The sequence below is a fragment of the Tasmannia lanceolata genome, unplaced genomic scaffold, assembly GCF_043159265.1.
Source record: "Tasmannia lanceolata isolate RefF3 unplaced genomic scaffold, GAP_Taslan_0.1 ptg000003l, whole genome shotgun sequence".
In the NCBI taxonomy this organism is placed as follows: Eukaryota; Viridiplantae; Streptophyta; class Magnoliopsida; order Canellales; family Winteraceae; genus Tasmannia; species Tasmannia lanceolata.
In genome coordinates this window covers 36,410,701-36,482,789 of record NW_027518680.1, presented here as the reverse complement: position 1 = coordinate 36,482,789, position 72,089 = coordinate 36,410,701, and the positions used below count along the sequence as shown (strand labels likewise).

General features: G+C 40.1%; 1 protein-coding gene and 1 long non-coding RNA gene across 2 annotated transcripts; both read left to right on the top strand.

The window, feature by feature from the left end:
* Positions 1-26,662: 26,662 nt before the first annotated feature.
* On the top strand, positions 26,663-27,279 carry LOC143862200 (uncharacterized). Its single transcript, XR_013240209.1, has 3 exons — positions 26,663-26,853; positions 26,957-27,052; positions 27,134-27,279. It is a non-coding gene; the product is annotated as an uncharacterized LOC143862200 (long non-coding RNA).
* An 18,047-nt stretch (positions 27,280-45,326) lies between these two features.
* Positions 45,327-54,857, top strand: LOC143862193 (inactive protein kinase SELMODRAFT_444075-like). The gene is made up of 10 exons (XM_077373203.1): positions 45,327-45,577; positions 45,669-45,817; positions 46,164-46,258; positions 46,425-46,906; positions 47,028-47,636; positions 48,279-48,442; positions 48,712-48,788; positions 53,842-53,989; positions 54,092-54,241; positions 54,334-54,857. Exons 1-10 carry the CDS (start codon positions 45,373-45,375, stop codon positions 54,715-54,717), a joined length of 2,463 nt encoding a protein of 820 aa, XP_077229318.1. The 5' UTR covers positions 45,327-45,372; the 3' UTR covers positions 54,718-54,857.
* The last annotated feature ends 17,232 nt before the right edge of the window (positions 54,858-72,089 follow it).

Here is a 72,089-nt window from a genome sequence, read left to right as displayed (position 1 = left end):
TCTTTTTTTTTATTCTTTTTATTTTTCTTTTAATAAATATGATGTCACCATTGTGACGACATCATCAAGGTTAGACGCTCAATTCATGTGGGTCAGCCATGTGGGGCGCCCACCATGGTGGTCGACCCTTATGGGTGAACCCACATGAGCTCCATCTTTACGGGCTTTAGCCCAATGGGCCATTTCACACGGGTTTCGGGTTTTTCCATAAAAATTCAATAAAATCTTTCTAAATTCAACATTCTATATATGGACCCAACCCATTTGACATTTATGGTGCATCCCTCACACATGATCGAACCATCTTTTTTGGGAAAATAATTTTTCGGACCAAAATGCCCCTATTTGACAATTACATATCCAAATGTGACCAAAATAACCTTAAATTGGTTCACCCCTAAAGGGAAATGTTAAAAATGGAAAGTCTTTGTGATCAAACTTCAAAAATAGAAACTTTTAAAGTTGGGTCCTTTTGATGAGCAATATCAAACAAGATCATTTGGTACCCCCTGAAAATACCCAAAATGCCCTCAACACTTAGAATTTCCAAATTAAGCGAAACTCCTGAGAAATTCTAAATTTAGCAGGTTTTCTAAAATTCAGGAAATCATTCATAATCTCTCAGACATATTTCGGGGATCAAAAGAATTACACAGGAAAAGACCAAATTACCCCGAGGTGCTAGAATTTTGCGAGACTAGGGAAAACCATGAGAAATTCTAAAAATAGCAGATTTTCGAAAATTTATGAACGGACTCACAACTTAGGGACTAAATATGATATGTTTGGAAATGTCTAAAATACCCCCGAAGTGCAAGACTAAGAGAAAATCTTGAGAGATCTAAATTTAGTAGGTTTCCCAAATCTTACGAAATTACTCTTAATCCATCAGCCGTACCCTCGAGATGGTTTTGGACATATGAGAAATGATTGAAATATCCATAAAATGATGAAAATGTAGCAGCCCCATGAGTTTCTAGAAATAACAGCTTTTTCAAAATTTGTAAAATCACTTAAGATTTCTCAAATATAACTCGAGGGTCAAATGAGACACATCGGCAATGACCAACATACCCCTGCAGTTCAAAATAGGCAAAAATGAGGGAAACCCTGAAAATTCTAAAAATAGCAGGTTTTTTTCATTTGCTTGCAAACTTAAAATTTCATCTTCCAGAGGCCAAAGGAACCCCCTAGAGACCTTCAGGATCACGAATCAACTTCAAAACTCCCATAATGAGGTGAAATCTACCCTAAAATGCATAGATGCCTAATCTAATGCTGAATACGGACTCAAGACTCGATGATACTACCGAATCTTTCACTTTTTAAAGCGTAGCAAAATGGGGGTGTCTACAGATGCCCCTCTTTGGTAGAGATGACGTAGTCATCGAATACCAAAGCAAAAATGACAGAGCCATTTTGCGCACCTTTAATCAACAAATGACTCTCTAGACAAAAAGCAACCTAAATGCGAATACATGCAACCTAACATAATGCCACACCCTAGATGAAATCCTACAATTTGAACATTTATCAAAAATCATTTACTCTCAACACCATGAGATGGTAGTTTAGAATAATGGAGAATCGGATTTATTCTGGGTGCAAAAATCTTGCAATCCAGAACAAAAGATGATTTTGATGCGGCGCCGTTTTCGAACGGGCAGAGAAGGAGCGGGATACCATTTTCAAACGGATTTTCGGAGGGAAAGGAATACCGTTTTTGAACGGTTTCAGAGGAAATGAGACGCCATTTTCAAATGGTCTTAGAGAGAATAATTGATGACTTTCGAAAGATTTTTAAAGCAAACGAAGCATCATTTTTGAATGGGCTCAGATATATTTATATGGATTAAAAAAGAATGAGGCCTTGTATTTGTACGGGGTCGAAGGACTAAGAGACCGTATCTGCACGGATTCAATAAGAATGAGACACCGTAGATGTACAGGCCCACAAGGAATAAGATATCAGAATGAGACACCGTCTTTGTACGGTTTCCCAAAGAATGAGCAACCATATTTATATGGATCTCAAAGAGGAATAAGAGATCATTTTTTAATAGACTGAAAAAGGATGAGATACCGTATTTATACGACTCTCAAGAGAGTAAGAGACCATTTTCGAATGGGCCTGGAGAGGATGAATCAACGTATTTATACGAATTCCAAGAAACGAGACATCACATTTATATGATGTTGAAAGAGAAGAGACTATTTTCAAAATGGACTCAGAGATAATGAAATACCGTATTTATACGGATTTCAAGGAAATGGGACACCACATTCGTATGATGCTCCAAGAGAAACAGAGACAATTTTCGAATGAACTCAGAGAGAATGAAATACTGTATCTATACAGACTCCAAGGAAATGAGACATCACATTTGTATGATGCTCAAAGAGAATTCAGAGATAATGGAATATCGTATTTATATGAATTCCAAGGAAAGGAGACACCATAGTTGTATGGACTCGAAGAGAATGGAATACCATATCTATACGGATTCCAAGAAAATGAGACATCACATTTGTATGATGCTCAAAGAGAATAAGAGAACATTTTTGAACGGACACAGAAAGAATGAAATACCGTATTTTTACGGTTTCTAAGGAAACGAGACATCATATTTATATGATGTTCAAAGAGAATAAAAGACCATAGTTGTATGGACTCGAAGAGAATGAAATACCATATTTATACGGAGTTCATGGAAATGAGACATTACATTTGCATGATGCTCAAAGAGAATAAGAGACCATTTTCGAATGCTTCGGAGAATGAGACACCGTTCACAAACGGGCTCAAAGAGGATAAGAGACCATTCACAAATGGACTCGAGAAATGAAACACTGTTCACAAACGGGTTCAAAGAGGATATGAGACCATTCACAAATGGACTCAGAAAATGAGACACCGTTCACAACCGGGTTCAAAGAGGATACGAGACCATTCATAAATGGACTCAGAAAATGAGACACCGTTCACAAACGGGCTCGAAGATAAAAGACTGGAAATGACAATTTAAAAACTGGAGGACTCGATTACCGGAGAATTAGAGGCTTAAGGACTTGAGAGCCGGAGAACTGAGAAACCGAATAATCAAACAGTGGATGGACTGGAGAATTGGAAGACTGGATAACTTGAAACTGGAGGATTCAAGATTTGATGAACTGAAGAATTGAAAAACTAGAGAAGTAGAAAATTTAGGGACCGGATATTTGCAGAGCTGAAAATTGGAGAACTGGATGATCAAAGGACTCAATAGTCGGATAACTGAAGAATTAAAGAACTGAGAAGTTAAAGAGCTAGTTCACTGAGAATTGTAGAACTTGATTACTAGAAAACTGGAGAGTCAAAAATTGATAATTGGTGAACTGGGGATTAGATTGGATTGAATTTTTGATTGATTCAATTGGGATTGAAATTTGATCACTGGATGTTAGGACTGGAAACTGGAAACTGGAATCTTGATCTAAACATCGGAAACCGGGAATCTAGAACGAAGACATACCGGATACTAGAATTAGAGTACTGAAACACTGGATTTTCGGACACTGGAACTGGGTGTTGGAATTGGAGTGTCGAAATATTGGGAACAGGAATACGAGTACTGGAAAATGGGACACTGGAATACTGGTGACAGGGACACTGGACACTAGAACTGTGATACTGGAATATTGGATACTGGAACTGGAAACTAGAACTGGCATAGTGAAATACTGGAATACTGGAATTGAAACTGGATACTGGATGCTGGAACTGGAATACTGGAATTGAAACTGAATACTGGACGGTGGAACTGGAATACTAGAGTACTGGATATTGGAACTGAAATACTAGAATACTGGATACTGGAACTGGAATTTTGGAATACTGGATACTGGAACTGGAACTGGAATACTAGAATACTGGATACGGTGAACTGGTACTGGCGAATTAGGAATTGGTAATTGATGAACTAGTAAACTGGTTTTTTACACAAGTTTATTAGCATTTTGAATTGTTTACTGGGGATGAACAAGAAAGTCTCACAGGGCTTTAAATTTCTTAGATCAAGATCTTCTTTACTGGGGATATGAATTGGGACCTCGGAATATTTGGACACTGGTACAGAGGATTCTTCTTTTGACAAGCATTCAGACAAATATTCAACTGACTGGAAGGAGATTCCGATTTTTAATGGTTCATCTTTATGAGAAACTGGCTCAACCACCATTGCATCTAAGGCTCTTCCAAGCCCAAGGTGCTTTTCTAGGGTATGATCTTCTTATGGGAACTGGTTTTTCAGATTTTTCTGCTTCTGGATTCTTCTGGAACTGACTTTGCTTAGACTGGATTTTTTTCTTAACTCCTGAAATCCTTGCCTGCGGATTAACTTAGCTCTGGAGCAATTGCAGGGGGTTAGCTACACCAGGCATCTTTTACCGAGACAGCTGCAACATTTGACTAACTGGACAATGATCGACTCTACTAAAAAGGGGAATATGGTAAAAGACACTATTGGATGAACGGGAAGTTTCTGAAAGAATGAGCTAAAATGAACAGGAATGGACTGACTGGACTAATACACAGTGATGCTCCTGACTTGGTTACCGTTTTGTTTGGTAAGTCTAGCCTTTCAAAGAGTAGTTTCTCAATTAATAAGCACTGAAATTTTTTTTATTTTTTTTAAACAGTAATGCTCTTAGAATTTGATTACCACTCCTAGGATTGCTTGGTTTCAATGCCCCCAAGTTTCTTGGATGACATTTAAGCTTGCTCGAACTTCTTTTCTCTTCTTCAATCTTGAAACCGGCTGTAACCTTCTTATAATGACTCTCTTACCGTGACCAAGTCACATCTTCAGCGTTTTTAACTTGGCGGACCGTGTTAGCCTTAACTTTTGCCTGAATCGTCCTTTCGGATTCTCAACTCAGCAGGCTATCCCCTTAGCTTTTGCCTAAGCCACCCTTTCGGGTTTTCAACTTAGCAGGGGAATGATCTTAAATTTTGCCTAAACCACCCTTTCAGGTTTTCAACCTAGCAGATCATCAAACTCCATTCTTTTTTTTCTTTTTCTTTTTTTCACTTTTTGTGTTTCGGGACCTAGATCATTAATTCTGAACACCGGAAGGACTTTATAGGTAGGATAGGGCTTTTCAAAGAATGGCTTAAGGTTTAATAAAGATTTCGACCGAACCTGTGAACAGGTTGCCTACGTATCCCAGGGTAGGAATCAGGTCGTGCGTAGTTCAGGGCGAATGCCCCTGTTTGAAGATAAATTGTTTGAATGTTAATTGATTTTTCTTTTTTCTTTTCTTTTTGGAATGATTGACTTCTCTTCTTTTGGAACTTGTCCCTCTTTCTTCTGAAATGATTAAATTTCTTTTTTTTTAATCGACCGAACTCGGTTTAACCGAGGTGCCTACGTACCCCAGTGTAGGGATCAGGTCTCGCGTAGTTCGGGGCGAATGCCCCTAGTTTGATGGGTTTTCAAGGAAATTTCATTCAGGCTCAAAGGGTTTGCAAACCGATATTCTTTGACACGGGGTTATGATTTTGGGATTTATTCGGCCAAAGGAGGCCTTCCGATGTTCAGATTGGGAATCGATTTAGGTTACTAGAGTCCCTCTGGTACTGATTATTTATTTAGTTTTTTCTCTTTTTTTTCACGGAGTTTGACGGCATTTCCCGGTAAGAGATAATGATTCTTCTTCCTTCTGGATATTGATGTACTTTGACTTTGAGAGTTCATAATGGTTTTTTGGACATCCTTTAATCCTTGAATCGGTGGCCCTTGATATTTTGATGATCACTCTGAGATGATTGCTCTTGCACTTTTTATATTGAATTTGATGGTTTTACATTGTCACTGGTGAAACCCATGACCAGGGCCATTGACTGGAGATATGGAAGTTGTTTCGAATCCATGCCCCTTGTATAGCATGTGATATTCACTTCATTCTTTCTTGAACCTTCTATCTGGGTCTTTCTCCTGGCATTAATGGTAGCGCTTACTGGACCATCTCTTTATCCTCGAAATGGGTTTACCAATTCTTCACACTCTTCAGAGGGCAATGTATTTCCAACAGGCATTTACGGAATCAAAGTTTCAGTGCCAATGTTTATCATTTCAATTTCATCTTTGAAAGGCTGGGATTGGCGCTCCTCCTCTTGTTCAAGTAATTGTTGTGACTTAAGTGGAGTTTCGTCAATTTTGTCCTCATTTGAGGAGGGAGTATTATTCTCATTGTTTATTAAAGTCAGAAGCGCAAACTGGAATGTATAGAGAAAGCAAGTTTCATTGAATTGAAAAAGACAACATCTGATAAGACTTATTCTGAACAGACTCAGAATTCACACTCTTGACTCAAAAATAAAAGTAAGAAACGACTCAACTGGACTAGAAATTTATTCAAACTTTTAGAAGACTGCACTTAATAACTGGACTTGACATCATGACTGGACTTAATTAAAATAACAAAAGGACTAAGACTGCTGCAACTGTCTGGCTTTAGAGGCTCGGCAAGGGCTGGCTCATAACTAGACCTGTTTCTTTTGTTAACCATAGGTTGTCTAAGCATCGAGATCATCTGGCGACAGGGGATCAAGGAATCCTTCTGGCAACACTACGTTTAGATCTCCTCCGGCATCTGAGTCACTGTCGTCGTCACTGCTACTACTGAGCTCCATTATCGGATTTGGTTTGGACGGTCCTTCGTGTTCATGCTCATGAGTCAGAGACTTGATTTGTTCCTTAGAGCTTTGACTGGCCGAGTTCCATATAACAAAACTTCCTTCTCTATCATCTTGGAGCTCAGAGTCCTGCGGTTGGAAACAATTGGTCTTCATTTGTTGCTTCATTTGATGAATCTCCTGCGCGAGGGCGGTCACTTGTCTAGAGAGATTCAGAATCAATCCTTCAGAACCCGTGGCCATGGAACTTTGAGTGCGCCCATATGCCATGGAGGAGCTAGGGCTTTTGCCTTTAGAGGTAACATCAGCTGAACCAAAGATCTCATTCAATTGAGCCCTGATGCAACGATTCTCTTCTTTAAGCTCTTGCAATTGTTGGAGGATAAGAGCCAAGGTATGAGCAGTGGTATTGGACCGGGTATTTCTTGAACCAAAGGAGCTGACGGAGGAAGTGGTGCAGAATCTGGATCAACAACGGAAGGTTGTGGAGAGCCAGGCCTCATTTGTAATAATGAATTGATCCGGACCCAAAAAATATTAGACATGGCTATGACAGTTTCTGGAATGGAAACAAGGAATATAAAGTGTAAGCTTGACATTCAAGGTGCGCTCTATACTTGACGATTGAAAGGTGGTTATGGGTTAAACAAGCAATAGAAATGACAGAATGAATCTCATAATGACTGAGACACGATGATGGCGACACGAATGCATTAGGGGATGCCCCTAGTTTAAGGGTCATGGGAATAGACTCTGAGAAGCTTATCGAAATAATCTTGTAACAGGTTACCCCTAGAGTAAGAATAGACCAATGATATAAACAAGATTAGATCATCTGGACCAGGTATGATCAGATCATGAGATTGCATAATCGAAAGATTATGAGATTCTGCTCCTGCCAGTTAGGGGATGGCATGAAGATACGATCGAATCGTATGACAGAAGAATGAAAGACACACGATCAAAAGATTAGATGAGATTACATAGGATTGCTTTCAACGGGTAGATCAGGAATGACTAATCCTATGAGATCTTTGGAAATTATGGGATTTATATCCTAACCCCAAAGGGAAAGTTTTTTAATCTTTTTACATTTTGACAAGGGTTACCTGATGGCATCAAACCCTAATCCTAATCTAGCGGAGTGGAGAGAGGATCTCGACTCATGACTTTGTTTGTGTACCTAAGGACCGATCGTAGCCACTGGAAGATGGACCACGGCCTAATCTAGACACAAATGGGTAGGATATCCTAAGCTAGGCTCACACACGTGATGCACATGTGTTCGCATACTACATGCATGTGTGGGTTAATCTACGGGTAAGGCCAAGAGTTCCCTTAGCGCGAATCCGTGCTCAATATACTGTACCAGTGTCCGGTGTATCAGTACGTGAACAAGAAATCCGTTTACGTACCATAAAGGTACTAGGCTAAGAGTGGAATGCTTCTCTAGCACAGAGGCACCAGGTGATGAAATCCAAGTCAACCATGCTAGATAACACTCCGGGTTCCTAAAATAGGATGTGTGTGCATGTGAGATGCAAGAGTTTAGATGCAAGTGATGTAAGTGTGTGCAATATGTTTGCGCAATCTATGATGCCTTCAGGTTTTGTTAGATTAAATTTGAGTAAAATGTGATGAGAAAATAAAACATACAAACTAATCTAACAAGTATATAAGAGATAGAGTTTTCATGAGCCAGTTAAATTAAATACAAATGAGTTATCCTTTGAAGTTTTAATGAAGTTAGGTGGTCCCTAGCAGAGTCGCCAAACTGTGTGACCCGATCCCGCGAGAGGGGTGGGGCGCGAGCCGCCATGCTCTCTCTTAGTCTCTCGTACCCACGCGATTGGCGTGTGCTCTTTTATTATTGATTTTAATTCATCTTTTATATGAACTTGGGATCACTAAGGCAATCTAAATTCCACACAAAAGAGAGTGACAGAGTCGCCACCTAGATGTGGGATCTAGGACCCATAATTAACCAGAAATCTAGACTCGTTACCTGGTTACAAGAATGGAAGGTATGGGGAGTTATCCACCACATGCACCATTCCTGCCCGATAATCGGTCTTCAATTCCAAAAGTTAACTCTTTTGAATTTCTTTTAAATGGCTCATTTAACTCTATGTTAGTGTGCTAACTACGTGACATGCATCCTATGTTCTAATTTCAATGTAGATCATAAATGTGTATCTTGATTTCTTAATTTGTTTGAATTCAATCTAAGTGAAAGTTCTCCTAAAATTCTAATTTCATGGAAGGTCCTAAATGATTTAATTAAGAATTTACAAGAAAATTAATATACAAAACCCCACAATTTGTTGTGGAGCCGACTCGTGATTGGTATGCCATCAGACATCCAAGCTGCCTACGTACCCAAGCCTCACTGGGATCAGAGTCGACGTAGTTTGGTGCACCTGAACTAAGCTACTTATGCCTAACTCATCTAGGACACCGATCTAGACTGGATTGACTGTTTCAACAGTTTTAAGAGAAATTATTTAATTCAAGTTGAAGATTTTATTATCCTAGGACTTCATCTAAGATGCTATATGGTCCTATCTAAGTGCAAGACATCCCTTTGACTAATGCAGGTGAACCTACATCCTAAGTAACTAGGCTTGTCCTATGAGAAAAGTGAGGTGAGTAGTGTAACTAGATCTATGGCACGGTTGCTATCTATAGCAAACGCCCGTGATGAGGCTGGACTCCTAACTCTAAGACTCCCTAAAACCTAGGACACGACATGACGCAAATGTTCCTAAATAGGGCTCTAATGGTTCTTACGATGGAAACCGCAATCCAACGGTTCCGAAAGACATGATGTAAATTGATTTAATTTCCTTAAGTTAATGATTTTCAGATTTCAAGGATTTTCGGTTCCTAAACATCTAAGGAATACCAAAGGCTCCATGGTTTGCAAGTTTCGACCTCGAATCACAACCATGGAAGGGAATCGTGCTCTCAACCCTTGTATAATTTAGCACATAAATTATAGTATCTTATTGCCTGGCATATTTCTCAGGATTTACGTGGACAGTGAACCTCGGAGCCAATATCATACTATAATTTACGCACTCCAATTATGCTGGATCGATCGCAATTAGTATACGATTATGGTTATGATCTCGGCAGTTAAATTGTCACAGCATAGCCAATTTACAAAGGCAATCTATCAACCCTAAGGTTTCAGTTTCAAAAAGTTAGGGATTGAATTTATGATGAAAATTTAAGGTTTTTTGGAGATTTTTACTGACTTTTGTATTAATTTGCTATTAAATTGTGATTTAATATCATTAAGACCAGATTGTTAGGAATACACAGTAACCCTAAGCAATCGAACTCCAACTCCGTTAAAACTTTTCCAGTAACAAGATATGGATAATTATAGCTTACTGGAAAACTTTCATGAATTATCATTAAGATTTCATATCAATTTCTGATTTTCCAAAATTTAAATCAGATTATAGATTAACACATCAACTTGTAGCATATCAATTTCAAATTAATCCAAACTTTCACAGAATAATGATCATCATGAGATTAGACTACTGTATGACTTTCATGAATTTTTATAACGATTTGATGCCAATTGAAACTGACACAAAAATCGGATGAAACCAAAGAATTACTTAAAAAGCAAACCTAATAGTATCCTAAAATCAAATAAAAAATTTCAGTAGATATATAAAAGATTATAAAATTTTCTATCAAAATTTCAAAACTTAAAAATTAAATATCCTCCATAAAATTAATTTTTAAATAGAAAAGGGTAATTTGTTTCCTAGAAATTGAAACCCATTTATTAAAATAAATTACAAAACCATATTAAAACTTTGCAAAATCAATTTAAAATTTTTATCTAACATTCTAGTAACCTAAGTTACTGGTTTGTAAAGAAAAATTTTAAAAAATTACTAATTTAATACGAAAAAGAATTATGGCACGTAAAACGAAAAAATGATTAGAAAACAGATAAAAAAACTTTTTTTCAAAAAACAAATCTGATGAAAAATTCAATTTATTAGTGAAAATTAATTCTGAAGAGTTTCATTAATTTTTAAAATATTTTGATATTTATTAAAAATTGCCGAAATTTAAAATAATTTAAAATAATTTAAAACCGGATTAAAAAAATTCAAAAAAATCCGAAATTTTTTGAGTATTCTGTAAATCAAAACATTAGTTTGTAAATAAGATTTTATAAATTTTGGACATGGTTTGATATACTTTTGGATTCGTTCATCAAGAAATAACCCCTTTCGGGGTTATTGTTTGAAAATTAGAATGAAAATTATAACGGCCAAACCGTGATTGAAAATTAAGTTTCCAGCACTATTTTATCTTATAGAAATTGTAAAAAATATTATTTTTTAAAGAAACCCACGTTTTCTAATACTTGCTTTGATAATTCGATTTAAATCCATATTGAATAAAAAACGAAAGAAAATCATTATTAAATGGAGGAAATTTAATTTTTGGATCAAATTTTGGATTTTGAAAACTCATAATCTATATTATAACATACTGGAATTTCAAGAAAAAATTCATTGATTTGATCTATCAAAAGTAAAACCCTAGCATGCTTTTTTACTTTTGATATTACAAAGATAAAGATCCTACCGTGATCGCGCTCCTTGTCTCTAGAGTGCGTAGATCCGAGGTATACGCTTTGTCGCACCCTTTTATATGATGAAGAAGACCCAAAGAACACTTCAATAATTCTTGATTGTGTGATGTCTTGGAGAAGAAGAAGGAATTCAAGAATTCCTTTTTGTCCAGAACACTTGAGAGAGAGATCACACTTCAAGAGAAAAGAGATTTTTTTTTTCTTCTTGGGAGGAGAGAGAAAAAAACGAATTATGATCTTTGTCCCATCTTTTTTAGGATTGTTTGCTTTGATTTTTATACAAAAAAACTAGGGTTAAGAGAGAAATAGTAGTTCCCAATGTGAGAGCTCTTTTTTTTTGCTTGTTTCTAATTTTCCTCTCTTCCTTGCTTTCTTTCTTGTTTTCAAATTGGATTTGATTCCAATCTTAATTTATTGTCAATCAAGACATGCTATTCTTTATTCCACATTGCTTCTTTGGAAGAAAACCTTTTTTAAGCAATCATTCCTCTTTTCCTTCTTTCCTTCTTTTCTTTTTTTTATTCTTTTTATTTTTCTTTTAACAAATATGATGTCACCATTGTGACATCATCAAGGTTAGATGCTCAATTCATGTGGGTCAGCCATGTGGGGCGCCCACCAGGGTGGTCGACCCTTATGGGTGAACCCACATGAGCTCCATCTTTACAAGCTTTAGCCCAATGGGCCATTTCACACAGGTTTCGGGTTTTTCCGTAAAAATTCAATAAAATCTTTCTAAATTCAACATTCTATATATGGACCCAACCCATTTGACATTTATGGTGCATCCCTCACACATGATCGAACCATCTTTTTTGGAAAAATAAATTTTCGGACCAAAATGCCCCCATTTGACAATTACACATCCAAATGTGACCAAAATAACCTTAAATTGGTTCACCCCTAAAGGGAAATGTTAAAAATGGAAAGTCTTTGTGATCAATTTTCAAAAATAGAAACTTTTAAAGTTGGGTCCTTTTGATGAGCAATATCGAACAGGATCATTTGGTGCCCCCTGAAAATACCCAAAATGCCCTCAACACTTAGAATTTCCAAATTAAGCGAAACTCCTGAGAAATTCTAAATTTAGCAGGTTTTCTAAAATTCATGAAATCATTCATAATCTCTCAGACATATTTCGGGGATCAAAAGAATTACACAGGAAAAGACCAAATTACCCCGAGGTGCTAGAATTTGGCGAGACTAGGGAAAACCTTGAGAAATTCTAAAAATAGCAGATTTTCAAAAATTTATGAACGGACTCACAACTTAGGGACTAAATATGATATGTTTGGAAATGTCTAAAATACCCCCGAAGTGCAAGACTAAGAGAAAATCTTGAGAGATCTAAATTTAGGAGGTTTCCCAAATCTTACGAAATTACTCTTAATCCATCAGCCGTACCCTCGAGATGGTTTTGGACATATGAGAAATGATTGAAATATCCATAAAATGATGAAAATGTAGAAGCCCCATGAGTTTCTAAAAATAGCAGCTTTTTCAAAATTTGTAAAATCACTCAAGATTTCTCAAATATAACTCGGGGGTCAAATGAGACACATCGGGAATGACCAACATACCCCTGCAGTTCAAAATAGGCAAAAATGAGGGAAACCCTGAAAATTCTAAAAATAGCAGGTTTTTTTCATTTGCTTGCAAACTTAAACTTTCATCTTCCAGAGGCCAAAGGAATCCCCTAGAGACCTTCAGGATCATGAATCAACTTCAAAACTCCCATAATGAGGTGAAATCTACCCTAAAATGCATAGATGCCTAATCTAATGCTGAATACGGACTCAAGACTCGATGATACTATCGAATCTTTCACTTTTTAAAGCGTAAATGGGGGTGTCTACAGTATGAAGAGTGGCTGCATAAGAAAGGTAATAATTCAGTTTTTGTTTGTCATGAATCTTTCCTTGTAGATGCTCCTAGAAATACCTGGTAGATAGATACAGGTTCTACTATTCACATTTCGAATTCCTTGTAGGGATTTCAAGAGAGACGGAGACTCAAGGAAGGAGGGCGAACCATTAAGATGGGAAATGGAGTAGAAGCAGACGTCAAGGCTATTGGCACTTTTCGTCTTGTATTAGATAGTGGCTTCATTATGTATTTGGAAGACACATTTTATGTACCTGCCATGAGCAGAAACCTATATCTGTATCCAAACTTGTTTCCTTTGGATTTGAATTTAAGTTTGGGAATAAAGGTTTTACATTACTCCATGATTCCAATGTTGTTGGTTCTGGTCCTCTTGTGGGCAATCTATATATGATTTATTTAGATAGCTCGTTTGCACATTCTCTGTTATCCATGCATGTGAATGAGGAAATCAGTTACCGTAGCAATAAACGGGGTCGAGTTGATGAAAACTCTTCCAGTTTGTGGCATAAGCGTTTAGGCCACATTTCCATTAGTCGTATGGAAAGACTAGGGAAGGATGGAGTTCTTCCTCCTCTTGACTTTTCTGATTTCGGGATTTGTAGGCAGTGTCTTAAGGGTAAACAAACCAAAACTAGAAAGAAGGGCGCCACTAGGAGTACCGGCCTGTTAGAAGTTATTCACACTGATATCTGTGGGCCATTTCCTACTCCTGCCATAAGTGGCGAGAGATATTTCATTACCTTTATCGATGACTTTTCACGTTTTAGCTACGTCTATCTCATCAAAGAAAAGTCGGAAGCACTGGATACCTTTAAGATCTATAAGGCTAAGATTGAGTTACAACTTGACCGGAAGATTAAGGTTGTGAGGTCCGATAGAGGTGGGGAGTACTATGGCAGATATTCCGATACGGGCCGCAGTCCAGGTGCGTTCGCACTTTACCTACAGGAGAACGGTATTGTAGCTCAGTACACGATGCCGGGTACACCTGAGCAAAATGGTATTGCTGAGAGACGACACCGTACTCTTATGGATATGGTGAGGAGAATGATTTGCAATTCACCATTGCCTCAGTCCTTGTGGGGAGAAGCATTAAAAACAGCAGTTCATATCCTAAACCGTGTACCGAGTAAAGCTGTGGCTAAGACCCCTTATGAGTTATGGGCCGGTAAAAAGTCTAAGCTAGGATATTTGCATGTTTGGAGTTGTATGGCTGAAGCCTAAATATATAACCCACAGTTGAGAAAGTTAGACGCTAGGACCATCTCTTGTTACTTCATAGGTTACCCTGAACGGTCTAAGGGTTATAGGTTCTATAGTTCTACTCATAGGACTCGGATTGTAGAGACTAGATACGTTGTATTCTTAGAGGATGGTGATCTCAGTGGGAGTTCTGTGCCTAGGTCACTTACTTTTGAGGAGAACCGGATATTTGTTCCAATACCGGTAATCTAAGAAAGAATAGTGTCGATTCCTCCACCTGAGGATATTGATGCACCAGATGGCACATTGGAGGTTTCGCCCCACATTCCTGATGCTCCAGCAACGATTGTCGCTGAGCAATCTGTGCGTAGGTCACAGAGAGAGAGGAGGTCAGCCATCTCTGATGACTATGTTGTCTATCTAAACGAGTGTGACTATGACGGTGAAATGGATAATGATCCACTTTCATTTGGTCAGGCCATAAATAGCGACCGATCAGCTCAGTGGCTTGAAGCCATGAATAATGAGTTGCTCTCGATGGAAAAGAACTGTGTCTGGGAACTCACCGAGTTACCTAAAGGGGTCAAGCCTGTAGGCTGTAAATGGGTCTTCAAGACCAAAAGAGACTCTAAGGGCGGTATTGAAAGATATAAGGCCAGACTAGTTGCTGAGGGGTTCACTCAGAAAGAGGGAATAGACTTCAAAGAGACTTTCTCTCCAGTATCAAGGAAAGACTCTTTGAGGATAGTCATGGCTTTGGTAACTCATTATAACTTAGAGTTACACCAGATGGATGTGAAGACTGCTTTTTTAAATGGTGATCTTCATGAAGATGTCTATATGATTCAGCCTGAAGGTTTTAAGGCTGAGAGCGAAGAGCACCTAAGCTGTAGGCTTAAAAAGTCCATTTACGGACTTAAGCAGGCTTCTAGGCAGTGGTATCTGAAATTTCATGAGGTAGTGTCTAGTTTTGGGTTCAAGGAAAATGTTGTAGATCAATGCATATATCTTAAGGTTAGTGGGAGTCGATTCATCATCCTAGTGTTATATGTTGATGATATACTACTTGCCAGTAGTAACCTAGTCATGCTGAAAGAAACAAAACAATTCCTCTCAAGGAATTTTCATATGAAAGATCTTGGTGAAGCTTCCTATCTTATAGGAATAGAGATTCATCGAGATAGGACTCGAGGATTGCTGGGATTGTCTCAGAAGACCTATATAGAAAAAGTCCTTAAGAAATTCAGCATGGAGAGGTGCTCCCCTAGTCTTGCCCCTATAGTTAAGGGCGATGTATGCAGTCAGTTACAATGTCCCAGGAACGCACTGGAACGGGATGAGATGAGACATATTCCTTATGCTTCCGCTGTTGGTAGTCTCATGTATGCTCAGGTCTGTACCAGTCCAGATATTTCATTTGCAATTGGCATGCTTGGTAGATACCAAAGTGACCCAGGTCTGGATCACTGGAAGGCAGCCAAAAAGGTTATGCGTTACCTGCGAGGGACTTCAGATTACATGCTCACATTTAGGAGATCGGATAGCCTTGAGGTGATTGGCTATTCTGATTCCGACTTCGCTGGTTGTCGGGACACCCATCGGTCCACTTCTGGTTATATTTTAATGCTTTCAGGAGGACCTATTTCTTGGAGAAGCGTCAAGCAGAGAATGACGGCTTCATCCACTATGGAGGCAGAGTTTATTTCATGTTCGGAGGCTTCGGCTCACGCCTTATGGCTGCAAAATTTTCTTTCAGGGCTTAATTTGATTGATTCTATTGAGAGGCCGCTGAAACTTCTCTGTGATAATTCCGCTGCGGTTTTCTTTTCCAAGAACAACAAGTCTGGAGACGGCTCGAAGCATATCAATCTAAAGTATCTTGTTCTAAGGGAAAGAGTTCAGAATCAGCATGTATCTGTGGAATACATAAGCACCGCACTTATGTTAGCGGATCCCTTGACTAAAGGCTTGTCACCAAAGCTCTTCAGAGAGCATGTAGCGCGCATGGGATTGGTTGACACTTTTGATAGCCTATGATAGTGGGAGTCTGCATTTGGTATTGAGATACACTGTTGTGATCACATTATATTTTATGATTCTGATATATATTATGATTATTTTCTACCGCTCCATTTCGTGCACATTTTGTAAATGGATTGTTAATAAGAGGTAGAATGTGTCTGTATGACTATTTTGGACCATGTTTACATATTATACATGTATGCTTTTACATTCATGTTAGTAAGAATTACTAATAATATAATCATGGGGTAGGCTATTGGGTAGAGTTGGTGACCCAATGGTTACATGGTTTATTGTTGGTAGTTTTTGCTAAACGGAATGTTGTGTTTATTATCTAACTAATTTAAAGTTATGATCCTTATGTTTGACTCAAAGATCTTGCTAGCCAAGTGGGAGAATGTTAGGAAATATTCTAACGGTGGATATGGCGGTTGCAAGATCGACGGTCAAGATCATTTGGTGTGAAAAGATATAAACGTTTGAAAAAAAGAGACGTTTGAGGAGAGGGATCGGCGCGATGAGGAGTCGCATCTCTTCCCACAAACACTTATAAAAAGGAACTCTTGGGTCCTATTTGCAGACAACAAATTCGTTTCAATCTTTGAGAATCCACGCTTGGAGAAAAAGAAACCGGTCCCCATCACCGACGGTTGTGTAGCAAAGAGAAACTCAGAGAGAAAGGAAAACCCAATTCATGGCTTCCGGTATGTTTTTGGTTATTTCAATTCAATCCCTGTTGTTCTGTAATTTTCTCAATGTTGAATCGCCAAGATCTGTTGCCTCTTACAAGGAGATGATGCTTTTAGAGATGAATCAAGATGTAAATGGCCATACTATCACAGGTAAATTACATTATGAACGGGAGAATGCAGAGTGCCTTCGGGAAGCGATCATGGTAATATGAGTATAGAAAGCAAAACAAATTAGGTTTAAGGCAGCGGTGAGAAGATTGAACAAAAGGAGGATTGTGCCCATCATATAGAATAAACCTCTAATACCGTGAAAGTTGATGACGAGAAACAAGAACAGAAAAGGAGAAGGAACATTGCAGTTTGTTGACTACTGCTTACTGCTCTCGGTTGCAGGTTGCTCTCACTATATATTCAAATCTTTCTAAGAATACATTAGGATATCTATTTTACAAAGAGAAAAATAAATGAGATAACAACTAATAATAGTAAGGGCAAATGATGAGAAAAATGCAATGTTTATTCGAAATTATGAAAAAAGGGTAGTAATTTGTAAATTATTAAAAAAGGGTGTGAGGTGAGAGAAAAAATGTATAAAGACAAAAATACCCTTAGTTTAGGTTTTTACCTTTTACACTGTTTATACTTTTGTTTTTTACTTTTCACACGGTTTTTTTTTACCTTTCTCTTCTCCGACGAGAACTCTCACCGCCGGTGGAGAAACGACCATTGTCACCGTCGTACGTCCGCGTGAATCTCGGTGACACACCACCTACTCGCCAGAAAACATCCCCTCTCGCCAGAAATCTGCTTCGTCCACTATTCAAAGGTAATTTTTAAACATTTGATGTAGGGTTTTCTTAAATTTGGGTTTTTTTCGTGATGGGTTGGATCTCACGTATCTGAAGCTGTTTTAAGTACCTCTTTGGTAGTTTGTGAGAGGGATTTGCATGAGTATGTAGTTTTGAAGCCTTTGAAATGCTTTGCAAGGGGTTTCATTTGTATGGATTTTGAAATTTTTGGATTTTAATGGGTTTTGATATAGAGTTTATATCAAAGGGTTTCGTTGGGCTTTGATTTTGTGTTTGAAAGGGTTTCGGGTTGAGGGCTTAAAATGTGAATAATGAGTAGAAAAATCATAGGAGATCTAGATCCCAAGGGGCATTGTGAATCTTCCGCCATTTTTCCTTCGCTAACGATTTGGGAGTATTTTTGAGAAGCAATTGCATTTTGAATCTGTGTCCTTGTATGTTCCTTCTCTTTTGGTAAATGAACTCAACACTAGTTATCTACAAAGCACCTACATGCAAATACACAGATATGTTAAATCAATGGGTTCTGGTTTTTCTATTATTTATACCCAGTTGCTATCTGATATTCTGTAACTTGGGATGGTTTAAGGTTCTCTACATAAGCACATACATGCAAAAAAAATTTTGCTTTTAGAGTTTCATATTGGAAATGTTATTTTTAAAATGTTAAATCATGAAAGCCCAATATTTAATTGTAGGGATTTATAAGTCAATACAACTTTCCCAGACCTACTTACTTTTAGAAGCATTTACCAAAACTTTCTTGAGAGAGATGTCTTCACTTAATATCAGTTCTAAGATTAGCTTACGCTTCAAGTAAATATAAGAAAAAAAGGAATATTTTCCATCTCAAACTTATGACAACCTATGCAACAATTTAGCACTCTAGCAAATGGAAACTGAAGTAGACAAGAACCATCTCAAAGTTGTTCTATATTACCCCCTCTCAAACTTGTTCTGTATTACCCCCTTCAATTCCATTAAATGTTTAATCCATGCCATAGTTTCAAAACTCCCCCACATCATCATGGACTCACCCAAGTCAACTCTTTTTAACTTGGCTGTGTTCTTAGCCGAGTCCGCGTTTTGTCCTACAAAGTCCATCAAAGCTCCTCTGATTCTCCTGATTTATGTGGGGGACTCAACCGATTACTCAGTCTCATTAACCAAGAACTCAGCCGCATCAATCAAGTCGACTAGGATTCACTTTCGCTGCATTTTCACCCCATCGGCATTTTGAAAAACTGATCCATACTGAGTTACAGAACAACCTGCTAATCATGGAGCAACTTTGCCTGTATTTTTTCCCTTTTAAGATTCCCTCCTCTTCTTGAATTTCTTTTTGTTGGTTAAGGTAATGCTAGTCTCGAACAAACTTGATGATTTGAAGTTCTAATTGGCATTGTGATGAATATTTGTTGTCCCTTTTGTTCTTCAACATCTATAATGAAACTTTCATGTAGTTAATGTATTTTTTTTTAAAAAGGGAAAAATACAGATACACCCCTTGTGGTTTGGCCATTTTCCACTTTTAACCCCGTGGTTTGGAAGTTAGCAATGACACCCCCTCAACTTTATGACATTTTTTAGTAGACCCCCGCTGTTGACGGTCCGTTAGTTTAACCTGACGGAATGAGTAAAACTAAACATGGTTAATATATTGAGGACAGAAATACCCTTATCACTGGTTTGAAGCCATTTGCAGAGGGATTAGGGTTACGCCATTTGCCACCGCCACCTCCTTCCACCGCCACCTTCGCCATCTCCGGCCACCGCCGTCACCTCCACCACAGACAATGAAACCCCACCCCACGGCTACATTAAACCCACATTTTAAGAAAGAGAACATTGATAAAAACAAAAAAAGCCCTAAAATATTAGGGTTTTTGTGGAAATCATGATATTTGGACGTGCTCATTAACGGGAAGACCACGAGGCTTCAGTGTACATATGCATAACTCGCAACTTCGTGTTGGAGGATGCTATGCCGTTAGGCCTACAATTTGCGAATGACTTTACACCCGTGAAGGTCGTAAATTTGGAGGCCCACCCTAGGGTGGAAAAGGTGTGGAAGTAAAGTTCGTAGAGTTCCATCAACCTCACGACAATGCCCTTGTACGACTACCAGGTGATACAAGGAATGGAGTTCTCATGTGCAGCAAAGGTAGGTAGTTCCCATACCTCATCTTGTAGTGGTAAGTACCATGGGCGAGTAGTTCCCATACATGTTCCCCATTGTACATACGAAGAATGGCAAGGATGGGAGAGTCTCAACCTTACAATTAGTTGAAGGCCCTATGATGGAAAGAGCAATATGGGCAAGAAGGAATGGGCGCTTGGAGTGTCCCAGTCGGTCGAAGACTCGATGGGAGGATCGAGCTCCTCATCGGAAGAATTGATGGAGGAATCGTTGAAGGAGGTGGTATGCTGAAGGAAAGAAAAGGACGTCAACGAGATTTGGTAGGGGAGGATTGTCCTGCGATGACAATTGGTCTCCCTTCATATCATTTTATAGGCCTAAACGAGGCTCAACCAAGGTTTTAAACTTCAGTTTTGAATTCGGTTTCAGTTGTGAGAGACAGAAATGTTTCGGTTCGGAATTTTGCTGGAAATCCTGTAAAATCATGAAAACCTATGGAAATGCTGGACATGTAAGATGAGATTTAGGAAGTGCTAGAATAAGCACAAATATCTAATCTCTGCTATTACGTCATCTTGCTTCCAAGGTCCTGACGATTTACTAGCAGCCCAAGCGATGGCGTTAGAGGAGTTCCCTTCGATGATCAGTGGCTCTAGTCTAGCATTTGAATACCATTTCAGCCCCCATAGTAAGGCACGGGCTTCTCTTGTTTTTCTGTCCTTGTAATCTTTGGAGTTTCGACCATCTTGGTCTTCTTCCTTTTAATGAAAGCTTCAACATTCAAAAAAAAAGAAGAATTAAGGCATGGGCTTCTACTTCATTTGCATCACATATGCCCAGTGGTACAGAAAAAGATAAGATTTTTAAGATATTTTTTTAATGGCATGGGATTGTTTACCCATCGTAGTTACGGAAGATTACCCCAATCCTTACCCAGCCCGGGCTTCCTTTGTAGCTTCTGTCAAAATTGAATTTGATTGATCCAAGGGGTGGGGTGTACCACTTTAGCGAGGTTTTAGGTTTTCCACTCTTCTCCATGATAATCGTTGTCCAACCCCTTAGAATATCACTCACCGTGTTTGTGGCTTTGAGCTTGTTCCCTCTTCCCCATAGTATAACAATCTTGATATCTAGCAGTATTCTTCCTATTTCTGTCTCGCACTCCTTCACTATTCAGTTGTTCCTTATTTCCAAAGTTGACATATCAAAACAAATGGGACATTCTTCTATGTGATTCAACCAGCTTCGCCGAAAGGGCCTACACTCCAATTAAGAATGACTTTCTTGATTGATCCTTGAGATACCCTAGCTATGCCAAAACTCTTGATAACGTGCATCCACAGTTGATAGGAGAATTGGTAAGTCAGCAGGAGGTGATCTTAGGATTCTTCGCTTTTGTTGCATGCCACATACCTGGTGGTGTCGTTGGTAACTTCCAAACCACGAGGTTAAAAGTGGAAAATGGCCAAACCACAGGCTTCTGTCTTAACTCCACCAAAAACAAGAAATGTAACACCAAAATAAGAACTCTTTATGCTCTGTATGGTTGCCAGGTTTTTTTTGTTCCTGGGAGTTATGTGGGAGAAAAAATACCCTGGGAGATAGGTGGGAAAAAAAAAGTTGTAGAAGTATCCCGATAAAATAAAAATCCCATGTTTGGTTATGTGGGAGAAAAAAATACCCTGGGAGATATGGTGGGAAAAAAAAAAACCTTTGTTTGGTTGGTTGCACTGTTGGGTAGAAAAAATATCTTCTCAAGCTTATTTTTGGTTCCTGAGTTTATTTTTGTTCCTGGGGTTATCTTGGGATGGGATGACATTTCAATCATTACAAAAGTGGGATTAAAAATTTCACCCCAGAAGTAATCATTACAAGAGTGGGATTAAAAAAAACCTAGTGCTAAAAGGCAACCAAACATGGGATGGGACCAAAATTTAACTTACTCTCCATAACTGACACCACAATCACTCAAAACCAACTCCATTACATAGATGGGAGTGACCCTACGGGAAAATTAATATAAAGGAAAATAACTAAATAACTGGTACAGATTCTGCACGTAACAAGGATCCTCTATTTTGGCATTTTTCAATAGGTTCATTTGGTTTCTCTTTTTATATATAGTTCGAACCAATTTTAGTTCCAAAGGGTTTCAATAGTTTAATTTTTGGTTTGAAAGGGTTTCAATGGCTTAGGCTCACATTTATGGTTTCAATGGTTTGCCTGGTTTCATTTAGGGTTTAAATGGTTGCATATAGGTTTTCAATGGTTTCAAGGGTTTCATTTGGGGTTTCCATGGTTTTCAATGCTTTTCAATGGTTGCATTGTTTTGAATTTGTTTGAAGGGTTTCAATTAGGGGTTTGAAAGTTAGAACCGTTATTCCATGGAAGTTGCATCCATGAAACCACTTATTCTGCCGAAGTTGGAACCAGTATTCCATGGACCCTGTATCCAGTATTACTGGTTCAAACTGTGTAATGTGTGGTTCTGTACTTCCTCTATCCAGTTATTGTGGTTTGAACTTTCTAATATGTGGTTCCACTAATCATATTTGTGAACTTTCTAATATGTGGTTCCGTAGTTCCTCTATCCTAACATTGGTTTCAAGTGGTTCGAAGTCTCTAAATAGTGTGTTTGTATAAACTTTCTGAAACATGGTGTTCTTTGAAGTATCTTTAATTTCAACTTTTCAACTATCTCCTACTTAAAGTATCTTCCCCTCCAAGTTATTCTCCTGCTTTGTGCAGATAAGGACCGGAAGCGGCTCCCCTTTTACTTTGTGAACCCCACTAACCCCCTAACCCAAAACCCCTATAGTCATGCAGCGCGCGAAGCAAAGAAAGAAGAATGTGAATGTAGATGCAGGGTCTTCCACCCGCAAACGGCGTGGGAAGGCTATCCGTGAGCCCTCCCCTAGTCCTCCTGCCTCTGATGAGGATATGGGCAATGAGGATGCAGATGTAGAGGTTGGGTCCCTCGGTCGTATAGAAAGGAAGGGCATACTCCGAGGTAGGAAAGTCATTTTTAAAGATGTCGAAGTTTATAATGTGAAACCCTTATTTCTGGCCTTTCGATGGGTCAATTTTCTCGAAATTCACTGTGACTCGTACCCGACTCTCGTCAAGCAATTCTATGCCAATTACAGATTCGACAGAGATTTGAAGGTCTTCCAATCCAGAGTAAACAACAAAACCATCCATATGACAGTTCAAAAGTTTTGTGAAGTTGTCTCTCTTCCCACCACAGGCGACGAAATCTACTTTTGGCCCGGAACCATGGATGACATTAGTGCCTGTATAGATGATCCGGTCGCCGCCTATGGGGAGCTTGGTTGCGAAGGCCCACCTACTGACGGGTCAACCAACGTATCCTACAATTCCCTGACCCCTATGTACAAAGTCCTACACAAGATTCTGACGAGCAATATCACGCATCGCGGAGGCAATGCTGACATGGTCCGGCCTTTTGAGGCTTTTATTATGCACCGACTTCTTCGCGGCACGCCCCTTCACCTTGGCTATATCCTCCTTAGGTTCATGGAGGACACGAGGACAAAGGCCTTGGCTAGTCTACCATTCGGGATGCTTCTCACGCATGTCTTCAACCATGAGAAGTTGATACAAGGTGGTGAAGAACGCCTTAGTCCCGCAACTGTGTTCAACGCTAAAACTAAAAAGGCCATGCGGCTTGATATACAGGGCCCTGCTCCCCCTCCTCGTCAGCCGGCTCAGCGTTTTGCATCACAGGAGTTTGTTGCGCAGGAGCTTCGTGCACATCGTCAGCACCTTGACGGGCAATTTACCGCGGTTCATCAGCTTTTACAATCCCATCATCAAGAGCAATTGGCGACTCAGCAAGCTTTGACTGGGGTACGCACCGAGATCTCCACCCTCCGCCAGGACTTCGGCACAGCGGTCACCTCACTCACGGAGCAGCTTTCTTCACTGACCAACTTGGTCCGCCATCTGTTGCCCCCAGATCATTAGAGCGTTGCTGTGGTTGATTTATGGATAGATGGATGTTATGTTTCTTTTAAAAAAATTTTTTTTTTTTTTTTTAACGGTTCATGGATGTTATGTTATATACGGGTTTCATATGTTATTATGGATGGATGGATTAAATGTTATTATCGTTATATTCCGTGTCTTGCTTGCATGGTATGTTTATGATGGTTCTTATGAATTTGATTCAAGTATCTATATAGCTATGGTTGTTTTAAGTGATTTTTGGTGGTTTAAGTTTGAATGGTTTTGCTTGAGTCTCGTACAGTTTGTTATGGTTGTTATTACTTGGGGAGCCATATGTTGTTTGAACCGATGTTTGATTGTTTAAATTTGAAGGGATTAGCTACGGTTGTCATATATGGTGTTCATGATCTTTACGTCTGGTTGTTTCCAGTTATTTGGGGAGCCCTGTGTTGTTTAAAGTGATTACATATGGTTTCTTTATCCTTGTTGTTTCAATGGAGTAATACTATGTTTGAATAGACTAATATTGTGTTTCAAGTGTTGTTGGTGGTTTCGACAGATACATACGAAGTTAACAAAATTGTTGATCTTTCCCAACAATTGTTTCCATTTTTGTGATGGTGAGTAACTGTTATATTTTCCGTCTGCATCTCCTGCTGTTTCTCGCTCAACTGTTTAATAGTGCCATTTTTGCAGGCGAAATATGTCTTATCTAGATGCTGTCCATCACGCTTTCATGAGTCCCTACAAAATATTCGGTTACGGGATGTGCATAGGGATTTCATAAAGGATACCCCATTTACAGATTTGATTCTGCATGAGGGCCTCGAAGATGTCGAGTTGCAGAAGAAGATTTTGACGACAATGGTAAATAAATGGGATCCCAAACGGAAAGCTTTTTGTTTGGGCGGCATCGTACTCCCATTTCTAGTTAGTGATGTAGCTAAAATATTAGGTTTAAGTATGATTGGGGAAAGGCCGCAATTTGATTGGTCTAGCAGTGATACTGTGGATGGTTGGAGGTTTGGGGGTCCAACCGCCATCTTTGACGAGGTGGTCAAGGTTATTCATGCCGATATGGATTCAGACGAAGAAGACTTCGTGAAGTCGACTATGAAGCATTTGATATTGTTATTCTGCAGCACTGTCTTGTTTGCGCAGAGGGACCAGAAGGCATGTTCTTGCCTCTTCCCGTATATTGATCTGCAGACTATAGGAAATGTTGCATGGGCTTATCCCGTTCATGAGTTCTTGGTCAGATCATTAGATTCACATGCTGCACTCGGTGGAAAGGGACATATATTGGGTTGCTCTATCATTTTACAGGTAATTTTCCATTCATTGCATATAGTTTTTTTCTTTCTATCTTATGCGGATCTAATCTACTTTGATATCAGGTATGGCTATTTGAGCATACCACGTTATGGGCACCTAATTCTCCTGATGCGTATCCGCGTCTATTTAAGTGGACCGCTCAGATGAATACGAAGAAGATGGAGCATCAACAGTTGATTAACTGTATTATTCATGGGACGGTGAAAGCCGCAGAGGTGAGAGTATAATGCATGTTGGTCGTTGTATGTCTTTCGTGTTATTTTTACAGTTGTATTTGTAATTAGTAATATGGAATGTATTCTAGGTGGTTAGGAGGGTCGAAGCTACGGCAAGGGAAGAATCTCTACTTCGACTCGATGATCAACACGACGATGGTAGTATTCCTTGCGATTCAGTCGGTTCAATTGTGGTCCCAGTGGGGGATTGCATGGGTCAAACTCTGCCTGTACTGAGGGATCCAATGAGGCCAATTGCGACATATCAGAGGAGGGAACGAAGGAGGAGAAGTACGAGAGGAAGAGGGGAACATGGGAAGTCTGAGGTACATGACTCCGTTACAAAGAGGTCATTGGGGGATGGCATGGGTCCAATTGTGCGTGTAGTGGGGGATTCAATGGCGCCAACTGCAGCAGAGCAGGGGATGGATAGAAGGACGAGGAGTAGGAGAGGAAGTGGGGCACATGAGAAGTCCGAAGTAGATGAATCTGTTACAAATAGTTCATTGTTGGAGAGGTTAACCAGAGTTGAACGTGAAATGAGGGAGGTAAAAATTCATTTGTTCGGGAGAGATTCCAGAAAGAGGGAAGGTTTGGAGTCAGGGAATAATATCCCAACGAAGATAACGAGAAAGAGGGAACGAGAGGCCGACAATATGGATGGGGAAGCCGAGATAGTGACTGCGAAGGGGGAAGTAGGGGATGGTGTTTTTGTAGATGATATGGGGAAACACATAGTTGATGATAGCGTAGAACATATCTCTATTGATAGCCTAATTACTAGGGATGTCAGGGATGCTGCAGCTAAAATGGTTATCTTGCTTGACAGTCCTGATTTGAACCTCAGTAAGAGTAAGAAATCAAATAAGAAAGAAGATGAAAAAGTTATTGGGAGCATTGAAAAAAATGTGAAGCAACGTCGAAGGAAGTTACAACCTAGTAGAGCAGTCAGTTCACCGTATGTCATAAGCAACCGGAAAAGCATGTATGCTCTTCGCAATATCACCGGGCCTGCAGCGATGAAGGTGGATGCATTGGCAGCGCTAGCACCTAGGTAAATTTTCGTACAACCTACATTGTTTTTTAATTCTAATATCTCCGATTAATTTCATACATAGGTTGTTTCAGTACAATTATATGACCAAAGGTCCATAGAGGTAGGTGACTTTTTACTCGATTTGCAGTGAGAGAGTCATTCACAGTGATGGGTACCACATGTGTAAAGAAGACTTGCTTATACTAACCGATCGTAGAGGGTGGATATCATCTCCGGTAAGATGTTTTATGGTTCAGTTAGTAACGTAAAGCGTGAATAATGCGTTGGTACACATATCTTCTTAAATTCCTTCTCGTTGACCTATGGTCTGTTCTGTAGATTGTTAATGTATATACGGATTACTTGAACTTGCGGGACGAATGTTGGCGAACAAAAAAAAAGGGATCATGCATTTGCCTTGCTACCCATCTACCTGTGAGATTAAATTAACTTATAAGTAATGGTTTTTGTTTCTGAAGCTGCGGGCAATTCTAACATTTCTTTTTTTGGTTGCAGCAAGTTATTCTTGACGAAAGATGTGAACGTCCCGATGCATGTTCCAGATTCGTAACTCGTGTAGAGAACACCCCTCTTCAAGAGATACGAAAAGTACTCATTCCAATTAACATTGATATGGTTCATTGGGTACTTCTCGTGTTGGATATGGGGCATCGTACCTTCCTTTTTTACGATTCTCTTTACAGTCACACGGATTCTAGGAAGGTGCAACCCCTTGTGAGTACTACTCTTTACTTGATTCGTATGGCAATTATTAATTAATTTTTTGTTACTACTGCCCTAACGTACGGAATTCTTGATTTGTAGGTCGATTACTTTGTTAAATGGTTCAGAATGGTCAAAGACATTGATATAAGTGCATTCCCCATTGATGTAGTGGTCGATCGGCCCCTACAAGGTAACAGGTATGTTACGTGCAATTACTTCAGTTTACGATACCTCCGTAAACGATTAATTCTTCTTCTCGGTTTTGCTTCATGTTTTGCAGCCACGACTGTGGGCTGTTCGTTTTGAAAGAGATGGAATACATTACCCGTGACGCTAGCCTCGATTTCACCCAGAAAAATATTATGGCTATGCGAGCTTCCCTACTTTCGGAAATGTTGAATGGGGTCTAATGGGAAAGTATCCCTATAAGTAGTTCACATTCTTACCTGGGAGTCATTGTTGTTGGTTGTACATGCATTAGAGTTCAATTGCTTGGCGGGTGATCCGATACTTGCTCTCCTCGTTCCTGAAGTAGGTGGCGGAAATCAACCTGCTAGGGTGAGTGGATATTTTGCACACAATTGGGAAACACCAAAATGTTCTAGTTATTCATTATGATAATTGTGCTTGTTTGCAGGTAAGGCTTGTTCCAAATCCTGGCTCTCTTCAGCGTTTGTGGCAACTTGAAGAAGTCGTGGATGAGGAATGGCTTCAACATCTGGTCCTTCAATAGCAACCTTCTGGATGAGGATTGATCTATTGCCACCTGCAAGTCTCCCTTGGGAAAATCTTTTCAATGATCAGAAATCCACCCCTTCATCTCCAAGCTATTCTGCCCCTACCAAACGCAAAGAAATCACTCCTGGGGAGGAAGAAAAATCTCAGCCGTCCGGACTTCCCGGATTCTATTAAGCTTAAAACATCCTCAGGTGAGATCATTCAAGACCTGAGAGGGCTGTAGCTGTGGCTTGCTCCTTGCCTGGTGATCTGCCTCTCTGGTTGTTTGTTGCTCTCATGCTTGTTGGGGCTTAGAGCTTTGTTTTTTTGTTTTGGGCTGTTTTTGCAGGTTCTGTCCTGTGTTTGGATGTTGTTGTTTGGGCTTCTTGCCTCTTTTTGTTCCCCCCTTTTATGTAAGGGGGTTGTTTTCTTCCTTCATGTATATCTTTGGTTTCCATAAATATATCTGGTCGGGGTCCTGCCTAACCCCAGCTTACTCATTAAAAAAATTTTAAAAACAACAAAAACAAAAAAGCTTCTGAGTGACCAGGATCGGGAAAAAGCTCTTTCTACTGGGGTAAAGATGAAAAATGTAGTGGGGACCGGTAAACTGACATGTTCCCCAATTCCACTCTTTTCTCCATCCGACACAAAAGATATGTGCTTTAAACATCAAGTTCTTAACATTACGAGTTCACCACCCAAATGATCATCATTAATATATAATCTGAATGATCTTGCGCCACAAATGATGTATACATGTGATCAAGCCCATTGAATTGGTAGATCCTCGTGTAGTAACGTACATGAACCCGGTCCTACACCATATATGCTGTTGTACTGGACTTCCTTTGGACTTCCGATTGAACTTCGGACTTCCGAGTCGGAAATCCGAACCAATTTCCGGACTGCCGACGGAACTCCAGTAGAGTTGCCACTCTACTGGAGTTCCGTCGGAAGTCCGGAAGTTGGTTCGGAATTTCGACTCGGAATTCCGATCGAAGGGGCGGACTTCCGAATGATGTCCAGTAGAGTTGGCAACTCTACTGGACTTCCTTCGGAAATCCGAGTATTGGATCGGAATTCCGAGTCGAAATTCCGAACCAACTTCCGGACTTCCGAATGATGTCCAGTAGAGTTGCCAACCTACTGGACATCATTCGAAAATCCGAGTATTGGATCGGAATTCCGAGTCGGAACTCCGAACCTACTTCCGGACTTCCGACGGAACTCCAGTAGAGTTGCCATCCTACTGGACATAATTCAGAAATCCGAGTATTGGATCGGAATTCCGAGTCGGAAATCCGAACCTACTTCCGGACTTCCGACGGAACTCCAGTAGAGTTGCGAACCTACTGGACTTCCGTCGGAAATCCGAGTATTGGTTCGGAATTCCGAGTCGGAACTCCGAACCAACTTCCGGACTTCCAACGGGACTCCAGTAGAGTTGCCAACGTACTGGACTTCCTTCGGAAATCCGAGTACTGGATCGGAATTCCGAGTCGGAAATCCACTCGGAATTCCGGACCAAATTCCGGACTTCCGAATGATGTCCAGTAGCTTCCCAACTCTACTAGAGTTCCATCAGAAGTCCGTATCTGGGTTCAGAATTCCGAGGCGGATTTCCGAACCAATATTCGTTTTCCGAAGGAAGTCCAGTAGCTTCGCAACAATACCGGAGTTCAGTCGGAAGTCCGGACGTTGGTTCGGCAATCCGAGTCGGAATTCCGAACCAACTTCCGGACTTCGGACGGGAAAGAAGTGATATTGCGCTTCCGCTCTCGTCATTAGGAAGTCCAACGCTAGGTTCAGACTTTCGAGTAATCGTATGTACACTTTGTTCGTCCACAGATGGAAGGATTACCTCGATTCGATGGACCTGATTATTTGAGCACACCCAATATATGTGACGGCGTATCAAATGAACGATTTAGATGATCCAAACAATGTGGGCCGACTGACTTTTCGGTAGTGAGTAAAAACCAATGATATTGCCAACACCAATGATACATTAATGATAAGTTTTACAACAGTCACGGTCAGCTGTACAACCAATGTAATACTATAAGTCTATAATAACGTTTAATTTATACAAATTCTGTGTGAGTTTATATTTATGTGCAGTATGAAGAGTCCCAAAATCAATGCCACTTTGTACAAACAAACCAACAACTCCATCCCTAAGCAAAGAAAGGAGGTGTGAATGAGACACCGGACCTACAAGAAAAACATGCAACAATCAATAAAATGATGGGTTTGATAGAGAAATCATATCAAGTGAGTAATAATGGAACATACGTATTTTCTGTAGGTGCGGATGGACCGATGGGCGTCATATTTAACTGAAGATTTACAAGGGGGGGATTTTTGCACGTTCTTTTGTTGTGTCCAGGTTCCCCACATGATTTGCAGTTGTGATGTTGTCCAAATTGTAGCCCTCTTTCCATTCGTACTTTTTTGGGTCGTCCAGGCTGTTTTCTTACTCGTGGTGGCAACACTACTTCTAAAACATGGGATGGTTCCGGCCATTGTGTGCGATCTAAAGTAGGGTGAATCACGTCGTCATATGTAGTCTGATAAGTTGAAGCCAAAAACCAATCCTGGCAGTACCTATATTTGTCCAGCTTGTTGACTCCCATGGCTGCTATGGCATGCCCACACGGCAATCCCATAATTTGGAACAGACCACACATACACGTTCTCTGCTCTAAGTCCACACGATCCGTATTAGTTGACGATATCACTTCATATTCATTCCAACTACACGGCCGGGGTGTGAACTTACTGCCATACAGACATGATCTGGCTAACCATTTTTCTGCATTATGGGTCAAATGCGTTTTCCATTCAGAAGCAGCCTTACGGCGAAGGTGGAAGTACTCTTGTACTTTCCATCTAGTGTGATCGACTAGAGCCACGATGGGTAACTCCCGTGCGCCCTTTACTACGTTGTTGAAGGACTCCGCTGCATTAGTTGTCAACATATTCCACCTAGACCCTTTAAAGTATACATTAGCCCACTTTTCTTTAGGAATCTCATATATCCATTGCTCTGCTTTTGCGTTCTTCGCTTTAATACATTCTATCGTCTCCTTATAGTCTCTCTCCCTTAAAGCATATGCGGCTCTTGAAAAAAGTTTGCAAAGTATTTGGCTCTTAAAGGTCTTCAGGAAATTGGCATTGAGGTGACGAATACAGTAGCTATGGTATGATCCCGGCAATGCTTCGTCTATAGCTCTAGGCAAACCCTTCATCCTATCAGAGGAAATAGTGAATTCGTTGTTGTTTTTTTCGGCTGGTATCACCCTTTGGCGGAGTAAACGAAGAAACCATAGCCAGCTCTCATACATCTCATTCTCAACCACTGCATATGCTAACAGAAATAATCCACCGTCACCATCTACTGCAGTGGCAGCTAATAAAATTCCTTTATACTTGCCTCGCAAATGTGTCCCATCAATTAGTATCAGTGGTCTAATTGTTCGACAAAAGGCGCGAATGTTAGGGCCGAATGACCAAAATAAACGACAAAATGTATTATCTCCACCCGTCCATAGCTGACGACTTCGATATACACACATAATGGTGCCAGGATTGCATCTCTCCATCTCTTCAGCATATGCAGGAAGGATGCGGTAAGACGCTTCGGCATTTCCACACATTTTTTCATGTATAATGACCTTCGCATTGAAAGCCTTCACATAGCTTATGATTATACCCCACTTATCCTTGATGTATGCTCTTATCAAAGTAGGCCTCACGTCTCCTGGGCAGGGAAATAACCCAAGACAGGTGTCTGCTGCCCAAGCTGCTGTGACAAGGGGATGGTCATTACCCCTCATAGTACCTGAGCATGTATGCTCTGGTACAAACCTTTTTACCACAACATGATCCAAAGAAATTCTCCCACTGATTCTGAAGGGGCAACTTTTATCCTTGCATCTAACAGCATACTTTGTAGGCTTCGAATCTACTGGGACGAATACAAACTTCCGTTCAATTGCGTGCTCTTTCACTTTGTTCTTAAATACTTTCAAATTCGGGAAGATTCCCCCCACCTTCATCTCCTCAAGTCCTATACGTCCCTCATTTAATTCATCTACAACCATCTCATCTACTTCCAACCGCTCCCTTCTATATGTATTACACAACGGGTCACCCACAACGTTCTGTAGACCAACGAGGGGGCGTACAGCTTCGCACTCATCTTCCTTACCAAAGTCACCTTCGCGCACACTGTCCTCAACGAAGTCATCATCACCAAATGAATCATCACCCTTTATACTGTTACCATCCTTGCATTCAATGCCATCACTAACATGCATATCACTATGGAAATCCCTGCTAAACTCTGCATCGTGCCTGCACAGTAGGGAGTACGTTAGAATGAATATTGTATGAGAGAAACATAGAACTGGCAAAGTAAATGTAATTAGTAATTACAAGATTACATGGCAGTGCTCATATGTTACCATGTATTTTCTTTTGTCACATTAAAAATAGGGTCCTCATAGTCTTCGTTCAAGTCCACTGAATATCTTTTCGGATTCCGAGGAATATTGGTATCTTCTCGGTTTCTGCCCAATATTTGTTTGTTCTTCGGAGCACCAACGTCATTTCGATTAGGTGTTGCTGACGCTGCACGGATGGATTTATTTATGAGGTTCAATGGCGGTTCAAGAGGACGAGAAGAAGGTTCACAAATATTTTCATATAAAATAGGATCTTCATAATGTTGAATTCGATCCCTCATATTCCTGAGCAATGACAAATTTCACATCACCTAATAGTGTAATGGAATGAGAGTTCAAAAAATGAAAATTTCCACCTGACTGAATATTTTACCTCCGGATGGGGATCGGTGCAGAACTAATTCCTTTTACTCTGTACTCTTTGGTTATGTACAGGCTCATACAATTGAAGAGGCTATTCTCAAAAAGCATCATCACCATAGCTAGGTCATCATCATTTTGAATGTCGTACAACACGATTTGATATGGATCCACGACATATTGACATTTTATAGATTGTGAGATACCGGTTGCTGTGGTCTGAATTTTTTGGTGAACTAGAGACTCAAATTCAGAAAATTTTATATGCCGATTCACAATTAAAGACATCTTCGTCCCGCCAATATACTCAAATAATACTTTATCCTTCAAGTACCTATCAACGTGTAACATAAAAGAAACCCTTCTTTCCACCATTTTCGCAAACCCTATTAGGATAAGAACCATTATTAAACCCTCATAAAATATGAATACAAACTAATATATGAACAACCATTTACAATGATACAACCACTTTAGAATCTTAGAACCACAATTGGAACAATAAGTTAGACTCTTGGAACCACATTTTATTCCTTCGAACCACTGCGGATCCGCATTTTATACCTCCGAACCACTAGGGAACCACATTTTATACCTCGGAACCACAACGGAACCACATTTTATACCCCGGAACCATTACGGAACCACATTTTATACCTCCGAACCACTAACGAACCACATTTTGTACTCCGGAACCACTAGGAAACCATATTTTCTACTCCAGGACCACTAGGGAACCACATTTTCTACCCCGGAACCACTAGGGAACCATATTTTATACCCCGGAACGACTACGGAACCACATTTTATACCTCAGAACCACTACGGAACCACATTTTCTACCCCGGAACCACTAGGGAACCACATTTCATACACCGGAACCACTAGGGAACCACTAGGGAACCACATTTTATAACCCGCAACCACTACGGAACCACATTTTATACCTCGGAACCACTAGGGAACCACATTTTCTACCCCGGAACCACTAGGGAACCATATTTTTTTACCCCGGAACGACTACGGAACCACATTTTATAATTCAGAACCACTACCGAACCAGATTTTCTACCCCGCAAGCAGTAGGGAATCGCATATTTTACCCAATGACCACTCGGGAACCACATTTCATACCCCGGAACCACATTTTCTACCCCGGAACCACTAGGGAACCATATTTTTTACCCCGGAACGACTACGGAACCACATTTTATACTTTAGAACCACTACCGAACCAGATTTTCTACCCCGCAAGCAGTAGGGAACCGCATATTTTACCCAATGACCACTCGGGAACCACATTTTATACCCGGGAACCACTAGGGAAACACATTTTACACCTCGGAACCACTACGGAACCATATTTTCTACCCTGGAACCACAACGGAACCACATTTTATACACCGGAACCACTACGGAACTACATTTTATAACCCGCAACCACGACGGAACCACATTTTATATCTCGGGACCACTAGGGAACCACATATTTTACCCCATGACCACTCGGGAACCACATTTTATACCCGGGAACCACTAGGGAAACACATTTTATACCTCGGAACCACTACGGAACCATATTTTCTACCCTGGAACCACAACGGAACCACATTTTACACTACGGAACCACATTTTATACCTCGGAACCACTAGAGAACCACATTTTCTACCCCAGAACCACTAGGGAACCACATTTCATACACCAGAACTACTACGGAACCACATTTTATAACCCGCAACCACTACGGAACCACATTTTATACCTCGGAACCAGTAGGGAACCACATTTTCTACCCCGGAACCACTAGGGAACCATATTTTTTACCCCGGAACGACTATGGAACCACATTTTATACTTCAGAACCACTACCGAACCAGATTTTCTACCCCGCAAGCAGTAGGGAACCACATATTTTACCCAATGACCACTCGGGAACCACATTTTATACCCGGGAACCACTAGGGAAACACATTTTATACCTCGGAACAACTACGGAACCATATTTTCTACCCTGGAACCACAACAGAACCACATTTTATACACCAGAACCACTACGGAACTACATTTTATAACCCGCAACCACGACGGAACCACATTTTATATCTCGGGACCACTAGGGAACCACATATTTGACCCCATGACCACTTGGGAACCGCATTTTATACCCGGGAACCACTAGGGAAACACATTTTATACCTCGGAACCACTATGGAACCATATTTTCTACCCTGGAACCACAACGGAACCACATTTTATACACCGGAACCACTACGGAACCACATTTTATACCTCGGAACCACTAGGGAACCACATTTTCTACCCCGAAACCACTAGGGAACCACATTTCATACACCGGAACTACTACGGAACCACATTTTATAACCCGCAACCACTACGGAACCACATTTTATACCTCGAAACCCCTAGGAAACCACATTTTCTACCCCGGAACCACTAGGGAACCATATTTTTTACCCCGGAACGACTACAGAACCACATTTTATACTTCAGAACCACTACCAATCCAGATTTTCTACCCCGCAAGCAGTAGGGAACCACATATTTTACCCCATGACCACTCGGGAACCACATTTTATACTCGGGAACCACTAGGGAAACACATTTCATACCTCGGAACCACTACGGAACCATATTTTCTACCCTGGAACCACAACGAAACCACATTTTATACACCGAAACCACTAGGGAACCACATTTTATACCCCGCAACCACTACGGAACCACATTTTATACCTCAGAACCACTAGGGAACCACATTTTCTACCCCGCAAACAGTAGGGAACCACATTTTTTACCCCATGACCACTCGGGAACCACATTTTATACCCCGGAACCACTAGGGAAACATATTTTATACCTCGGCACCACTACGGAACCATATTTTCTACCCACTACAGAACCACATTTTATAAACCGGAACCACTAGGGAACCACATCTTATACCCCGAAACAACTTCCAAACCACATTTTGAGCGACGGAAGCACTACGGAATAACATTTCATACCCCGGAACCACTAGGGAAACACATTTTATACCTCGGAACCACTACGGAACCATATTTTCTACCCTGGAACCACAACGGAACCACATTTTATACACCGGAACCACTAGGGAACCACATTTTATACCCCGCAACCACTACGGAACCACATTTTATACCTCGGAACCACTAGGGAACCACATTTTCTACCCCGCAAGCAGTAGGGAAGCACATTTTTTACCCCATGACCACTCGGGAACCACATTTTATACCCCGGAACCACTAGGGAAACACATTTTATCCCTCGGCACTACTACAGAACCATATTTTCTACCCACTACAGAACCACATTTTATAAACCGGAACCACTAGAGAACCACATCTTATACCCCGAAACCACTTCCAAACCACATTTTGAGCGCCGGAAGCACTACGGAATAACATTTCATACCCCGGAACCACTAGGGAAACACTTTTTATACCTCGGAACCACTACGGAACCATATTTTCTACCCTGGAACCACAACGGAACCACATTTTATACACCGGAACCACTAGGGAACCACATTTTATACCCCGCAACCACTACGGAACCACATTTTATACCTCGGAACCACTAGGGAACCACATTTTCTACCCCGCAAGCAGTAGGGAAGCACATTTTTTACCCCATGACCACTCGGGAACCACATTTTATACCCCGGAACCACTAGGGAAACACATTTTATCCCTCGGCACCACTACAGAACCATATTTTCTACCCACTACAGAACCACATTTTATAAACCGGAACCACTAGAGAACCACATCTTATACCCCGAAACCACTTCCAAACCACATTTTGAGCGCCGGAAGCACTACGGAATAACATTTCATACCCCGGAACCACTAGGGAAACACTTTTTATACCTAAGAACCACTACGGAACCATATTTTCTACCATGGAACCACAACGGAACCACATTTTATACACCGGAACCACTAGGGAACCACATTTTATACCCCGCAACCACTACGGAACCACAATTTATACCTCAGAACCACTAGGGAACCACATTTTCTATCCCGCAAGCAGTAGGGAACCACATTTTTTACCCCATGACTACTCGGGAACCACATTTTATACCCGGGAAGCACTAGGGAAACACATTTTATACCTCGGCACCACTACGGAACCATATTTTCTACCCACTATAGAACCACATTTTATAAACCGGAACCACTAGGGAACCACATCTTATACCCCGAAACCACTTCCAAACCACATTTTGAGCGCCGGAAGCACTACGGAATAACATTTCATACCCCGGAACCACTAGGGAAACACATTTTATACCTCAGAACCACTACGGAACCATATTTTCTACCCTGGAACCACAACGGAACCACATTTTATACACTGGAACCACTAGGGAACCACATGGGAACCACATTTTATACCCCGCAACCACTACGGAACCACATTTTATACCTCAGAACCACTAGGGAACCACATTTTCTACCCCGCAAGCAGTAGGGAACCACATTTTTTACCCCATGACCACTCGGGAACCACATTTTATACCCCGGAACCACTAGGGAAACACATTTTATACCTCGGCACCACTACGGAACCATATTTTCTACCTACTACAGAACCACATTTTATAAACCGGAACCACATCTTATACCCCGAAACCACTTCCAAACCACATTTTGAGCGTCGGAAGCACTACAGAATAATATTTCATACCCCGGAACCACTAGGGAGCCATATTTTATACCCCTGAACCACTACAGAACCACATTTTATACCCGGGAACCACTACGGAACCACATTTTATACCCCACAACCACTACGGAACCACATTTTATACCCCACAACTACTACGGAACCACATTTTATACCTCGTAACCACTAGGGAAACACATTTTATACCTCGGAACCACTACGAAACCACATTTTTTATACACCGGAACCACATCTTACACCCCGGAACCACTTCAAAACCACATTTTATAGGCCAGAACCACTACGACACCACATTTCATACACCGGACCACTAGGGAACCAAATTTTATACCCCGAAACCACTACGGAACCACATTTTATACCTCATAACCACTAGAGAACCACATTTTCTACCCCAGAACCACTAGGGAATCACATTTTTTACCTCATCACTACTCGGGAACCACATTTTTTACCCCGGAACCACTACAGAAACACATTTTATACCTCGGAACCACTAGGGAACCATATTTTCTACCCTGAAACCACTACGGAACCACATTTTATACACCGGAACCACTAGGGAACCACATCTTATACCCCTCAACCACTACGGAACCACATTTTATACCCGGGAATCACTACGGAACCACATTTTATACCTCACAACCACTACGGAACCACATTTTATACCTCGTAACCACTACAGAAACACACTATTAGACAGTTGGAATGAAAATCACTGCTTACAATGATCCTTGGAACCATACTTACTGCTTTCAAGGGTTCGAAAGTCTCAAAAATCCCAAAATAAATGGTTATGCCTATTTCCCTTCTTTCAAAAGAGTGCAAAACGAAAATCGATAACGGTCCTTCTCCCAACAAAATCAATTGAAACCCTTTGAAAACCAAAATTAAACCGCTGCCCACCAAAATTAAACCCTTCAAAACCTACAAATCTTGAATGAAATCCTAACAAACCACAGTTACACCTTTCAAAACAAATGGAACCCTTTCGAACCCTAATGCTCTGTTTGGTTGCCGGGTTTTTTTTGTTCCTGAGAGTTTTGTGGGAGAGTAAGTTAAATTTTGGTCTCATCCCATGTTTGGTTGCCTTTTAGCACTAGGTTTATTTTAATCCCACTCTTGTAATGATTACTTGTGGGGTGAATTTTTTAATACCACTTTTGTAATGATTGCCTTTTCATCCCATCCCAAGATAACCTCAGGAACAAAAATAAACTCAGGAACCAGAAATAAGCTTCAGAAGAATTTTTTTCTACCCAACAGTTCAAGCAACCAAACAAAGGTTTTTTTTTCCCACCATATCTCCCAAGGTATTTTTTTCTCCCACATAACCAAACATGGGATTTTCCATGATACTTCTAGGACTTTTTTTTTCCCACCTGTCTCCCAGGGTATTTTTTTCTCCCACATAACTCCCGGGAACAAAAAAATCCTGCCAACCATACAGTGCATAAATGAAACCCTTCAAAACATAGAAACCCTACATTAAATCCTTCGAAACCATAGTCAAATACATGGAAACTAAGAAAATATTTGGTTTCTAAAATTTATTTCTTTCAATCCATTGAAACCCTAAAAAAACGAAAATCAACAAAATCAAACCCTTTGCAAACCATGGATAAACTAGAAATCAAGTGAAACATTTTCAAACCCTAACACAGGGACTAATTATAGCCTTATAAAATTTCAATAATGGTTCCAACTATATCATATCCAACACCCCAAGAAGAAAACCCAAAAAATGAAACCCTACATTAAATGGTTTAAAAAATACCTTGGGAGAGTTGAACTACTGTTTTTGGCAAGAGGAGCTACACTTTCCGGCGGCAAGCTTAACTTTCCGACGCGTATGCAACCTTTCCGGCAACAATAGTATTTTCCGGCGAGGTAAAAGGGAGAGAACGACTGAAAAAAACGAGTGAAAAATGTATAAAACGACTGGAAAATGGTAAAAGATGGTGAAAGTGTAAAACGAGAGGTTAAATGGATGGAAGGGTATTTTAGTAAACTTCCTCTCCCAACCGTACGTAACAGCCCTTTTCTGCTGAAGTTTAAAACCCCACCCTTCATTCACAATTTCACAAAAGCTTTGCATTTTTTTCATCATTTGCCCTAATAATAATAAAGAGAAAAATAACTGAGATTACAACTAATAATGAGGTAGAATCCTACTATTGGTAAGATACAATGTATATCTTGTTAGTGTATATGTCCTAAAATCCAATATTTATATAATAAATCTTTATTAATTAATTGATTTCATGACATCTATGGGGTAAATTAAAGAAAAGTGTCATGTACTTTTTTATATCGAACACATGTTTTCCCTTGGTAGCAAACCAAGAAAGTCATGGCCATGGATTCATAAATCCATATAGCAAACTAAGAAAGTCATGGCTATGGATTCATAAATCCATAAGGAGCAGGGAGATATGACATTCCAGTCCTTTGCAGTCCTAAAATGTTCCTACTTGGGGTTGAGACTCCAAATCTCTTCTTGTACACATGCTAGTTGGGGTTGAGACTACAAATCTCTTCTTGTACACATGCTGGCATCAGGCTTAGCCTCCATACTTGCATTGGGATGGCTTATCTCATGTCACTTGGGTAGTAGACCCTAAGCAAGCAGCATATATGCGGTAAATGGTTTACGCACTGAACGGGATCACTATATCCTAGAATAACGATTGGACAAAGAATAAGATCAAGGTTATTCTACTCGGACGGAACCTTTTGTATCCTTAGATCTTAGCGGTCATATTAGTCTGTAGGCCCACTCTCTAGTTTTAGTATACCTTATATTGGTTCTCGATCGCGAATCATATTCAGGTATGCTGGACTATAGGGTAAACTATCAGATTAACATGGATGCCCAACAAGGAATCCACCATCTGGAAAAGAGGAAAGTCAAATGGCTACGATCATAGTACGGACCTCTAAACCTCTAAAACCTGGCTAGGTGATTTGATAAATGGTTTATCAATGAGATTCCAAATATATATAAATATTTTGGCGCACTTCAGACGGACACATCATCTGTGATCACATATGGATTACATCAAATCGAACGGCCATGATCTAGGCCGTAGGATCACGCCTAGCTGTGTTCCAATGGTCAGACTAGACTTGATCAGTTGCAATCTAGACCGCAGGGTCATGTGGTATTAATCAAGTGTGATCTAGACCGTAGGATGATAATGAGACGTGTAGCAGTGATCGAAAGTCGATTGCATGCGATTTAGACAATGGGATTGTGACCAGTCACTTGCCAACATTCAAATCTCGATCGGGAGCGATAGACCACAAGTTGGTGATCGATCACATTCCAACAGTCGAATGATCGTTTTGGGACACACTGAGGTTTTACGCTAGCTAATAGACACGCTCAGAAAGCCCATATACACTGAAATATCACAATCGAACGCTATCTAACAGTTAGATTCGCGCATTGATCAGGTGCCAGTAAAAAGTGCAATTCAAGAAGAAAAGGCACCAAATGGTCTATAAATAAACCAGGAACACACCATTTGCAGCACTATACGAAAATCTGTTGGGGTGATTACAATCTAGTGATTCCCAAACGTTTTAAACAATTTCTAACCCTTCTTACATTCTTTTTGTCATCGTCCTTCTATATAGAAACAGAAACTATTTTCTCACAGACTTGCCAAATCCAAAGGTGCATTGGGTCTGTTTTTGTTTGTGCATAAAGTCAACAAGCATCAGTAGGATTTGATTTTTTTTCTACAGGGCTTCATTGTACCTAAGAAGCAAATTCGTGGATATCTGGTACACTTCACTTCCATTGTTGGTGAGCGTGAAAATTTCGTAAGGAAAGCAAAGGAAAGCATCTACAGGTAATGCACCTGCATTTCCTCTGTTTCTCACCAAACCATTTTCATACCCTACCCATTTTCGTTCAAGAGGCCACCAATATCAAAGTGGTTACTTCAGCCCTCCCAACCCACTCCATGTCCCGCTTCCAAATACCCCAATCGATCATCAATTATTTCCTCAAGCAAGAAGAGAAGGGGCTCCACTTGGTCAACTAGTCTACCAGCCCAACCTATATAAGATGGATCATGAATGAACCATAAACGAATATTGCATCCAAAGCTCTTAACCGTTCAATCTATGGACTTCTGGCTAATAAATCCATTATATTTTCCTAATCTCTCAATTTGTAATAACTATTAGGCCTAGGGGTGGCAAAATTGGCTGAACTGAACTGAACCGAAACCGAGCCAAAAATTCGGTTTCGGTTTGGTTCAAATTTCGGTTCAGTTTCGGTTTGGTAGAACCAAACCGATGATCAGTCCGGGGGTCCGGTCAATGATAAATGCGCCCCTTTTCATTGGTTCGGTTTGGTTTGGTTCGGTTTCGGTTTCGGTTCGGTTTGGACAAATATTATGTTCGGTTTGGACATATATTATGTTCGGTTCGGTTCGCTTTCGGTTTGGAGTGTAAGCATGTGCTTCGGTTTGGCGGTTTGGGGTCAAACCGAACCGAAATCGAACCGTTGCCACCCCTAATTGGGCCTTGTTTGCTTTTTTATTTTGAGAAATGATTTTGAGTTCAAAACTGATTCTTTGGAAAACCGGCATCCTACCTCTGGCTCATGAGAATCGATTTTCTACTCAAATCTATAATTCATCTCACCAAAGATGCACTCATTATAACAGGGATGCATAATCAATCTCAGTCCAAAATCAATCCTACACAGTTTTTCCAAGAATTAGTTTTGGACTCAAAATATATGACAAAACAAACGAGGACTCAGCGTATTGGTCAAAGTTTCGGATATTACTTGTTCTAAAAAACAAGGGAATTGCTAGCGTCCATTGCAAAAGGTATTTCACGGCTGGTCTGTCACATGTCAGACAAGCCACTTGGCGAATAGAGACAGAAAGCTTTTGTCTTCATTCATGAAGTGGCTGGTTTGACATGCGACAGACCAGCCGCGAAATGCCTTTTGCATTTGACCCTTGGGATTTGCTAGGGTCCATCGCAAAAGGCATTTCGCGGAGATTATCTTTGGCTAATAGATTGATAAGTAAGGGTGTCAATTTTGGCTCGGGCTTGGAAGCTCGCTCGAGCTCGGCTCGAATCCTTAACGAGCCGAGCCGACCCGGCTTGCCAGGCTTGTTAAGCTTAATGAGCCGAGCCCGATTTAGGCCAGGCTCGGCTCGGCTCATTAAGGCTCATTAAGAATTTAATATATTTAAATATATATATTATATATTAATATATACACTAAAAGGGTTGTCCAGGGAGTGAAAGGGGGAGGCAAAATATGTCACTTCATTTTTGGAACCCCATTTGTTACTTGGACCACCCCCCATAGTGTAAAAAAAGTAGTCAAATTACACTAGATAGGACTGTCCAGGGAAGATGAGGGGTGTGAACTTAATATAACCCGAGCTCGATAAGGCTTGCGAGCCTAGCCGAGCCTGACCGAGCCGAGCCGAGCCCGAGCCGACCTTTTGAGCTTAACGAGCCGAGCCCGGCTCGTTTACACCCCTAATCCCAATAAACATCCCTCAATTCTTTTAATCATATTCTTTTTTATTTAACACCGTAGTTCTTCAAATCAAGAACCTTCCATTCTTGAACCAACCCAATAACCACTGATTCCCATTTTCTAAACGTCCCATTAATTGAACCATATAATATCTTATACAATACTTTTTGCCTTCTATATTAAACCAACCCTTTTCAACAATTCCAACAACCCTTTTAATAATATCCGCTGCCATTGTCCTTCTCTTTCTAATATAGAGCAGGCGGCATAAGCGATCTGAGAAGTTTTAGATCTGATCTAAATTTGGAAATATGAGATCAGATCTGAATTTTAGAGAAAATGTGTAGGATGTTATGGAAAAAATGGACTGATTTGAAAGAATTTATGGACTGGAAATCTAAAACAAATCTGAAATTTTATTTCTCAACAAACTATGAATAGAAAACGAGATCTACCAGCAAAAAATTAAAGATTCAAATAGAAATTCATAAGATCTAAGAATAGTAAATGAAATAAAAGAAATGTGGAGAAAATAGATAGAATTTCCAATGACAAAAAGAAAATCACATTTCATGTGATCTTGCACTTGACAAGATTTACTCAAAGTGAAGGTGTCGGATCTTGCACATCATGTGATCTTGCACTTGACAAGATTTACTTCTTACGTATTTATTGGTTTTGGACAATTTGGAAGGATTGCAATAATTTGATTTCAGCTTTATGTTGGTATCGAGTGGCGACTTTGATAGTTGAATTATCTATACTCTTGGATATTTTTGATGCTTTGATAAATGCTCTAATGTGTTGTGGATGAATTGCTATATCTGTATACTATATCTGAACATAAAAGCCTTGCATGCTTGTGAGGTTTACCTTTGCAGGCATGCAGCGCCTGTCACACCTTCGAGCCAAGGGTGTGACGGGTATTTAGCTCATTTTTTCTGAGATAAGGATGTTTTGGTTATTTTTTCATTAGATATAGGTGTTCTATGATATTTTTGCCTAGGGATTTTTTTATTTTATTTTATCCCAAATGTAATTTCTCTCTCATTGAGAATTTCAGATAGCTGAGATAGTTGTTCCTTAAATGCTGAATAAGCACTTGTTTGGAATAAGTTTTGCCCTGAAAAAATATCCTGCAATCAAAGAGTCCCTTCTTCTATCCACACATTTTAATTCAATAAGTAAAATCGGGGCTGATACTGAATTTTTATATGGTATATGCCCGTGTAGTCCAGTATTTTTCAAAAAGTACTGTACGGACTACACCATAGGATGGTCCAAACTTCCATTTGATGGGCCACAATATAAATGCAGTGCGCCCCAAAAACCATTTCCTTAGGATGATCTCAACCCTTAGATCATCCTATTTACGTTGTGGCCCATCAAATGAACGGTTTTAGATCATCTTATGGGGTAAGCCGTACAGTACTTTTTGAAAAATAATGGACTACAGGCTTACACCATGTAAAATCTCGATGCTTGGTGCCTCAAGTTTTGGAACAGTCCACGCCTTTATTTATTAGACTCGTTCATTGGTTCGTCCCAACCTGTATTTGATAGCAACTCCACAATTATAATAACACTTGACAAGTACATGAGAGGAATCTCCTGAGCTCATTTCCAAACTGTAAACCTTCAAATCCAACAAAAGCTGATTAAAAGAATTCCACAATCCCATCGACTTCATTCCAGTCTGTTTTGGAAAGCTACAATACTGGTCTTTATGCAAACAACACAGGGCAAAAGACAGCCAAAGTATCCTACACACCCTACAAGTAATACGCAGTCGTCATGTAACAACAAAATGCAAAAGGAATAATAAAAGGAATAGATAGAAAGGGTGATTCCAAAGCCGATCGACAATTTGCTCCCAAAGGCAACAAGGCAAATAAAAAAGGCTGATTGTTTTCAATCCTAAAGGACTGAATGCCAAATGGTGCGCTTTCCATGCTCTCAAGACTCCGTCCTCCTCAATGCAAGCTGTTGTTTCTGCCGTTCTCTTCTCCCAACTCTATTAGTTATAATTCAATCCTAACAAAAAAAATCCTTAAGGATTTGTGTTGCTTCTCTCATTAAGTTGCCTTTTATTTCATATAACAAAACCAACCCTTTAAGAAAGCCCTTTAAGAAAGTGTGTTGCTTCCCTCCTTTTTGTTGTTCTTACCTTTGAATTCTGGCTTAGCCTTTCCCTTCATAAGGGTGCCTTTGAATTCAAATGGGAGGGCTACGGCGAGGAGCCAAGCAAGGCGAGGTGGTTGTGGTGGCAGTGGACGCGAGCAAGGAGATAACGGATTATGCACTCGAATGGGCGGTGAGGAATGTTGTTAAGGCAGAAGATACTCTAGTCCTACTTGCTCTTCTTCCTTCTTCTGTTCCTAAGGATCGGCATAACGACTCTCGATTCCATCATTTCGTCACATGTAAGAGTTTGTTGCTCTTCTACAAAATGTATTTTAGATCATGATGCAATAAGGTTTCTGATGGGTACTTTTGTTCATGAATTGTTATCAGGCCTGTTCAAGAAATGGGGCCTTCATCATGACAAGGATGATTCTAGTCGGGAAAGCTCTGGTGATAGAGGTGATAAGGAAGTGCACAAGATCAACACAGTCTGCATCCATATGATGAAGCAGCTATGTTCAGCAAACCATGTTACAGAGGTCAGATGGCTTGATTTTTTATTTTTATTTTTTGCCCCGTCAATTTAAAGTTCAGTGTGAAATATAGAAATGGAAAACATAAATGGGGTAAGGAAATGATTCCATTAAACTGAACTCAACTCAACTCAACAAAGCCTTTGTCCCAAACTAGTTGGGGTTGGCTAAATGAATCCTTTAGAAAAAATTCATGAAGAAGGTAAAGGAATCTGCCGGCTCTAATCCTGGATCTAGTTGGGTTCTTCTACGTGGATCATTTTCTTCCATTCCATTGAATACAAACAAAAATTTCACATATCAGAGTAAGGTAGTACTTTAAGATTTTTATAGAACTTGAGTTGTGATGCAGGTAGTTACCAGTGTAAAGACCATCACTGATGCTCAGATGGGCTCCGTTGCCACGAAAGCGCAAGAACTAGGGGCAGTATGGGTCATCCTTGATCGGTATAGTGGAGGAAAAATCCTTTTCACTATTACAGGAATCAGATTTATATAGTTAGCTACTACACCAAGGCAATGCTGAAATGCTCCTAACTACAACTAATTAATAACATATGCTGAAATGAATTATTGAAAATTTGTTTTACTTAGTTTTTTCCCCACCATATAGGCGCTTGAAGAAGGAGGGGGATTGCTGCTTGAAACAACTGAGTTGCAGTGTCATACTCATAGACCATGCCATCCCAAAAATACTAAGATTAGTAAACTCGCAATCTCGAGATGAAGAAGATAGTAGCATAGGTGGGCTCCAGGACAATCCAACAGCCGCAGATGACAACATGGCTGGCATGTATCTTCCAAATTCGAACGTTACGACTCCCCCGAGCAGTCTTGGCTTGGATAGCCATAGTCCAAACACTGACTTGTCGTGCTCTTTTTCAAGTATAGACAGAGATGATACTAACCAAATTATGAAGAACTTTCGACCTTTGAAATCCTTTATGCCCCCAAATTCAGATCTTCTAAGACATGAGAGTAAAGTTCAAGGTGCACCCCGATCGGTTCCTTTTAGTACTAAATCACAAGAATTGCGCAAGGTGTCCAAATTCGATTATGATGACCCAAAAGTAGAAACAACCAGAAAACATACTGGTAATGGTGGTTAAGTCTTATTATTCTTCTATTAGGTATCATGCCGTAGAGATTTTTCTAATGTCTGTTAGCTTATGGAAAAAAATTCATTGGTTTACTGACTTTTATGGATATAAAACAGATACAAACAAAAACTTTAGTGGTAAACTAATGGAGAAGCCACCAAAGGTACCAGTTCTGGCTAGAAGGTCAGTAGATTCACTAAGATCAAAACCTCCAAGCAGTAGAAGAGGCAGCATCAAAGGTGATGGGCAAAGGGAGAGAAATAATGCAGTTGTACTATCCTCCTCTTCTGAGCAAATTACTGAACCAATTGATAGAACCTCAAGTATAAGAAGAGCAATTTCTCTCTCAATCAAACAACCTCCAAACCCGCCCCCACTATGCTCTGTCTGCAAGCACAGTGCACCCATTTTCGGGAAGCCCCCGAGGAAATTCAGTTACGAAGAGATTGAAATGGCGACAGACGGATTTTCAACCGAAAATTTTTTAGCCGAAGGAGGATATGGACCTGTTTACAAAGGGGTCTTACCCGACGGTCAAGTGGTTGCGGTGAAGCAACACAAGACAGTGAGTGCACAAGGTGCATCCGAGTTCTGCTCGGAGGTAGAAGTGCTGAGTTGTGCACAACACAGGAATTTGGTGATGCTGGTGGGTTATTCCATGGAGAAAGAGTGGCTCCTCGTCTATGAGTTTGCTTGTAATGGTTCATTGGACAAACACTTATATGGTAAACTTCTTGTTCTTTTTGTTTTTGTTATTGATAGGGAATCAACTGAATTTTTTCTAATAGATTTTGGTGTAAACTCATTAATGACAACTGAGAAGTTTGAGATGGCAAAAGAGGTTGGGAAGATGTTAAAGGGTCTAATTGTGATGGTGTGATTACTGATCTTTTTTTGGGATTTTTTCGGTTGGTGGTCTCAGAACTTTCTCATAAGAGATTAACGAGAAAATACTCTTTGGGATTCGGGTTTGGTTTTAAAAGCTGTTTTTGCTAGGAATTTCACAGAACAAGCTATCTGAGTATGTGTAATTATGTTTAAAAAAACCTTGTGAACCTGAATTGCAGGCAGATCCCTTCACTAATTCCCTCAAGAAGTCATTGAATCTTGGGGTATTTCAAGTCAGATTAAAGAGTTTTGGCCCTTGCCAATGCTAAAGACTAGATGAATGTTGAAAATGATAGACTGAGTGAGTTTGCTGTACTTGGTCATCTAATGTTCCTAAGTTCCTAAGCATTAATTTCAAAACATAGATGGATAGTTGGGATAATGTGTGTGACTTCTAGGCTGTAATATCTCTATCGTGGGCCAACTCAATGAGTGGCCTGGATTAACTCTCGGAGCTGATTGAGAAGTTGTTTTTGCAGGTGAGCACGCAAAAGAGGTGATGGCATGGGAGAACAGAATGAAGGTAGCCATTGGTGCTGCGAGAGGTTTAAGATATCTTCATGAAGATTGCCGAGTAGGTTGCATTGTTCATAGAGACCTCAGACCCAACAACATACTCCTCACCCATGACTTCGAATCCATGGTCAGTTCAATCTCATTACTATTTTTCTCACTGCTTTTCCTTCTACTTAATAATGAAACTTCTGTATTGCTCAACCTATATCTATCTGATCGAGAGATTCATTGGTGAGATTTCATAGAAGTTTGTTATGGGGATCAATTCTGATACTGTCTTCCTCTTCATCTGATTGTGATAAAACTAAGCAGTGGTGAAGTTTTTCATATTTTGTATTGCATTATTGTCTACATTTTAATATTTAATGTAGTCTAATTAATATCGCTTACATGTAGGTGGGGGATTTTGGTCTAGCCAGATGGCAAACAGATGGTCAATCTGCTGAGGAGACGCGCATTATTGGCACATTTGGGTAGGTTCACTAATTCATTCAACTCATGACTCTTCCTTTCATTAAAATAGCAATATATATCTTGTGAAGTCATTGTAATTTTTTATGTAGTCCACATGCAAGTGGGTAGGAACTACTCCAAGTAGTTTTCGAAGAAAATTGCTAACTCGTGCAGGGACTACTCTGAGTAGTCTTTGAAGAACAAAAATGGGCAGGGGCTAGGGGATTATTGGTGAAAAAATCGAGAAAATTTGCTTCAAGGCATGTTAATAAATCACTTTCCTTAAGACAATATTCCCCACTAATTGTGTAATTGATGTACACATGGAATCGGAAAATTTGCCTCTATGATACAATGAAACTCGGTAAAAAAAATCTACTAATGTCTGTTGACCTTATACACGAACGGAAACAGACCCGAAATACCTTCGGAATTGAGAAGCTTGTGATGATATTTGTGTTAGTTTCTGCATAATAATAGTATACTAGAAAGAAAATGACCGAGAGAGATTTGGAAAGCTTAAAGTGAGTGTAGAAGAGCTTTTGAAGCAGTAATTAAGTACTGTAATCACCACTTATATTTTCATACGGTGCATCAAATGTTCAATTTCTGGTCTATTTGTAGACCTTTTGGTACCTTTCCTGTTTAAAAATGGACTCATAGTGAACTTTTTTCTTACAATATATTCTGATATGTATTTAGCCTCTAGTGCCTTCCAAATCTTGCTTCCTGGCCCCATGCTTTGATATGTGTTGAACAAAATATAAGACATTGCATTGAAGATGTCTCCTTTGCAAATATAGTTATCTTGCTTTAACTTTATCCTTGCACGAGCTCCAACAATAATTTCTTCTCAACATTCAACTAACATTCGGGTAGTGAGAACATGAACCACCTTGAGGGTACTGAGAATGAAATGAACTTTCTTTCATATTCAACTGACTTTCCAATGAGAATGAAATGAACTTTCTTGCACTAGCTCTTCTCCAACAATCTTAATTGGCCATTTGTTTTGTGAGAACAAGTAGAATGGGAGAAGATGACGATCAGGAAACCTGATTTTTTTTGAAAAGGTAACGGAAATTGCATTAAATCAAAGAGAGTACAAAGGGACAAGATGTCCCCAAGATCAACAATGACAATGCGAAAAGGCCCATCCCATAAGAGGGCCACATAAAACCCAAAAAGCCAAAAATATTTACAACACAGTATTAGTGGAGTAGCAAGGAGTCACGGTCCACCCCTTCCTTGGCAAGCACCTCAACGAAATCATTACCCGATCTAAGAGTATGATTGCGCACCAAATCCCTGATCTCAGCTATCTTGAAAGCGAGACTCCAAGGACCACAAGCTTTGTTACCGGCCCACACAATGGCATTGAATGAGTCTCCTTCGGCAATAAGGGGTCCGAGATCATTCTGTGCATACCACTGCAAGGCAAACAAGAGGGCCGACACCTCCGCTTCATTCGCGTCACAGTCCTCCAATGGCCCCTAGAAAGTCATTAAAATATTGGCGAAATGGTTCCGGATGACACCCCCGATACCAGCCTTTATGGGGTTACCACGAGAACGGCCGTCGAAATTCAGTTTGAATCATCCCTCAGGAGGAGGTTTCCATTGCGGTAACATCTGGACCACCGCTTTCCGCTCGGAGATCACCGCCGCCCAATTCCTAATCAAGTCACCGGTGGAATAGTGGATACCTCCTCTGGCTTTTGCCCAGCTTATGATGGAGAGTTTAATGTCGAAGATCACCTTTGACCAACCTGGCCAGCCAACACACCCCACCAATTATTGATAACAGTACGAATGCTTCCCTGGAGTACCCATGAAAAACCAAAGAACCTGAAAATTCCCATCCATACCTTAAATGCGAATGGGAAGAGAAGGAATAGATGATCCAAATTCTCTTCCGCCATTTTGCACAAATCACAACGATTCGCTAATTGGAATCCCCCGGTCTTCAATCTCTCACAGGTGTTAATGCCGTTGAGCAGTAAAGTCCATAGGAATCCCTTGATACGCAGCGGCGCCATATTTTTCCAGATTTTAGCCAGAGGGGATGGATTCCCGCATTCGTCGTCTAATTTTCTAAAGAATGATGTCGCCGAGAAAAACCCGTCGGACTCTGGCATCCAGATTTCATATCCACACCGGTAGGCGATAAATAGGTAGCAGATAGTTTGCGAAGAAGAGACCCGAAATTATTGATCTCGGATTCTTTAAGTTTACGTCTCAGCCTGATATCCCATACAAGATTGGCATGTCCATGGTTTCGAATGACATTTTGGCGATGGTAGAACCCGGATCAACAGCAGTAGGAAACAGATCTGGATAAGCCTCCACCAACGTATAGTTGCCCACCCACAAGTCAACCCAGAAACGAACAGAGTTGCCCGTTCCAGGTTTGTAACGCACAAACGGGAGGAATGCATCCCTTACAGATGAGACAGACTTCCATATGCTAGATCCATTCTGATTTGATGCTCCATTACATATCCAAACGCCCCATCCGCTACCATATTTTTGGCTCACAACATTTTGCCATAAAGCATCCTTCTCCGTGCCGAACCGCCAATACCACTTACCCAAAAGGGCTTTGTTCCGCAGACGAATTTTGCCAATGCCTAAACCCCCGTCTCTTTTGGAACGGCACACCATTTTCCATGCAATGAGGTGCTTGAGCCTTTTCCCCCATTCTTTACCTTCCCAAAGGAAATCCCTCTGAATGTTTTCAATACGAGAAGCAACAGCTGCTGGAATCTTGAAAACCGTGAAATATACCGGCATATTCGTGAGGGCGGCTTTAATAAGGGTAATACGGCCCTCAAATGACAGGTACCTCTTTTTCCACGACGCAAGCTTCCTTTCAATCCGCTCAATAACTGGGTCCCATTGCGCAGCTTTAGGGATACCATACCCCAACGGTAGCCTGAGATATTTGATAGGGAGCATTACAAGTTGGCACCCAAGAGTCTCCGCGTAAGCGGCACAAGTAGTCGAGTCCACGTTAATACCAGCAACCGCGCTTTTAGACAAATTGATTTTGAGACCGGAGATAATCTCGAACCAGCGAAATAGGCGTTTCGCATTAACCATCTGATTGAGGTTATCCTAAAGAAAGAGAATGGTGTTGTCCGCAAACTGTAAGTGCGATATAGAAGAAGTAGCCACGGGGCCAGGAGCAAGGCCGCAGATGTAACCACAAAATTCCACCTTGGCAATAAGAGAGTGGAGTGACTCGGCCACGATAATGAATAAGTACGGAGCAAGGGGATCACCTTGATGCAAACTGCGCGAGCACCCAAAATAACCTTTGGGTGTCCCGTTAATGATAATAGAGAACATTGCGGATTGTAGACACGCCGCCATCCAATAGCGCCATTTCTGGCCAAACCCCATGCGGGATAGAATATAGTCCAAGACCGCCCAATCGACATGATCATATGCTTTCTCGAAATCAACCCTGATCAGAACACCACGCTCCCCCTTCCTTCTCATAGAGTCTAGGATTTCATTTGCAATAAGAATGCCATCCAATATTTGACGGTCCGAGACAAAGGCCCCTTGGTTTTTAGAAATTACCTCTTTCATAACAACACGAATGCGCCTTGCAAGAACCTTAGATAGTAGCTTATAGACCCCGCGTAGAAGACTTATTAGTCTGAAGTCCTGTAAGGAAGCCGCCCCTTCTAAACGTAGAGTTCATTTCCCTGCTGATGATACCCCTCTCGTGGAATTCCAGCATTAAGGCAAGCACATCAGATATTATGGTGTCCCAGTATCATTGGTAGAATGCTGCCGGAAAGCCGTCAGGCCCGGAGCCTTGTCCTTTTGAAGTGATGCAAGAGCCCCTTCAATCTCCTCCATAGAAAACGGCCGTTCAAGCCATTGAGCACGATCAACAGATATACGATTAAAGTGAAGACCATCAAACTTAGGCTGCCTATCATACTTCCGAGTGTATAAATTGCTATAGAAGTCCAACACTTTGTGACGAATGGTCGCAACATCATCAACGATAAATCCGTTAATATCTAAGCATCGGATAGAGTTCACACACTAACGATTGGAAGCCATCCGCTGGAAAAACTTGATATTGTTATCCTCATCTTTGAGCCAAACCGCCCGGGACTTTTGTCTGCAACTCATCTCATCGCATCTTAGAATTTCATTGTATTCTAGTTTCAGATTTGCACGGAACTGGTGCTCAAGATCAGATAGAGGCTCAGATTCTTCTTTTGCTTCCAGATTTGATAACTCCCGCAGGAGCTCCACTTTCCGCTTCTCCACCCTTATCTTCTCCCCTCGAGCCCAAGATTTAATATAGCCCTTCAAAGCCTGAATGTTTTTGCAAATGACATACCCTTTCCACCCTGTCCCCGAGTACGACGCTCCCCATTCATCGATAGAATCATTGAGAGCCAAAGACTCACACCAGGACATATCCATCTTAAATGGACGCGGTCCAACAAAACAGTCCGAGAGCTCCAGTAAAATCGGGTGATGGTCCGAAATTGGCTTAGGTAATGCACGCTGAGAAATTGAGGAAAAAGCTTGAAACCATTCATTAGATATGAGGATGCGATCCAAGCGGCTCATAACCAAGCAATCCTGGTTATTAGTCCATGTGTAACGGGCACCGGCAAGTGGTAGATCCACCAATTCCGCATCCATGATAAAATCGGAAAAGTTTTGCATACTAGTAGTTATCCGACCAGGCCGATTATTTTCTTCTGCAAAGAGAATAGTGTTAAAATCACGCCCCACGATCCACAGACCGGCCCACGGCCCACGACCCACGAGCAGGCAACTTGATTGACGTCGATTAAGATGAGTAGAAACAATATTGAAAGAATTGGAAATTTGTAACGGTGGTGATACAAGAATAAGCGACCTGAATAATAAAAACTAATTTAGAAGTGGTGATGGTTGTGCAATAAGAAATGTGATCACAAAAAAATCATGGATCCAATCAATCCTGCACATATCAATTGAGCGAAGACATTAATTTCTGTAACTCTGCATGACTAATGAATTTAGTTGGTTGACACTGCAATATCTCATGTAGGTATCTCGCTCCGGAGTACACACAAACGGGCCAAATCACAGAGAAAGCCGATGTATATGCCTTTGGAGTGTTGTTGATGGAACTCTTGAGTGGCCTCAAGGCCATTGATTTGTCTAGAGGACAGGGACGGCAGTATTTACCTGAATGGGTAAGATAAAACAGTAAAAATCCAGAATTCTCTACATCTAAATGAGAAAAAATCGATAAGATTACAAGCAAAGCTTAAATTGTTCTTGTTATGGCCATACAGGGTCGTCCATTGCTAGAGAAGAAAATGATCCATGAGTTCATCGACCCCCGATTGGATGGACAATATGTTGTTCATGAGGCTGAATGCATGATGTATGCTGCTAACTTATGCATCTCAACTGACCCAAGAAGGAGGCCAAGGATGTCCAAGGTACACTAATTTTGTTTAGTTCTTTCATTTAATCACTGTCATATAAAAGGCCCGATCTCTGATATTTTTGGCCATGAATGATCTAATTGTAGGTACTCAGGGTTCTTGAAGGAGACATGGTAAGTGTGATGTCCTCTCAAGTCTCCTTAAAGTCTGCACGTACGTGGGCACATACTGAATTTGGTGAATTAGTGGTCGAGAAAAGCCGAATGTCGAATCATAATGTGACCAAGATGAAGCAGAGATATGGTTTTGATGATGAAAGTGAAGGACCGCACGACAAGAACTATCTCTCAAACCAGAGCGAGAACTTAGTGAGCAAAGAATACCAGGCATACCTACAAGGGTCACTAGCAGAATTTATTCATAACATGAAGACGAAATACAGTGAAAATGGAGATTCCATAAGCTTATCTGACGACAGTGGTTACCAGACAAACTCCCCAGTCTCCAGAAGAAGTTTCCGACCCATGTAAATGTTCATATTATAAGAAAAAAATATTTATATTATTGGCTTTGGTGCAAAGTTTGAGATGCAGTTGCATCGTCCCCGGAAATCATTTGGATATGTAGATAGAAGACTTGGATCATTGGGTATTTAAGCCGTGAGTAGAACAGAGGGTCTGGCAGAGCCAGTAGGAGGGGAGTCACCCCGCTTCCCAATGCATTGCCGGACATTATATAAGATATCTATGTTGTCGAAAACACTGTGCATGCCAATCAATTTATCCATTAATCTTGAATCATGGCTTAGAGGCATGCTGTAATCCTGCTTCTTGAAGATAGTTAGAGCCTTCCATTGTGCTTGGAATTTTTACAACTCTGTCTCCTAGATTTAACCAAGCCAAACTCAATCTGATACGATGTGATTAGTATGACCAATAGGAGATGGAGTTACTTTAAAGTTTAATCACCATATAGAATCCTAAAAAAATACTAGTCCCTTTTGATTGATTAAAAATCACCCATCAAGCTAACACTGTAACTCAAAAATCGGTATATTGCATCTAGGGAGAGATCACTAGGTTAATACTCAGCTCAGTAGCACCCGGCCCCATCTTGGCTCAGTGGCACAGGTGCATCTCAGTCGATCAAGGGACGGATGTTCGATAATGTTACTAAGATTATTCGGATTGCTTAAATCAAGGGCCTTTTAAAGAGTTAAAGAAGTATCCTTTTTAGCCTTTTCTTCGGTTTTGTTGAGTCGTTAAATTAGACTTTCGATTCTCTTTAGGATATAATTCTTAACTCTACCGTTGGTTGACATCCAATTCTGTTGGGTGCCCCTACCTATAAATAGAGCTTACTGTAATGAATAAAATCATCTGTCGAATATATTTGTCAATTTTCAAAAATCCCGCTCGAAAGCCCTAAGCTATTGTGCGCCCCTAACTGCGCACAATAGCTTCACCAGTCTCGCTCAGCACACCTGACTGCAGCTACCCCGTCCGAGCCGTCTGTCACTTCATCCACTACAACTACTGTACCGGCTAATGATACATTCACCTTCTCCCGTGCCAATTATGAGGAGCTACAACGGCTTCGCTTGAGTGCTCACCCACCCACTGCGCACTTTGCACAGCCACGTAGTTCACCCACTACCCTACTCTCTAGCTCCGGGTCCTGGATTATTGACTTGGGAGCCTCGAACCACATGACTTGTAAACCTTCTCAGCTTACCTCTTTTCGCTCATTTCCATCTGATTCTCAGTCCATTACTCTTGTTGATGGGTCCACTACACCCATCACTGATGTTGGTATTATTTGTCTCTGTCCTACTCTTTTGTCTTATGTTTTATTTGTTCCTACGTCACCTTTTAGTTTAGTTTTTTTTAGTCAAATTATGAAATCTTTGAATTGCTCAATCTCATTTTATCCCTCTTGTTGTTTGTTTCAATCTCTCGATTGGGAAGACGATTGGTTCAGGTCGTGACGTGGATGAGTTCTACCGTCTCGACTGTCGACCACGATCGATGCCTTACATAGTTCAGTGGATGACTTTCAGTGGCATTGTCGCCTTGGCCACCAACGTCTCTTGTCCCTGTCTCTATTTCTTCTTTTCAGTGCGAGTCCTGATTTTGGGAAGCACCATCGTGTCTTTTCCTTCTCGAGTCATTAGTCGAGTCTCTAGTCTTTTCCATTTAGTTCATTCTGATGTATGGGGACCCTCTAGGGTCACGTCACCTATTGGTTTCAAGTATTTTATTATTTTTATTGATAGCCTAATTCTCTCCTGTAGATTAGCAATATAAGATGGACAGATCTCTCCTACAGATAGGAGTTATTATTGGAACAAATCTGAAATCCCCTACATGTAGTAGCTACCTTATTCCTGCTCTTGCTTACATTTTGGCAGCTGGGCCCATCTACTACCCGGCCCTCTAGATGCAATATAAGATGGACAGATCTCTCCTACAGATAGGAGTTATTATTGGAACAAATCTGAAATCCCCTACATGTAGTAGCTACCTTATTCCTGCTCTTGCTTACATTTGGCAGCTAGGCCCTGTGGGACCCGATCCCGTGAGAGGGGGTGGGGCGCGAGCCGCCACGCTCTCTCTTGGTCTCTCGTACCCACGCGATTGGCGTGTGCCTTTTAGTATCGATTTTAATTCATCTTTTATGTGAACTTGGGATCACTAAGGCAATCCAAATTCCACACAAAAGAGACTGACAGAGTCGCCACCTAGATGTGGGATCTAGGACCCATGATTAACCAGAAATCTAGACTCGCTATCTGGTTACGAGAATGGAAGGTATGGGGAGTTATCCACCACATGCACCATTCCTGCCCGATAATCGGTCTTCGATTCCAAAAGCTAACTCTTTTAAATTTATTTTAAATGGCTCATTCAACTCTATGTTAATGTGCGAACTAAGTGACATGCATCCTAAAATCTAATTTCAATATGAATCCTAAATGTGTATCTTGATTTCTTAATTTGTCTGGATTCAATCTAAGTGAAAGTTCTCCTAAAATTCTAATTTCAAGGAAATCCTAAGTGATTTGATTAAGCATTTACAAGAAAATTAATATACAAAACACCACAATTTGTTGTAGTGCCGACTCGCGGTTGGTATGCCATCAGACATCCAAGCTGCCTACGTACCCAAGCCTCACTGGGATTAGAGTCGACGTAGTTCGGTGCACCTAAGCTAAGCTACTTATGCCTAACTCAACTAAGACACCGATCCAGACTGATTTGACTGTTTCAACAGTTTTGAGATGAGTTATTTAATTCAAGTTGAGGATTTTATTATCCTAGGATTTCATCTAAGATGCTATATGATTCTTATCTAAATGCAAATTGTTCCTTAGACTAATGCAGGTTAGCCTACATCTTAGTTTACTAGGCTTGTCCTAGGAAAAGATGGGGTGACTAGTGTAACTAGGCCTATGGCACGGTTGCTATACATAGCAAACGTCCGTGATGAGGCTGGACTCCTAACTCTAGGACTCCCTAAATCCTAAGACTCCCTAAAACCTAGGACACGACCTGACACAAGTGTTCCTAAATTGGGCTCTAATGGTTCCTATGACGGAAACCGTGATCCAACGGTTCCAAAAGACACGAAGCAAATCGATTCAAGTTCTTGAGGTTAATTAATTTCAGATTTCAAGGATTTTCAGTTTCTGGACATTTAAGGATTACCAATGGTTCTAGGGTTCACCAATTTTGGCCCAGAATAGCATCCAAGGAAGGGAATCGTGCGCTCTTTCCTTGCGCAATTTAATACTTAGGTTATAGCACCTTATTGCCTGGCATATCTCAGAATTTCCGTGGACAGTAACCTCGGAGCCAACAACGTGCTATAGCTTAAATATTCAAATTGTCAAAGATCGAGTGCAATAGGGATACGATTATGGATGCGCTGGCCATTTTTCCAGGGAAATCTAAAGATCCTAAGATTTCTGTTTCAATGGATTAAGGAATTAATATGTGACAGAGATTTAAGGTTCTTTAGAGATTTTTAGATGATTTTCAATTAATTTCGGATTTTCAATGAATTTTATCAATTTTAAACATATGAGTGATTTTACAAGTGAAACTGTTGCAAACGAATTCGAAATGAGTTGAAACTTCTAAAGAAGCAAGATATGATGAAATGTAGCTTACTGAAAGATTTTTACAGATTTTTACATTAAGCTCATATTTAATTTTAATTTAACAATTAATTGATCAGATTGCAAAAATAACACAGAAACTACTAGAAATAGAAATCTAAATTCAATAAAATTTCTACAGAAATAAGATATGAGTAAATATAGTATGCTGTGAGAGTTTCATGAATTTTAGAAACTATTTACTATCAACTTCGGATTTTTCAATTTTCAGACCAGATTATGAATTAACACTACATCCCATATGAAACAAGATCTAAATCACTTGAAAATTTTACAGCAACTAGAAAAACGGAATATAAGACTACGGTAAAAATTTTGGGAATTTTATCTGTGATATTATGTCTGTAAAAATTCTTTCAATATCTGATAATTTTCAAAGAACGCATAAAATAATATACCAAACCAAATCCAAAAATTCTCAAACATTCATGGTAGAATGTATCAGCATTATATTATTTTCCCACGAAATTTCATTAATTTTGGAATTCGTTTAGTATATATTTTATTTTTCTTCGTCGAAAAGATATTTTTGAAGGGTTTTCTATTTTTAAAACACGATTTCCGAGAAAATTACGACTCCGGAAAACATCCTTCAATCTTGTTCTGATATGATGAACACAAGAAAAATTTAAAATTCCAAAAAATAGGTCATCCTGAGATGGCTATTTTTTCGAATTTCGTAATTACTCAGCCAATATTTTAAATAAAATTCTACTCTTCACTCAAATTCTAAAAAACCGTTGATCCAATGTCTGATCCGATCCGATAGTTATTTTACTCTATTTAAATAGAATATCGTATTAAATTTTGGAACGAAACGGATTTGAAACACTCATGCAGATCATGATTTTTAGTTCACACATTTAATATTGGATTAAATTTAATTAAATGCTAAAAACCATGCAAAATTCATAAAAAAATGCCAAATTATCTGGGAAAAATCTGAAAATAGTGTACTAACCTGTAGGCGAGATTTCTGCCGAATCCGAGAGTCGAAAAGTCCGAAAATTCCGCCGACGCTCGATCCGACCTCCCTTCCTTCCCTTTCTTCTTTTGTTTTGTTTTTTTTTTTCTTGTTTTCTCACAGCCGAGAGATAGAGAGTATGCGAGAGATGGGGAGACAGAAAGAGAGAGAGAGAGAGAGAGAGAGAGAGAGAGAGAGTTGAAAAGAAATGAGAGAGGGTGAGTGAGAGTGTTTGAGGGTAACAGAGAGAGTTGAGAGAGTTGTGAAGAGATGAGAGAGGGTGAGTGAGAGTGTTTGAGGGTAACAGAGAGAGTTGAGAGAGGTAGAGAGTGAAAGATATAGAGAGTGAGTTAAGAGAGTGAATAAGAGGGTGAGTGAGAGTGAACGAGAGAGATAGAGTGGGAGTGAGAGCGACAGACAGAGAGGGAGTGGGAGGGTGACCGAGAGAGATGATGAGATAGAGGGAGAGTGGAGATAAACAGAGAGAGAGAGAGAGAGAGAGAGATGAACGAAAAAAACAGAGCGTAAGATGCTCTGTTTTTTTTTCGTTCTCTCTTTTTCTTCTTTCTTTTACGTTTAAAAAAAATCAAGAAAAACAGATGGGGAGATGGAGGAAGCAGAGAGAGAGAGAGAGAGAGAGATAGACCAAGGGAGAGTAAGATAACAGAGATGAGAGAGAGGTTGGCTGTGTGAGATGGAGAGTTGTGAAACAGAGAGGGTGAGAGTGAGAGTTTTGAGATGGAGTGGGATGACAGACGAGAATTTGAGAGATAGAGAGCTGTTTGAGATAGATAGGGAGTTGTAGAGAGTGGCAAGATTGAGAGAGACGATCTTCTCCTTTTCGAAGAATCCCCACTGCTGCTATCCTCCCTCCCCTCCTTCTCCTCTGTTTTTTTCTTTTTCTTGTTTCTGTCTCTTCCAGGAACGAGACTCTGTTTTTTTAAAAAATAGAGAGCTCGTGGTCTTGGAGATCTCTCAGAGATCTCGAGTGACGAGAGGGCTGTTGAGAGAGGGTAAGGGTCGAATTCTCTTTGATCATCAAAAAAGAAAAATTCCTTCTATATTACACATGGTTACTAATATAGACAAATGAGATCTTCCAATTTGAGCATGTTTCCTATGTTGTAAAATAGGTTGCCCAAAATACAATGAGTGCTGATGCCTGCTTCTCCATATTTGACCGTCTCCCTCAAAGAAAAAGAAAAGAAACTTGCCTCTCTTATTGTGGGTTGTAATAGAATAGTTTCCCATTATGTGTTGATCTAAAAACAACATGTATTTTGTCTCATTATGGCCAACAATTTCTCCATTTTTAACAATAGTAATCCCACCTACAAGCTTGACCGACTCTCCAAACGTGCAACTTTTCCACAAAATAGACATCCAACATTGAGTGGGTCCTACCTTATAATCAAAAACTGAATTGGGTTAATATCCCTTTTAATCCCAATACTAATAAAATGAGCCCACCTTTAGTTTGACCGAAACTCTTTGGAAATCGATTTAAACTTATTGACAATGGTGGGTCCCACCCCAAAGGACTTTGTATTCTCTTAATAAATCAATTTTCACTAAGATGATCCTTGCTGTCCATTGTGTAGGCCGTTCAAAATTTATCCGTAAAGTTGATCTTGACCGTCCATCTGATAGGCTGCAATGTGGATCGGTTATTCCACCTACTCCACCTCTTAAATCACTCAATATTATTCAATTGGTGGCCCACAAACCTTTTCCGTTAGATTTCAATACGGACCCCCGAAGAATAAGATTGAATTATTTTGGGTGGGTCCCACGCATATTTAGTGGGTCACTTCATTTTAAATCCCTCAACCAAATGCCAAGCCTACTCCTTGGCTGAATTTTCCATGAGATCCATTCATCGAAATTAGGCGGGTTCGCTTGTTTCAACCTAGTGAACCCCACTCCATGTTGGGCACACTTATTCCTCTCAAAAAAATCTGATCGTTAATATCCGTAGTAAACTTCGCAGGTGAGTTGAATATTTCTTATATGGGCCAACTTTCTCGATCCAAATTTAATCCAAGTGCTCAATGCGGGCCCACTAAACGGGTCCCAATTCTCTCTGGCTTTAATTCTTGCGAACAACCCTTCTCAACAATTATCAGGACGACGCAAAACATGACAGAAATAACCGAAAAGATCAAGAAAACAAGAGGAGCGGACACGGGAATGAAAAACACTGAAAGAGACTGATAACAAGAATCCTAACTTCTTTGTTGATTAAAACAGAGCAAAATGGGGTGTCTACAGGCCCATCTACTACCCGGCCCTCTAGATGCAAACCACTTGTGTTGCTTGACCCTGGTGCAACCGGAAGGCCCCTTCGTATTTTTTTCTCTTTGCATTTGGTCTTTCACTAATTGGGAACCACATTGAACTCCTATTTGGGAACCCCTTTAGCTTCATGCTCAGCTTTCCTTTTTGTCCCAATACCATATAGTCATTAAAAGGGTGAATTTGGATTATTGCTCTCTTTTTTTTCTTCATTTGTTCCTTTAAACTCTACCACAGATTCCTCACATATGACATGGGTGTATTTGCTTAAAGATTGCTCTGAGGTCTTCTCTGTGTTTCGCTCTTTTCATGCTGAAATTAAGACTCAATATAATTGCAATCTAAAGTGTTTATGCACCGATAATGCTTGCGACTATTTCTCTGACTCTCATGGATTTTAGGATTATCTGTCGACCCATGGCATTCTCCATCAGTCTTCTTGTGCGTAAACCTCTCAACAGAATGGTGACCACTTAGGCCCTTGACGCGATAAACTTGATCTTTGTTCTGAGCGTCGTGTCTTCTTGAGCTACTCTAGTATCCAGAAGGGCTTTCATTGTTGCAGTCCTCGTCTCCGTCACTAGTTTGTGTTTGCAGATGCTACGTTCTTTGAGTCTGAGCCGTTCTTTAGCCCGGTGTCCGAGTCTATCACTAAGGTCCTCGAACTGGAGGTCTCGGTTCCTCTTCCAGTCCAACCAGACTCCATTCTGGTACAACATTCGTCACTGCCTCAGCCTCTGACTGTCCTTGCATTGGATTCTCCTCCTGTTCCTTCTTCGGCACCACAAGTTCCTCATGTTCCTATAAATTAATATCAGCGACGTCGGCGCATTGATGGTCCACTACCCACGCCTCTCGCCATGTCGCCTTTGCAGCCAGAGATCCCAGTTTCTATCACTCAGGTATCCTCTTTACCTACTTCGGTTGAGCCTTCTATTTCTCCCATTGCTTCGCGCACTAGTTCTCATTCTACTAGGTATCCTATCTCTCATTTTGTTTCTTATGATAAACTAACTCCTTTCAAAAGCTTTGTCTCTTCTTTGTATTCTATTGCATTACCACACTCTGTGGCAGAGGCTCTTGCTCACCCAGGATGGCGTGCTGCCATAGATCTAGAGATGGGTGCTCTTCATGCGAACCAGACTTGGGATCTGGTTCCTCTTCCGTCTAGTGCTCGGCCAGTTGGGTGTTGTTGGGTGTTCTCGACCAGGTACTTGCCTGATGGTATTGTTGAGCGCTTGAAAGCGCGCCTGGTAGCTAAAGGGTATAGACAGACTTTTGGAGTTTATTATACAGAGACCTTCATCAGTTAGATGTGAAGAATGCATTTCTTCATGGCGACCTTATTAAGTTGTATATGGAGCAACCTCAAGGGTACGTTGCTCAGAGGGAGATGTCCTCCTTTGTTTGTCGCCTGAGAAAATCTCTCTATGGTTTGAAGTAGTCTCCGCGAGCATGGTTTGGGAGGTTCTGTGAGGCTGTCATGCGTTTTGGCATGAAACAGTGCGTTGTAGATCATTCGGCATTCATTCATTAGTCCTCAGCTGGTTGTATTTTGTTGATTGTGTATGTTGATGACACCATCATCACGGACAATGATTCAGAGGGTATACAGAAGTTGAAGACCTTCTTACAGAGGGGGAGAGATAAAAAAAAGTGAGAATCTTATTTTACCGCAAGCGCACGGGTCAATCGTAGCTATGGGTCGAACTCAAGGAAGAGTTTTATTATATTTCTTAGCTTAGGCAGAGTGTATCACTTATCCAACTATCACTAACTTCAAAGCAATTTAATTAGTCAAATAAAATTTTTTTTTAGCTAACAGAAACAAATTTATTAATCTAAGAAAAACCTATTTAAACAATCTAACTACTAAAACTTTTAAACAAAGCAAGGTTAAGGGCTGATTTGATTAAGAAATTAAACCACTAATTTAATCACTAATCTTATACAATAATTATTTATTTTAGTGAAAAACTTAAAGAACAATCTAGGTGCAAAGTTGTTAAACTACTAGATTATTGCCTAAAATTTAAATAAGAAGTCTTAGGGTTAGAATCCACCATAGATTAGATATAATTTATTAGTTTGTATATATGGATTCGCTTCGATCATAATCTTGAATTAGATTGAATTGTATAGATAATCAATCCAGTCAATAGAAAGTCCAATCAACTGATGAGATTTCCCATGAGTAATTGATCAAATACACACCCCAATTTAATGAAAGTATACTCAAATTTATCACCTTTCATCAACAATCATTCATACGATAATCAACGGCATGCTTGATCTAGAATCCAAATTATAAATCCTTGTAGAGCAATTTTAACACAGTTGAACTACGGTTCCGGTCAAACAAACTATCAATTTGATCCTACCCTAATGCTTCATCTAAACCCTAAGATAGATAATTTAGCTACTCATGTTTGGTATAAAACAATCACAATAATAAAAATAAATCATCATAATTATTCAATTAACAACTAAGAAGAAATAAAATAAACAAAAGAGTAGAATTGGTTTCCCTTAAAATTTCAAAAATTCAAAGTACATCAAGGGACTAATAAAAGTTTTGATCCTCCTTCTTCACTCCTTCTTTGGCCCTTGATTGATGCTTAACCCTTCTTGAATTTAGTTGATGGTAGCCAAGGGAGAAGAAAAAAATCAAGAGTTAACTATTAAGAGGAGAGAAGAGAGAGAGCCCCTTTTGGAACGTCCAACCTTTCTTGGTAATTGCCAAAAACTTCAACTTTCTTAATGCAAGTAGGAATCGTCCACTTCCTTCCTATTTTGGCTCCTTTTTATTGCTTTTGGAAACTCTCCACCAATAGGAAATAAGTGGATTGCTAAGGAGTAGGGGTGGATATTACTAAAAATAAGATTCCACATGTTTTTCCTAACCAGAATATTGTGGAAATAACGTCCAAAGAGGGGAGAAAACATGTATAATTTGGGCTCCAATTTGGTTTGGTTGGAAAGTTACCAATTTTGATCCCTTTTTCTTCTCGGTTACAAAATATAATAAAAGTTGGGTGTACATATTACCAAATTTGATCCCCTTTTGCTTTCAACTCTAATGTTATACGGTGATTGATGAGTTGTAAGGGGGTGAATTCATCCATTCCACTCAACTTTTTCTGGTGCTTGTGAAACTACCATATTGTCCCTACTCTTCAAAATAATTACACCCATCGCCATAATTATTTGCAAATGGCAAGACTACCACTCCTTTATATTGTACACAAACACTTGATATTTCTCATCTCCTCTTCATCTCCAATAAACGAGCCAAACCATTCAATTGACGGTCAACTTGTAAATTACTTGCACCACTAAACCGTCCCATTGATATAATCTGAACTATTAAATTTGCAGGCCTCGATATGAATTTCGATCTTACTAATGAGTGCACCTCTTGAATCCTTTTTGTGGGCTGATCTGGACCATTCAAACGATGGTCAATAAATGTGAATTAATTTCCCTTCCATGCTCATTTTCCATGGATTTTCTTAAAATAACCTGAAACATAAAAACAAGGGAAAATACCATCATAGCACCGCTTTAATTAAATAATATGCATCCCTAAGTACCTAAAATTCACACATTAATGTGTTCATCAAAGGTCTCTGTATAATAAACTCCAAAAGTCTGTCTATATCCTTTAGCCCGGTGTCCGAGTCTATCACTAAGGTGCTCGAACTGGTGGTCTCGGTTCCTCTTCCAGTCCAACCAGACTCCATTCTGGTACAACATTTGTCACTGCCTCAGCCTCTGACTGTCCTTGCAGTGGATTCTCCTCTTGTTCCTTCTTCGGCACCACAAGTTCCTCATGTTCCTATAAAGCAATATCAGCAACGTTGGCGCATTGATGGTCCACTACCCACGCCTCTCGAGATGTCACCTTTGCAGCCAGAGAGCCCAGTTTCTACCACTCAGGTATCCTCTTTACCTACTTCGGTTGAGCCTTCTATTTCTCCCATTGCTTGTCACACTAGTTCTCATTCTACTAGGTATCCTATCTCTCATTTTGTTTCTTATGATAAACCAACTCCTTTCAAAAGCTGTCTCTTCTTTGTATTCTATTGCGTTACCACACTCTGTGGCAGAGGCTCTTGCTCACCCATGATGGCGTGCTGCCATGGATCTAGAGATGGGTGCTCTTCATACGAACCAGACTTGGGATCTGGTTCCTCTTCCGTCTAGTGCTCGGCCAGTTGGGTGTTGTTGGGTGTTCTCGACCAGGTACTTGCCTGATGGTATTGTTGAGCGCTTGAAAGCGCGCCTGGTAGCTAAAGGGTATAGATAGACTTTTGGAGTTTATTATACAGAGACCTTCATCAGTTAGATGTGAAGAATGCATTTCTTCATGGCAACCTTATTAAGTTGTATATGAAGCAACCTCAAGGGTATGTTGCTCAAAGGGAGATGTCCTCCTTTGTTTGTCGCCCGAGAAAATATCTCTATGGTTTGAAGTAGTCTCCGCGAGCATGGTTTGGGAGGTTCTGCGAGGCCGTCATGCGTTTTGGCATGAAACAGTGCGTTGTAGATCATTCGGCATTCATTCATTAGTCCTCAGCTGGTTATATTTTGTTGATTGTGTATGTTGATGACACCATCATCACGGGCAATGATTCAGAGAGCATACAGAAGTTGAAGACTTTCTTACAGAGGGGGAGAGATAAAAAAAAGTGAGAGGGTTAGAGAGAGCCTGTCCCGTTTCTCTACGAAGTTATACCCTTGTTTCTTTTCGTCTTCCCCTCTTTTGGTCACTATACTTTCTTTTGCTGTCCAATTCCACTTACAACACACGGGCAGTGATTCAGAGGGTATACAGAAGTTGAAGACCTTCTCACTGAAAGAATTCTTCACCAAGGATTTGGGACGCCTCAGATACTTTCTTGGGATAGAGGTAGCATATTCTTCTCGAGGTTTATCTCTATCACAAAGGATTATATTTTGGATTTATTGGATGAGACAGAAAACCTTGGAGTGAAGCCTGCAACTGTACCTATGGACCCTAATGTGAAACTTGCTCCAGAAGAAGGAGACTTGTTGAAAGACCCTGATAGATACAGGAGACTGGTTGGGAAGCTTATATATCTTACGGTTACTCGCCCAGACATATCGCATGTTGTAGGGGTAGTAAGCCAGTACATGAGTTCCCCACATACCTCACACTGGGCGGCAGTAGTTAAGATTCTTAAGTATTTGAAGGGCGCACCACGAAGGGGTCTGTTGTTCAAGAGACATGGTCATATGAGGATTGAAGGTTTCTCTGATGTTGATTGGGCTGGATCTCTAGCAGATAGGAGATCGACCACGGTGTATTTTACCTTTGTAGGAGGAAACCTAGTGTCATGGATAAGTAGCAAGCAGGATGTCATTGCTAAGTCAAGTGCTGAAGCCGAATACCGAGCGATGACACATACGAGTACAAGGCTCATTTGGCTACGATCACTATTGTCTGAGATTGGTATCGTCTCATCTTTACCTTCACAGTTGTATTGTGATAACAAGGCCACAATACATATTGCAACCAATCTAGTTTTCCATGAGCGCACAAAACACATCGAGGTTACAACTCAACCAAGCCTTTGCCTGACTAGTTGGGGTCGACTAATGAATCCTTTAGAATATTTTCATGATGAAGGTGAAAGGATCTACCTGCCTCAAATTGACTAAGTCTAATCCTGACACGTCGAGGTTGATTGTCATTTTATTAGTCAGAGGATCCAGAGGGGAGAAATATGTACCGTATTCACTCGTTCTACAGATTAGTTAGCTAATATGTTCACAAAGTCATTGGTAAAAGCTAGATTGAGTGATGTTTGTAATAAGTTAGGAATATATGATATATACATTCCAGCTTGAGGGGGAGTGTTAGAATAAGTAGTCATTATAAGGACATAATTGTCCATGTACTTTATTTCTTCTTTAATATAAATACATAAGTTAGGGGGAGTTCTCTTCTCTCATTCTTCTTCTCAACAACTTTGTAGAAAACAAGTGATTGGGTATCGATCTTACCTTAAGATTGGCTTCTTGGCTCCAGAAGTTCTTCCTCGGTCGTCGTTCTCTCCCTCTCCAGGTTTTCTTCTTGAGAAATATGGAAAATTGTGAGGAAGACAAATACTTATATTAACTAACTTTAGGCCAAAGGGAATTGACAATCTTATCCTTTTAAGTTTTTTAAAAGTCCCAAATAGCCTTATAGGGGTGAAAACATGAAATCACCTCAACTCATCTTGGGCTTGGGCGTTTCAAATAAAGAATAAGAATTTTTTTATTTTAGATCTAAAAGAAATAGAATGGTTTAAAATAAAGAGTGCAAGTGTCCAAATAAGGTTGTGTTGATATCATCTCTTTAGATATTCATGTACATAGCAGTGGTAACAAATGCGAGCAAGACGAATGGGCACTTATATTTGTCCTGGTCGACAGATGGAATATAAAATTCAAAAATAGTAAAGAAAATTATAGAAGATAAAGATAGATTTCATTTCGGTGCAAATTTTTTGAGTTTGCTGCATTTAATTCAATTAAAAAGATTACAGAGCAATAAAATTGCAGGCATTGAAGCAAAATGATGATGCTAACATTTCTCAGAATATCAGCTGCATACATCATAGTGTAATAATTTACTCTGACAAAATCATATGACGCTCCCACTAAATCAGACTACTCTTTATTGATATTCAGAAAATGACAATCAAGATTGATCCTCATGGAGCATGGAGAAACAACTCCAAATATTAAACAAAGGTTATTGGGCTTATGGAGAAACAAAATGCTAATCTTATTTTTATTTTTGTTAATGATCATCTAAAAAGGGAATAAGACATTGGCAGCCCTCTCTTAATTTTAAAAGGAGATGGCACATGAGACTATTAGAGATTAGAGCTTATAATGTCTTACCATCCATACATGAAGTCAATAATAGGTTATTTATAAGTATCAGTATTGGCAGAGGAGTTAAGACTGGGTCAGCATCCGGTGGCAATTTAGGATCATTCAAATATCAGCATAGGTTGTTTATGACCACTTGTTTTGATAGTTCTCTCTATTTTAAGTTTCTTTTATTGGCTACAACAACCCATTAAATTTAGATGAACAACACATATCCACTAAATGAGTGTGTACATTTTCTCTTTAAGCATCCAATTGTAAGGCATCAATCAAATTGTAAGTATAAAAGATAAATAACGCCTTTCTCCAACAGCTTAAGCTTTTGGAGAAGTTGGTAAGTTAACATGGTATCAGAGCTGAAAGGTCTCGAGTTCAAACCTCCCGGCTAGCAAAAATCCACATGCGATAGTCCGCCCAAAGTGGGACCACATGTGCCACGTGTTTGCCAAGTGGGCCACACGTGCAGGGGAGTGTTAAAGTATAAAAGATAAATAACGCCTTTCTCCAACAGCTTAAGCTTTTGGAGAAGTTGGTACGTCCATTCTTCAGTCTCATAGTCTGTGTTAGAATAACCCTATGGGCATTTTAGTCATTGTACAAATGTTTTAGTAAATAAATAAATGAGTGAGGGGGAGATACCTCAACTCACTTTTCTCATTCTCTCTCAACATGGTATCAGAGCCCTAGGGTTTCTGATCCCTAACCCTAACCCTAGCTTCCATCTTCATCAACCTCAACGCTAATCCCTTCAACCCTAATCCACTATCTATAACCTAACCCTAACCCATCTCACACCCCACCCTCTCATCTCTCCTCCACCCCACGCCTCCATTCCCCGCTACAGTAACTCGCTACAGTGCCACTACAGTACCTCCCCCAACCCTTTCCCTCTTCAAATCAGCCCCTTATCTCCTCCGCTCTTCGCTTTCCCGACAACCATATTTTGGCTAAATCTTACATAAAACCCTATTTTTCTACTTTCCCTTTAATGTGTTAAATTTGTCTCGTTTATCTTCATCTTGCGCATCTTCCTAACTTCTCTATGGGTTCATATCTGCACTTATCCTTCGCTTGTGCGATCGTCCTATGAGTCTCTCTGTTGATTAGTTGGTTTCATCATCCGTCATCTCCACTTCCATTCGTTGTAGCCGTTGGTGGTGGTCTCTCTGTTTGTCGACATTTGTTGTCCTGATGGATCTTCCTGTTAATGTTGATCCCTCTATTGGCATGACCACTGAGGTCCGTGCTTCTACCACACCCTCGGCCCCTTCTTCGTTTTCTACCTTGGCACCTGTAGACAACTCTTGCCCACAACTGAACATTGCCAAGTTTGGTGGAACCAACTACTTACCCTGGAAGATTGCGATTGAGACATACCTTCTTGGACGGGGTAAGCTACGTTTTCTACGTGAGGATCCTCCTTCACCTAAGGATCCCATGTATTGTAGACACCCCCATTTTGCTAGACTTTAAAAAAGCAAAAGATTTGGTAGTTTGTCAAGTTTCGAGTCCGTATTCCACCTAAAATTAGGCATTCATGCATTTTAGGGTAGATTTTATTTCATTATTAGAGTTTTGAAGTTGATTCGCGATCTTGAAGGTCTCTCTAGGGGGTTCCTTTGGCCTCTGAAAGATGAAAGTTTAAGTTTCCAAGCAAATGAAAAAACCTGCTATTTTTAGAATTTTCAGGATTTCCCTCATTTTAGCCTATTTTGAACTGCAATGGTATTTTGGTCATTCCCAATGTGTCTCGTTTGACCCCCGAGTTATATTTGAGAAATCTTGAGTGATTTTACAAATTTTGAAAAAGCTGCTATTTTTAGAAACTAATAGGGCTTCCAGATTTTCATCATCTTATGGATATTTCAATCATTTCTCATATGTCCAAAACCATCTCGAGGGCACGGCTGATGGATTATGAGTAATTTCGTAAGATTTGGAAAACTTACTAAATTTAGATCTCTCAAGATTTTCTCTTAGTCTTGCACTTCGTGTGTATTTTAGACATTTTCAATATATCATATTTGGTCCCTAAGTTGTGTCTAAGAAATCTTGAGTCCGTTCATAAATTTTTAAAAATATGCTATTTTTGTAATTTCTCAGGGTTTTCCCTAGTCTCGCCAAATTCTAGCACCTCGGGGTAATTTGGTCTTTTCCTGTGTAATTCTTTTGATCCCCGAAATATGTCTGAGAGATTATGAATGATTTCCTGAATTTTGGAAAACCTGCTAAATTTAGAATTTCTCAGGGGTTTCGCTTGACTTGGAAATTTTATGTGTCAAGGGCATTTTGGGTATTTTCAGGGGTACCAAATGATCATGTTTGATATTGCTCATCAAAAGGACCCAACTTTAAAAGTTTCTATTTTTGAAGTTTGATCACAAAGACTTTCCATTTTTAACTTTTCCCTTTAGGGGTGAACCAATTTAAGGTTATTTTGGACATTTGGAAGTGTAATTGTCAAATAGGGGCATTTTGGTTCGAAAAATTATTTTACCAAAAAAGATGGTTCGATCATGTGTGAGGGATGCACCATAAATGTCAAATGGGTTGGGTCCATATATAGAATGTTGAATTTAGAAAGATTTTATTGAATTTTTACAGAAAACCCGAAACCCGTGTGAAATGGCCCATTAGGCTAAAGCCCGCAAAGATTGAGCTCATGTGGGTTCACCCATATGGGTCGACCACCATGGTGGGCGCCGCACATGGCTGACCCACATGAGTTGAGCACCCAACCTTGATGATGTCACAATGGTGACATCATATTTGTTAAAAGAAAAATAAAAAGAAAAAAAAGGAAAAGAAGAAAAGAAAGAAAAGATGAATGATTGCTTAAGAAAGGTTTTCTTCCAAAAAAGCAATGTGGAATAAAGAATAGCATGTCTTGATTGACAAGAAATTAAGATTGGAATCAAATCCAATTTGAAAACAAGAAAGAAAGAAAGCAAGAGATGAAAATTGGAAACAAGCCAAAAAGAGAGTTCTCACATTGGAAACTACTATTTCTCTCTTAACCCTAGCTTTTTTTATATAAAAATCAAAGCAAACAATCCTAAGATTGATTGAAAAAAATTCAAATTCGTCCTTTTTCTCTCTCCTCCCAAGAAAAAAAAAAAAAAAACTTCCTCTCTCTTGAAGTGTGTTCACATCTCTCAAGGGTTATTCACAAAAGGGATTCTTGAAATCCCTTTTTTTCTTCAACAAATCACACATCAAGGATCTTTGGGGTGTTCTTTGGGTCTTCTTCATCGTATAAAAGGGTGCGACAAAGCGTATACCTCGGATCTACGCACCCTAGAGACAAGGAGCGCGATCAACGGTAAGATCTTTATCTTTGTAATATCAAAAGTAGAAAAGCATGCTAAGGTTTTACTTTTGATAGATCAAATCAATGAATTCTTCTTTGAAATTCCAGTATGTTATAATATAGGTTATAAGTTTTCAAAATTCAAAATTTCACCAAAAAATTAAATTTCCTCCATTTAATAATGATTTTCTTTCGTTTTTTATTCAATATGGATTTAAATCGGATTATCAAAGCAAGTGTCAGA

What these genes read in the sequence shown, in the direction of transcription:
- LOC143862193 (XM_077373203.1), top strand. Translation starts at nt 45,373, where the DNA reads ATGGGAGGGCTACGGCGAGGAGCCAAGCAAGGCGAGGTGGTTGTGGTG. An exon ending in ATTCCATCATTTCGTCACAT is followed by an intron (nt 45,578 to 45,668) that starts GTAAGAGTTTGT and finishes AATTGTTATCAG; the next exon opens with GCCTGTTCAAGAAATGGGGC. An exon ending in GTATGGGTCATCCTTGATCG is followed by an intron (nt 46,259 to 46,424) that starts GTATAGTGGAGG and finishes CCCACCATATAG; the next exon opens with GCGCTTGAAGAAGGAGGGGG.